Source organism: Hordeum vulgare, chromosome 2H (assembly GCF_904849725.1).
Source record: "Hordeum vulgare subsp. vulgare chromosome 2H, MorexV3_pseudomolecules_assembly, whole genome shotgun sequence".
NCBI classification, from domain to species: domain Eukaryota; kingdom Viridiplantae; phylum Streptophyta; class Magnoliopsida; order Poales; family Poaceae; genus Hordeum; species Hordeum vulgare.
In genome coordinates, this window is record NC_058519.1 from 31225450 (window position 1) to 31290535 (window position 65086).

General features: G+C 42.7%; 3 protein-coding genes across 5 annotated transcripts; 1 reads left to right on the forward strand and 2 right to left on the reverse strand.

The window, feature by feature from the left end:
- Positions 1-24328: 24328 nt before the first annotated feature.
- On the reverse strand, positions 24329-26794 carry LOC123424640. Of its 2 annotated transcripts, none has more exons than XM_045108277.1 (7): positions 26683-26794; positions 26439-26571; positions 25318-25374; positions 25027-25074; positions 24860-24919; positions 24647-24719; positions 24329-24539 (listed from the first exon to the last, which is right to left on the reverse strand). In XM_045108277.1, the coding sequence occupies exons 2-6, from the start codon at positions 26502-26504 to the stop codon at positions 24666-24668; spliced, it is 285 nt and encodes a 94-aa protein (XP_044964212.1). In that variant the 5' UTR covers positions 26505-26571; positions 26683-26794; the 3' UTR covers positions 24329-24539; positions 24647-24665. The 2 variants fall into 2 exon arrangements, with proteins under 2 accessions (XP_044964212.1, XP_044964213.1); XM_045108278.1 differs by having other exon boundaries at positions 26679-26782.
- Positions 26795-34479: 7685 nt separating this feature from the next.
- On the forward strand, positions 34480-44291 carry LOC123424641 (serine/threonine-protein kinase TIO). 2 transcript variants are annotated; one of them, XM_045108279.1, is made up of 22 exons: positions 34480-34590; positions 34709-34783; positions 35249-35341; positions 35451-35525; positions 35616-35708; positions 36082-36145; positions 36608-36692; positions 37299-37371; positions 37460-37528; positions 37617-37694; positions 37810-37912; positions 38001-38129; positions 38903-39041; positions 39470-39641; positions 39854-39952; positions 40036-40566; positions 41164-42309; positions 42393-42626; positions 42715-42858; positions 43035-43115; positions 43229-43417; positions 43817-44291. In XM_045108279.1, exons 1-22 carry the CDS (start codon positions 34501-34503, stop codon positions 44060-44062), a joined length of 4008 nt encoding a protein of 1335 aa, XP_044964214.1. In that variant the 5' UTR covers positions 34480-34500; the 3' UTR covers positions 44063-44291. The 2 variants fall into 2 exon arrangements, 1 of the variants encoding a protein (XP_044964214.1); XR_006621715.1 differs by lacking the exon at positions 43817-44291 and having other exon boundaries at positions 42715-42880; positions 42974-43115; positions 43229-43323.
- LOC123424643 lies at positions 44163-45136 on the reverse strand. Its single transcript, XM_045108280.1, has one exon. The coding sequence runs from the start codon at positions 45116-45118 to the stop codon at positions 44381-44383; it is 738 nt and encodes a 245-aa protein (XP_044964215.1). The 5' UTR covers positions 45119-45136; the 3' UTR covers positions 44163-44380.
- Positions 45137-65086: the final 19950 nt, after the last annotated feature.

A 65086-nucleotide genomic window follows, 5' to 3' on the forward strand; every position in this document is an offset into this window, starting at 1 on the left:
CGGGATTATATGAATCCTTGATACTGAGGTTCAACCGATAAGATCTTCGGATAATATGTAGGATCCAATATGGGCATCCAGGTCCCGCTATTGGATATTGACCGAGGAGTACCTCGAGGCATGCCTACATAGTTCTCGAACCCGCAGGGTCTGCACACTTAAGTTCGATGATGTTTTAGTATAGTTGAGTTATATGTGTGGTTACCGAATGTTGTTCGGAGTCTCGGATGAGATCACGTACGTCACGAGGGTTTCCGGAATGGTCCGGAGATGAAGATTGACATATAGGATGACTTCATTTGGTTACCGGAAGGTTTTCGGACATTACCGGGAATGTACCGGGAGTGACGAATGGGTTCCGGAAGTTCACCGGAAGGGGGGCAACCCACCCGGGGGAATCCCATTGGCCTTAGGGGTGGTGCACTAGCCCTTAGTGGGCTGGTGGGACAGCCCGAGAGGGCCTATGCACCAGGAAAGAAAAACCAAAGAAAAAGAAAAGAAAAAGGTGGGAAGAAAGAGAAGGACTCCACTTTCCAATCCTAGTTGGACTAGGATTGGAGTATGACTCCTCCTCTCCCTTGGCCGGCGCACCCTTGAGGGCTTGGCCCTCAAGGCAAGCCTCCTCCCCCTCCCTCCTATATATAGTGGTGATTTAGGGCTGATTTGAGACAACTTTTTCCACGTGCAACTCAGATCTAGACACCATAGTTTTACCTCTAGATCGTATTTCTGCGGAGCTCGGGCAGAGCCCTGCAGGAGTAGATCCTCACCACTATCGGAGCACCGTCACACTGCCGGAGAACTCATCTGCTTCTCCATCTTGCTTGTTGGATCAAGAAGGCCGAGATCATCGTCGAGCTGTACATGTGTTGAACGCGGAGGTGCCGTCCGTTCGGCACTAGATCAGAGCGGATCATGGACGGATTGCGGGATGGTTCGTGGGACAGTTCGCGGGGCGGATCGAGGGACGTGAGGACGTTCCACTACATCAACCGCATTTCTTAACTCTTCCTGCTGTGCGATCTAGAAGGGTACATAGATCCAAATCTCCTCTCGTGGATGGACATCACCATGATAGGTCTTCGTGTGCGTAGGAATTTTTGTTTCCCATGCAACGTTCCCCAACAGTTGGTGCGATAGACATCACTCTATCTCATGTAGCTGATGTGGTGGCTCATAAGTGTATGTACAATGGGGGCACCACCTTGTTGCTGCCCGAGCCCTCCGCGTAGTTAAAAATAATTGGGGCACTATGACACGAGGCCACTCTAGGATCGAAAGTATGTCTAGAGGGGGGTGATTAGACTACTTGACAAGACAAAAACTTAGGCTTTTCCCAATTTGAAGTGTGGGCCAGTTTTAGCAATTCTGAGTAGTCAAGTACACCCTACACATGCACATCTAAGAGTATAGCAGCGGAAAGTAAAACATGCAAGTGTAAAGTAGAGTGTAAGGTAGGGAGATCAAACGCAAAGGTTGACATGATAATTTTTGGCATGGCTCCGATAGGGGGCGCTATCGTACATTCATGTTAGTGGAGACTTTAGCCCACAGAGGGTAACTGCTGCGAGAGTCCATGGAGGGCTCCACCCACAAGGGGTCCCCGAAGAAGCGGGCTTGCCGATTCCACCATGGCTTCTGTCCACACGTGACTAGCCTCACTCACAGTAGATCTTCACGAAGTAGGCCAAAATGAATAAGAGTGAATTTCATTGGCGGAGTCACCCCTCATGAACTTTATAGTTCTTCCTCTTGGGGACCCACATCACCTTGATGGGGATCCTTGGAGTTGTTGTAGCACTAGATGAGGTAGTACTATAAGTGTCCTTGGGAACCCACTCACCCTTGGCTTGGGGTTCTTCTTAAAGTGAGTCAATCTCCTCTTGAAGCTTTCCCTTGCCCTTGTGGTCTTGTGGTAGAAGGCCATCTTGAGAGCTTGTTCCCTTGGGAGGAGTAGGATCATAGTTCTTCTCTTGAGGAACAAACTTGGGAATGGGGTATGGACCTTCTTCCCAATCATCTCCGTTGACGTTGAACTAGCCAACACCTTACTTCTTCCGATGTCCTCCTTGCTTGCGCACAATTTCCTCGAATTACTTACTTCCGGCAAGAATCTTGAAGACACCTCTCTCTATAATCCCTTTCAATAAATCATTTTCTTGCTCAAGTGTAACTTGGCTTAGAGAATCATTAGAGGAATCAAGAGAGTTACTAGCAACAACATCATTTCATCTAACTTTAGCATTGGTGTTACTAGATGAAGATACTTTCTTGCCTTTGTTATTAGTGTTCTTAGGTTTGAATTGTGGAACAAAAGTAGACAAGATTAATCATTTGGCTAGATAAGAGGAACTCTTCTTTCAAAGATCATCATTGATTGCTTTTAGGAACTCATGCTCGTGCTCTAAATTTAGCTTCTCGAAGCACAGCTTCTCATGAGTTCTTGCAAGCTCTCTATGATCTTCTAGAGTAGTTTCATGAGCAAACTTAAGAGTGTTTAATTCTTTAGTTAGTCGTTCAATCTCTTTCTCATCATCATCATTCGATTTCTCTTGAATAGCATTATTATTTTCAAGTTCATTTTCAATGTTAACACTAGTCTTATCAAAGAGAAAGTCAGTTTCCCCTAACAAGTCATCCTCATCACTATCAAAGTCAAAGTATTCAGGGTGTGATACCTTGGCGCCTTTAGCCATGAAACAGTTTCCAATCCCTTCATTTGGTGAATCAAATAAGTCGTAGGAGTTGGACGAAACAAGTGCAATGCCGCAAACACCTTCATCTTGACTGTAGTGAGAGTTGGAGTGGTAGCTTCTCTCGGATTGGTTGTCACACTCAGTGTCGGAAACCCATTCACCAACGTGAACTTGATGTCTTCTTTTTGAACTTCTCTTGTTGTACTTGTCCTTCTTCTCTGATTCTTTGCCTCTCTGGGAGTGTCTTCGTTCATAATGATCTTCTCTACTCCTTCTCTCTCTGTGAGGTGACTCATCTCTTGAGCTTTGTCTTCGAGGTGACTCTTCTCTTTGTTTGTGGGGAGTCGAGCACTCATTAGAAAAGTGTTTGGGCTTTCCATAGTTGTAGCAGTTTCGGTCATGACTAGACGAACGCTTCTCATCATATATTGAGCTTGAGTTTCTCTCTTTTCCTCTACTCTTGTAGAACTTGTTGAATTTTATGATCATGAGGCTGATTTCTTCATTGGTAACAAGGTTATCACTTGAAGTAGCGGGAGCATCGGCTGAAGATTTGTAAGCACCGCTTGACTTGTTGCGCAACTCATCTATGTCTTTGAGAGACATTTCATGAGAAACAATCCTTCCAATGACTTCAGTTGGCTTGACATCCTTGTAGTTTGGCATCATCTAGATTAATGTGCACACGGTGTCATATCTTCCATCCAAGGCTCTAAGTATCTTCTTGATGATGAATTTTTCGGTCATCTCTTCACTTCCTAAGCTCGCAATCTCATTTGTGATGAGAGCTAGACTAGAATACATCTCACCGACTCCTTCACCATCCTTCATCTTGAACTTGTCAATCTGACTTTGAAGCACATCCAACTTAGATTCTCTGACGAAATCGGTACCTTCATCCATATCAATCAAAGTATCAAAAATTCCCTTTGCATTCTCAAGGCGACTAATTTTTGTTGAATTCTTCAGGACACAAGGAGTTGAACAGGATATCACATGCTTGAGCATTGTATTGCAACATCTTGAGCTCATCCGTTGTGGCATCACGATCCGGTTCTTTTCCTTCTCCGAAGAAATCACCTTGCACACCAATACGACGACAATCCAAATGACAGGATTATGACCAAGAATATGCATTTTCATCTTAAGCTTCCAACTAGCGAAATTAGTGCCACTGAAATATGGACATCTATGATGATAATTTCCCTCACTAGACGTTATACTCTCCTAGGTTGTGAAACCAATGGAATGGAGACCAAAGCTCTGATACCACTTGTAGGATGGAAAGTATGTCTAGAGGGGGGTGATTACACTACTTGACAAGATAAAAACTTAGCCTTTTCCGAATTTTAAGTGTTGGCCAGTTTTAGCAATTATGACTAGTCAAGCACACCCTACATATGCACATATAAGAGTATACTAGAGGAAAGTAAAACATGTGATTATAAAGTAGAGGGTAATGTAGGGTGATCAAACGCAAATGTCGACACGGGGATTTTTGGCATGGTTTCGATAGGTGGCGCTATCGTACATCTATGTTAGTGGAGACTTCAACCCATGGAGGGTAACGGTTGCGAGAGTCCATGGAGGGCTCCACCCACAAGGGGTCCACGAAGAAGCGGCCTTGTCTACTCCACCACGGCTTCCGTCCACACAGGACTAGCCCCCTCACGGTAGATATTCACGAAGTAGGCGACCTCCTTGCCCTTACAAACATCTTGGTTCAACTCCACAACATGAAGTAGGAAGCTCCCAAGCAACACCTAACCAATCTAGGAGGCACCACCATCCAAAAGGTAATGTATGTGGTAGAACGATGAACTCCCTTCTCTTGTGCTTAAAAAGATAGTCTCCTCAACACTAAATCACTCTCTCTCAGATTTGGCAGGGGTAGGAGAGATTGATCTTGTGGAAAGCAACTTGGGGAGGCTAGAAATCAAGGTTCAAATGGTTGGAATGGAATCGCTTGATCTCAACACATGAGCAGGTGGCTCTCTCTCAGATATGAGTGCTTCCTCTACGAATGAAAGGTAGGTAGAGGGGTATATATAGGAATCCCCTAAAGTTCAACCGTTACAACATTATTTCCCAACTCGGTGACACCGAAATGAATCTCGGTGGTACCGAGTTGCACTAAATGTGGCAACTTTTGAATTCTCGGTGAGACCGATATATGAATCTTGGTGGTACCGATACGATGACCTAGACTGGTTTCCAAATCTCGAGGAGACCTATTTCAAACTCGGAAATTCCAAAACTTGAAATCTTCTCAACAGGAAGTTGGTCACACAATCTCGGTGGCACCGATAGGAATATTTGTTGTACCGAGATGGTGGGTTTGGCATAGGATATGTCTAAGTGTAAAATCGGTAGGGGCGGGTTGGATATGTTGGTGGCACCCAATTTTGCTTATGTGGCTTGGGACATATATATTTGTGGGAGAATGGCTGAGTATTTTTGGTGCCTATCTCTAAGCAGTTGAGCAACCAATTCATCACAGTACCTCATCCCCTTTTAATAGTACAAGCTTTCATATGGACTCAAAGTAATTTCTCACAAATATAAAACATAGAGTCTTCTTGTTTGAAGCTTGAGCCAATCTTATTCCTTCCATGCAACAAAGGGGCATCTCCTCACAATCCTATAGGCAAAGCATCTTTGAAATTTCCTAAAATATACTTGAATAAACTCATTAGTCCAATGACACATATGTTGTGATTAATTACCAAAACCACCATAGGGAGCAATTGTGCTTTGAGCCACCATCTCATCGGGGCCCACACTCTCTCTCTCCACGTGACCGAGAGCTAGTACTTCTCGGTTTGGTCTGTGTGGGAGCTTTCTCCTTTCTTCATTCTCTTAATTATCTTTTCTTCCTTTTTTTGTTTGAAGAACTTGTCTCATCTGCAAGATCCCATTGCGCTCTGCAAGCTATCATTTTAGCACACTACTGGCATCCGATCCTAGCTGGCCTGCGTAGCATCACCTCTGAGTCTAACCATTGGTCATGCCCTAACAACACATTCAAGTGTTTCAATGACGATACATCGTCAATCCTCCTAGGCTAGCAACCAAAACCACTATGCATCATATACGAAGAATATGTACTTGTGCTCATGGGTCGCCATCTCATACGCATAAAAACAACGAGACCCAAAAAAAATATTACAATCTCTGTTTCTGTGAATTACATTTAGAAAACATTGAAATAACCAATGCCTTCCACGTGGTTCGACGAATCTTGGAACATGCATCACTTTCTCTTATCATCCGCTAGCGCCTTGAAAAAACTTGATGATGGCACACAACTTTTTATATACACGTAAATATAAGTAAGTATTATGTGCTAAAATTTTATACTTAATAAACTAATTGTTTTGTATTAAGTTTTTAATCAATAGAGTTTTTTCATTCCTTATATGTCATAATTATCCACGTAACCATTTTCTTGCCTAATTGTTATAGTGTTTTTGTGACACGGATAGTAATGTATGCCAATGAAAAAATTGCTTTTGTTAAATTTAAATTATATGATGTATCAAAAATTCTATTTGAATTCAGTTTGTATATTCAATAAAATATAAATTTTATATACATATATTTGCACTTATGTGGGTGTATTCTTATATTTTAATATTATGAAATATCATGGTAGATATTTTCTAAAAGAAACACTATAACAAATATCTTAGTCTTTGGGCAATAGGATTTGAGTCTTTTATGAAAAAAAATGAAGTCAAAACTACACTACCCAGGTGTGGTATTTTTGTTGAGAATGACATGCAACATTTTCAACTTCACAAATATTATAGGTACAATGGTTCGGATAATAGATTCAAGATAATACAAAGTAACTCATATAGCTAAGCACTACCACGATATCTCTCAGAAATATTTTCTCCGCAGTATCAGTTTTTTGTAAAACGAAATACTACCAAGACTTCAGATGAACTACAATCAGATGGGAAGTGATACTGTGAGTCATGTACCTGCATGAACTTGACTACCATCATGCATTTACAAGCCCTCTTGAGTCGTCCTCCAAATAGATGGAAAGTCGTGATCATTGAATAATATACTTGAGTTGGGGCGGATCCCCTAGATGTATAGGCGTCAAAATATGAGATATTCATCATAACGTCAAAAAAGGATTCCAAAATCATAACAGATCTTACTAACAAAAGCAACAAAAGGCACTAACACTAACTCACTAGATCCATATGAACAAATCTGCGAGGACATACCCCTAAAATCGTAATGTCGAACACTAAGCTTGCATAACTACAAACTCTCTCATTCCATGTTGCCGCACGATAAGAGACCATCACAGCACGAGAAGAACCGCAATGCCTTCACTCTCAACGACCTAAACGTTGACGAGGAAGACCATAAGAAGCATGATAATTTAACTCTTGAATAAGGGGTTGTTTGGTTTTACACCTAGCAATTCCACATTTTACCACACAATATTGCCACTCTTGTCTAAGGTTAGTTATTCTAAATGAGAGCCACAAGTTGGCAAGCCTAAGGGAATCTTGCCATACTTTTTAAGTGTATGTGATATGGAACCCTGGTGTGGCTTGCCTAAGGTGTGGCTTGAACCAAGCACCCACCTAACTTGATCAAACTTGCCTAACCTTAAGTGGGACAACCTTTGATAAATTTAGTCTCAAACCAAACAGTCCCTAAGGCTATGAAGCTCCAAGTCCCCCTCACCTTGCAGCACGATAGCTAGAGAGGAGGGGAACCTGCAAAGTCTCTGATTTTGACCTCAAACTCTAGCTTCTTTCGTCCCCATGTGTGGTAGATAAATTGACTATTTTATCCTTACCCCTCCGTCCTAATTCGCATGGCTCACACATTTTTTAAATTTTCAGTTTGGCCATCAACTAAACTAGGGCAATGTGTCACAAAAATGACGCCATCAAATTCATATTCATAAAAGTTTTCATGACGAACCAACTTGTGGTTGGATGGTTAGAGAGTCAGTGGTATCCCGAGCGAACCAAGGTTTAAATTATAGTGCTTGTATTATTCCTAGATTTATTTCAGGATTTTGGTGATGCGCCATTCAATGGGAGAAGACAGTCCAGTCAACGACGGGGCGTCTATGATGATTTCATAAATCTCAAGATGATATAACGGCTCACATTCTTGAAGATGATCATAGAAATAGGGTGTGCGTGTCTATTCATAGGATGAATGTATCCGTGTTTATATAAGCGCTTGCGTCTGTGTTGTGTTTTAAAAAAGGTTTTCAATGTTACATTTTATGGCACATAACACAACCCTACACACAACAAGTGCTTTTCACTTCATTTTGATTTTAATATAAAGCTAGTTCTTCACTCGAGACGTGGAACGTATAATTCCTTGCAGATTACTCAACTTTTACAGGTAAGCTAAACCATAAGGCCCGAGACAGCAAGTGTGGATAAGATTCTTCCTCTCATCGATCATTGTGTCCTTGTATCATCTTCCTCTCCTCTCTACTATTTCAACCGGAAAAGCTCCCTCCGTAAATGCCTTGTTGGATCCGTAGACGCTGGACCTCAAGTTCCGAATGCGCTGTTAGATCGAGCAAGACTTTTCTCCGCTGTGGATGTGGATGTAGTTAGATCTTACCAACCCAAGGCCAGGCCTCATCCGGATATGTAACCTTTGCAGCTTTACAGGGATCATCATGCAGGGTACACAGCTGCCCTTGTCCGCAAAGAGAGCATTGGCTCAGTGGTTGGACATGCGGTTGTGCAGCCCAACGACCCGAGTTCAATTGCACAGGGAGTTTTCTTTCATTTATTAAGGATCAAGTTTGGCGTATGATAAAACCATTCATCAAAAAAATCTTGATACTTATTTAAAAAAAAATTAAGGACCATGTTTATCTTGGTACTCATACTAAAATGGCCGAGGCCGGGAAGTGAAAATCTCTCCCTTTTTTAGAAACTCCCCCTCCATTCCCTACCCCTCCCAACCCTAGCCGCCCCACTCCCTCCCCCTCCCTTCCTCGCCGCCACGTGAGGCAGCCACCGGGCAAGACCGGGGCGCCAAGGATCGTGGCGGCGGGGCCTTGGCTTGGCTGCCCTGCGTCTGCGTGGGGAACTCCGGATCTGGAGCGGCGGCTCCATGGATGAGGCACGACAAGCTAGCAGCCGTGGGGGCGGTGGATCTGGAGTCCGGGCCGTGCGGGCGGCGGGATCCGGTGGTCGTTGGCGGCCGGCGGCGGCTTCTGCGGTTGCCGGTGCGCGCGATCTGGCGCATCCCCTCCTCCCATGTTTGGCGTGCGGTCTAGCCTGGTCGGACCGCGCTTCCTTGGGTCGCCGGTTCTGTACATGAGGCACTGCTGGTGGCGGGGATCTAGTTCGGGCGAAATCCCTGGCTGACCATGGCCGGCCGCGTCGACGGCGACGCCTGAGGGCGTCGTTCCCCTCCTTGGAGGCGTCGGTATGGTGATCCCCTCACTTCCCCTTCCCCTAGGTCTCCTGGGCGAAAGCCCTAACTTTGTTGGGCGGCGGCAACGCTCACTGCGTCGTTCCCTTCTTGAAGGCGCTGCTTTGGGAACCCTGGGGTTGGGTGGCGCTTGTGGGTGGTGGGCGACGGCGGTGGTGCGGCCCTATCCTAGCATGGATCTCGGTCCGTTGCTTGGAGATGGACTCGCGTAGGTGGAGGTCGTCGTCTGGCGTCATGGTGGCGTCGATGGCGGAGGCACCTGCCAAGGCTGGCACCTCAATCTGCTTTGAAGATTTACCAGTGGAAGATGGTGGCGGTGACACATGTGTGTGCGTCAGACCGGTTTGTGCCCCTGACCCGGTATGTGGCTCGGTCGGGGCCTTCGGTTTTAGATGTTAGGCCTAGGTGAGAAGTCTGGGTATTTGGCTCAGCTTGCACCCCTTCATCATATGGATAGGAGTAACGGCAGATGTTGTCAAGATGGCGGATTCAGGCATATTGTTGCACTACTTTGTAAGGTCCTCGAAAATAATCAATAAAATGATCGCATGCATCTTCCGGATGCAGAGACCGGGGGTTATCCTCCTTTTCCAAAAAAAAAAAAGCTGCCCTTGTCCGATCCATTGACACCGATGGCTCCAAATCAGACATTGCCGACGAGGCCATATATATCTAGCGGAATGCCTCCAAGAAAAAAGTACAACACAGTGTACATTGCAAGGAGATTGTGCAATGATCTGCTGGGAATAGTCGACAGGAGATGTCTATTCTTGGCCACAAGATCCAGCACCAAAGGCCGTGTGGAAAAGGGGAGAGGTCGTTCAGTGCTGGTCCATGGTTTGGTAAGCGGCCGGGGTGACAATTTCATAGCAGATTCGTCCTTAGCAAGAGATGAGGATACGAAAAAATATCTCCTCTCATAGAAGCAAGTCCAAAGAGCTTTATTTGTCATTTAAATTCCTGTCTGTGTCTGAACATTTATACAATCGTCACTTTTGAGGTGTACTTAGGTAGGAATACTGCTATCTACCAGTATTATTTATTTTGTACGGATCCAAAATTTCAGTTTTTGCCTCCCATGTTCACAGAGTGCTTTGTACGGTTCAGCTTTTAAGGCCTACTGGCCCTTATAGTTATAGCACAGCCATTAAGTTTCGTGTAGTACGGTTCATTTCTCTTTTTCTGATTTCCTTCATTTTTTCTTTTACGTTTAATAATTCACAAATATTTTTAAATGTTCTAAATATGTATTTATTCCTTTGTTATTTTACAGTTTCCTGTTCTTTTTATTTTTTATTATTTTATTTTTCATGCAACGCATGAATATCTTTTTAGAAGATACATGACCAACTATTTTGAGAATCATGTTTTTGTTCAGAATGAACATCTACATTGAGACATATGAACATTCTTTTCTTATACAAGGACATCTAATATAAATACATGCCTTTTATTTCATCTTTGAAAAAATGTATACATGTAAAAAAAATCAAAACATCAACATCTACTTAATATGAAGATATATTTTCAAATTATAACTTTTGCAAGATACATGTACCTTTTAAAAAATACACAATGTGCAACATTTTTTCAAAGATCTTGGAGATTTTTTATGGATGTGCAACATTTTTATGTAACACATGAACATTGTTTCACTATGGTTTTTTGTACAAACACTGGTTATTGGGCCAAATCGAACTAGGCTGTTTACAAAACATTGTAGGCGAGCTGTGACTGCAGCTAGCATGCAGTATTTTGGAATGCCTACCTTTTTTCTCCTGGAGAGAAAGAAACACCCAAGCTTTATATTAATCAATGAACATAGAGTTTACACAGTCTGAGGGCTCCAAAAGCCACAAACGGCCCTGGATATCAAACTAAAAGGGTTTCTAGCATTAACATTAGAATATCTTTGTTCCAGACAGAAAAAGACATTTTTCGTCATCACTCTTTAAGTCTTCATCTATCAAATCTCTACGATCAACATAGCTATTACCCCTTACCATTCGTGTATGCTTCACATCATGGTTGCGCAATATGAGCATCGCCAGCGGACACCCTCCTTTCGCACGGGCATTACTTCGAGTCTTCGAGCCAACCCATTTACCGAAAAAGGCTTTCGCCCCGTTTTATATATAAAGAAACCATCAACAATATAACAATACAAACGCACGTCATCACAACACACGCACACACCCAAAGCAAGATACACACCTGTTGAACGCAACAACACTACCCCTAGCACTACAAGAGCAACCGGAGAACTCAAATGTCAACACGCCATCGCGAAGAGATGAAGCCGCATACGACGAACCGTGGGCTCCAAAGCGGCGTCTTGAGGAAGGTTACGACAACGGAGCGCCACCACAGCCTGATCCGAGGATTAGAGTTTCCCCTGTAGCACCACGACGGGCAATGAGAGCCGCGACGACGCCGTCAAAAAGGGAACGAGCTTCACCGTCGCCGGTCCGCCCGAAGATAGAACAGGTTTTCACCCCGGCCAATACTCACCGCCACCGAACGCCACACCCCGGCTACCACGCCGCCCTACGGCCATGGTCATCGGGCAACAGCGAGCAAGCGCTCTACCCATCAGCATCGCGCTAGCACCCCCAAGGACGTCGCCCCGGCATTCAGGTCCCTAACACTACCGCACCCGAAACACACCGCTACCACAAGCAAAGAGACGAGAGAAAGAAGCTGCCTTTCATACCCCTGGACGCCCCGCCCCCCCCCCCCCCCCCCCGGCACTCTGAGACCCAAAGGCCGGCCAAAACTGGCCTCCATCGACCCGTCCTGCCGTAACGGTCACGAGATGAGCTCGGTCTTGCAGCACCGGGCGCGAGACAAGCACGATCCTACTGCATCGGGCGCAAGACCAGATCGGTCCTGCAGCACTGGGAGCGAGACGAGCTCAGTCCTGCAGCACCGGGAGCGAGACGAGCTCAGTCCTGACGCGAGACGAGGGATGGACCGTAGTTGGGAGAGGCCCAGCTCTCCGGCGCACGTACCAAGCACTTGACGAAAGGCTGAAGCAAGGATCGATATAGTCCGCCCGCAGACGAGCCGACACCGGAGTAAGCCTACCATCGCCGCGGACAAACCCGTCGAGCCACCGTGCAGCCACCGCGCCCCCGAAGTCCATCCCTCCACATGTTGTCGTCCACGGCTGGAACAATAGCCACACCGGACTACTGCCCAACCTGCATCGCCCGGCGAGCTCCAAGCGTCACAGCCGTTGGGCACGCACCCGCACGTTCAGCCATCGTAGCCAAGCCAGAGCCACCACTGCGCCAGGAGCAGCAGCACCCGACCGGCGCTGCCCGCGATAGCCACAAAGATCTGACCGAAATCCCCCGCCACCGCCGCAGCCCCCGCACGCGTCTCCAGAACCACCCGTGCCGCTGCAGCCAGCCCCCAGCTCAAACACCAGCCACCGCGCAGGGATGCGAGGATGGCGGCTCCGCAGCCCGTGATGCACTACATGGCAAGGGTATGAGGAGGCCCTAGATCCACGTGCAGCCGAGTCCGGCAGCCAGCCGCGCCTCCACCACCACCACGCACCCATCACCGGAGTCGCCGTAGCCCTCCACTTCGACGTAGCAGGAGCTGCAGCACCGCCATGCCCCACGCAGTGTGACGCTTCCGCCCGACAAAGTTGTCCCGCACCGACGTCTACCCCGCGGAGGAGAGAGGAGTATGGGTGAATTAACGAGCTACTCGGCTCGTTAAGCCCATGCTCATTAAGCTTGTGCTCGTTAAGGCTCAACTCGTTAAGCTCGTTAGGATTAACGAGCAGAAAACCCTCCACGGCTCGGCTCGTTTGAAACTTGTTAAGCTCATGAGCACTCGCGAGCGCTCGTTAACAGATTTTGATGTGTTACGGTCTATATGATAAGTGTATAGATGTGGTTTTTAAGAAGAAAAGATGGTGCCAACAAAAAGAATTCACTAGTGTGTTACTTCCTATATAGATTAGATTGAATAGATGAGACGAGGTGCTACGTAAATTTTGTCATGTAAGATGAAAATATGTTGTATTGTTACTAATGAGCTTAACGAGCTACTCGTGAAACTCGTTATCTCGTTCGTTAAGCTCGTTAAGCTTAACGAGCTGAAATCGATGATTGGTTTTGTTCATTAAGAAGCGAGCCAGGAGCTGAATGAGCCAAACTATGGAGCGCTCATTAAGCTCGCGAGCTACGAGCTTTTGGTCCAGCCCTAGAGAGGAGGCCTCGCCGCCGCCCATGCCCGCAGGGCTTCCCCCGCAAGCGAGATCTGACGACGGCGAGGAGAGAGGAGGAAGGGGAGGGGGCCTAGGGCCGACGTCGGCGTGGGTTGCTCCTCGGTCGCACGCGGGGCGACGCGGGGGTGACTCTAGGAGGTCTCTCGCCAGCCCATTTACAAGGCTGGACGCGCACTATTTTTTGTTTTATTTTTTAAAAATAATTCGGGATTACAAAAGGGAAATAATTCCCTTCAACCGGCTGATTCAGTGCGAGCGGTTGCCATCTCTATGTCCCTTGGATGGCTTTTAATCAACGGTTCAACGCTAATCCTCCATTGTTAGCATTCTGGAATGGGTCCTTTATTTCAAAAGGAGATTCTGTAATTAGCTTCTTGTTGCAAAACAAACAGAGGCTAGATTGGAACAAAGGGGCAAAAGAAAAAATCTGCAACACGACCCATGTTGCAAAAAAAAAAAAATCCTACAATACAACTTATGTCGCAAAAAGAAAATCCCGCAATACAATCTATGTTATAACAAAGAAAGAAATAAAAGTTCAGTTGCAAATGTTTCCGCAACAAGACATTTACTGCAAAATAGAGAAAGAAGTTTGGATGATCGATTATATCAAATCCACGGCTGGCGAGGCGGCGGATCTGTTTAGCAGCCCCATTATAAAAAGGTTTCAAAATTCCAAAAAAGTGTGATTTTTTTTAAGAAATCATGGTTCACAGATCCCAAAATGTTCGTGATTTTTATTAAATGTGCATATCATTAAAAATTGTTCACAAGTTTCAAATAAAGGCTTCATCACAAATAAATATGTTCAAAAATTTCTAAAATATGACTGTGAATTTCAAAAATCTTCACTACTTAATAAAACAAATGTTCATGAAAATAAAAAATATTGTCGTGTTAAAAAACAATTCGTCACTTTTAATATATTTTCGTCATTTCAGAAAATGTTCAAGACTTTTAAAATTACGTTCACAAGAGAAAGTTTCTGAAATTTCAAAAAACGTTTATCGATTCAAAAGTACTTTCTGATTCATAAAAATGATGATGAGTTTCAAAAAATTGATCAAGATTTATAAAATTGTCCTTGTGAAAAAACGTCCACGTTTACATAAATTTTTCACAAATTCGATACATGTTCTTGATCTCCAAACATTTCACTATTTCCAAAATTGCTCGGAAAAGAAAAAGGGGAAATCTCTCCCTAATGATAAAGCGTCGACTGCTTCTGTCGTCCGTCGTTGCCACTTTTACAAAAAAGCCCCTAATGTTTCCTGAAATCAACACGCAGTCTAGATTTAAGTCAAAAAACGAATCATTTTTTACATTTTACATAAAACATCCTATATTTAATCGAAACTAACCCGCAGTCCCCCGCCGCCGAGCGCTGCCACCGCCTACCCTCCTCCCATCTGGATTCCCCCGATCCAAAATTCCATCCACCCATTCCTCTCATCGATTTCCAAATCCATCCTACCGGCGGCCTTCCTCTGCAGTTGTGTCCCTGTGCCTTTGCCTCACCAAGCGCCACACCCGACCGTCGCTCGTCGGCAACACCCACGGCTGCACTTTCCAGTGTCGCCGCCCCTACCAAACACGTCCCTAGCGGATGAGGTGCCAGGGGGATCCGTGTCGGGTGCCTGTGGATGCGCCTCTCCCTTGATTCCCTTTCCTCTCAATGGCGACACAGGTCAATGGCCTCTCAAGCTCTCTCTTCATTCCCCCTCCTCCACCTCGCACAGCATGTACGATGCCGCCTCACCTTCCACAGGTCCCTGCTTGACGTCGGCTAGACGAGACAGGCAAGTAGCCGCCGCCTCCCTCCCACCGCGAGGAAGACGGCGCCAGATTTACGCCAGACCAGGCGGCGACGCTGGGCTAGCTGTATGCCAAGCCTCCCTCAGCCAACTGCTGCCATCCTGCGTACTAACGCTCTGCCCTCTGTTTTGCTTGGCTCCGTTCCAACTTTGACTGATGACCGGTGCTCCACCTCAACCTGCTCTGCCCCGTTCTAAACATCACGTAGCGGCGAGCTCAGGTCGGGTCGCAGTCCAACGATGCAAGGAGGGTGTGACTACCAAGAAAAGGAGCCTCTCTGGTCTAAGGGAGGAGACGATGAGGGCCTCCACCCGCATGGTCTGATGGCATTGCCATATTTAAAGTGTTTTCAGTTTCAGGCACACTCCCAGCAGGCCTTCCCTCTCAAAGTAGATCTCTGAACTTGCTATTGATGGATAGTATGATGATCTGAGATGCACCTGTTTGGTAGATACACCACATGAACAGATGGACAAAGAGGAGGAAAGAAGAACTAGCTAATGAAATCACGATGCAACTGCGAGCACCCATGTAAGGAATAATGCGAAAAAAATGTCACATGCGGCCCTGTGACAAATATGTTTGATATAACCACAATTATAAGAAGTTTCAAATTGTATGGAAGGTTGTTTTAACTGCTTTCAATGTATTTACTGAGGAATTTTAAACTTACCGTCGGCTTGATCAAGTAGCCTGAATTTGAGGCCTCATCTATTAGATCTGCAGAATCAGCTGGCATTTGGCTGCAACCTTCATCTCAAAAATTAAATAATAATACAACACTTTGGTTATTCAGACCATTAAGACACAATTACTTTTAAATCGTTCAACTCCAACTGCACTTGTCAAAACTTCAAAACAGTACCATGCTACTAAGTTGGAACTTACGATATGCCACTCTCACCAACTTCCCAACCAAGACAAGATGGGAATGGTGGTGCCTATTTGATTAATTCTGCTACCACTACATTATCAATTATCTTTAATCGTCTCCATGCTGGCTCATTTAGCAAATTATTGATTTGTATGGTTTTGGAAATTGATGAGATATTGGATTTATTGATGGGGGAATTGTCTACTTAAATTTTCTATGTTTGTAGATTACCAGCGACAACAAGGCACGATGATGGCAAGTGGTGGACGAGAGATTCAGCCTTTTTAGCTATGCAATCGACCACTGAGTATTAGAAAATGTTCATAAATTCATAAGTACTCACGAATTTGAAAATGTTCACGATTTCAAACATGTGCACGAGTTTTACAAATGTCTATGATTTCATGAAATTGAATGTGATAGTGTATCTCGGTGATGTAGCAAAATGAGTTCATGATTGTTGAAGATTATGACTATTTTGTCTTCCGTTGCAACGCACGGGTCATTTTGCTAGTATTAAAAAAGAAAATAACAAAGAAAATGAAGAGCAAGAAAAATAGAGGAACGCAACGTGGAACTGTGGAAGTGGAGGATGCGTACGCGGTCGCTAACCAACGACCTGGGCCCCAAATAGGATCCACGTATATCTCGCACTTAGCTAGCTATAGTGCCGCGTCGCCCTCATTGTTGCGACCCACGAAAATCGTGCTAGCGGTTGGGTGCTAAGTTGTTGAGCGTTGATGTAGTCTTTTTCTCGTCGGTCTGCAACATTGAATAACAACAGCTAGTAGAGTAGCTATCTCATTTACTCCTGAGTACTAGACAAAAAGTTTTTCGTATATATATATGTATATGAAAAATACATACCGGGTTCACTTCAGTAGTGCATGTAAGCATGGTATTTATTTTAAACCAAGTGACATGTTCTGTTATGTTGCGATAAACATTATTTCCTATTCTTCCTAACCAAAGTTGATATATTTAATACTTATCGCATGTTTATAAAATGATCATCGTGCTTAAAAAAGTTGACCACATATTTTTAAATTCTTCAAGTCATTAAAAACTATTTAGCATACTCTAAATAAATTTTCACGCTCCTAATAAAGTTCATGCGGTTTACAAAAGAATTAACACAGTTACCAAATATTCGTGTTCTTATAACATGGATTATACTGTCTACAGAAACGTACAAATTATTTTACCAAAGTATTCACGTACGTTAAATAAAATGTGCATGCTACTAGAAAAGTTCAAGCTGTTTAGAAAAAACTGTTGCACTGTTTTGCAAACATGTTCACATAATTTAAATACAATTTTCATTCTATTTACAGAATGTTCAAGCTCATACAAAAAAAACTAAAATATTTTATAAAAAATCAAATATATTAAATAAAACTTTAATTCTACTAAAAAGTTCACGCTGTTCACAAAAACAATCACACTTCTTCCGAAATTTTGCAGACATTTTTACAAGAGTTTTCATGTACTTCTAATATTTTTCGTTCAAGCATAAAGTATTGTAGGTTACACTGCCAAATAAAAAAATAAAATAAATTGAAAAAGTAATATGAAAATTGGATGGACCAAGAAAAATTGAAGCCAGAAAACACAATAAAACCGGATTCAAATAAAGGACCTCTTAATTGACGCAAAGAGTGTTAAATAAGAGGCTCCCGCAAGTGGAGCTCTGCAGGCATTAGGAATTGTAGCGGCATTTCATATTTGATGCCACTGGCGTTGGTTAACGTGCATTTTTGTTAACTCGCATCTGTGGCGTTCGTAAATAGGCCAGCCCATCTAGGCGGTGTTTGACGTTTTAAAAAAATGTATGACCTTATTTAAATATTGATCGACAGTTTTTAACTTTCAGAAAATAGTTTCTAAGGTTGATGAAATTTTTTGATTATCGATAATTTTATTGAATTTTGATGAATATCTCTTTGAAAATCGATTTTTTAAGATTAATGAATTCTTTTCAGTTCAATGTTTTTTTAAATACATGAACTTCTTTGAATTTTCTGTTTTTTATGAAATTTATTGAAGTTTTTCAAAATTTAATGAAACTTTCCTAAATTGTATGACTTTTTTCCGTTTACAATGAATTTGTTAAAAAAATGATAACCTTTGTACAAAATTGATTAAACTTTTACAAACACATGAAAAAAAATTCAAATGTATGAACATTTTTTATTTGAATCTGTAAACCTTTTTTGATTTTATGTTTTGGTTATCTTAACAAAAAAAATCAAAACAAAAACTGGGCAGCAGTTTAATGGACCGGCCCATCGCCCATGCTAGCAGTACAGTGGGCGCCGGATCGTTAACAAACGCCCGCAGCACTGCATAGGAGCTCCCCACTGTAGCTCTTGTTTTACTGGAACTCCTTTACAATTGTAGTAGTTTACAGTATTTCCGAGGAACTGTAGAGCTGCACCGATTTATTTTTCGTAAATGAAATATTTACAACACACGCATATGTTAAGAATGCGGACGTTTTTGTAACACATTTGTTTGAATTTTTGAACATTTTTCTAAAATTTGTAGAAATTTCGAGAACGTGAAAATTATTCAAAAACACAATTTATAATTTAGCGAACAAACTTTTAAACCAGGAATAAATTCCCAAATTCCAAACAATATTTGAGAAATGAACATTTGTTAGAGAACACAAACACTCATTTTTAGTTTTTGAACAAATTTAGAAGATATGCGCAATTTTTGGAAAATGCCTGAACAAATATTTTTAAATCATGCACAATTTTCGAAAACATGAAGAATTGTTTAAGTTCTAAAAAAAATCAAAAGGGCTGTCAGTAAATGTTAAACATGGAAACATTTTCTAAATTCTACACAGATTACGAAAACATGAAGAGTTCTTGTAAACTTCTAGATTTGTTTCTGAAAATGCGAACATTCTTTGTATACCCCAAAAGTTGAAATTTATGAATCTTTTTAAAATGAAAACTGTTTCTGTAGAAAATGAACCGAAAAAAATCGAAGATAACAGGTAAAAAACCCGAATGGTATCATCTAGAAGGTCCACAAAATCAGTAAAGAAAATAGAAGGAATCTTCTCAAAAGAATGGCAAAACCAATGTACACTAGCACAAACTAGGCTGACCACCCGAGCGCTAGCATTGCATCTCCTGTGCGATAGTCTGCCAATATGTCGCTGAAAGCATCAAATACAGACTTACATCACAGAATGCAGCGCCTTAAAGCATCTTCAGCCGTTGTGCCCCTCAGCCGGTGAAAAATTTTGCAGTGGGGGCGGAAAAAAATCCTGTCGTCCCTCACCCCAGCGGGACACATGAGGCGAGAGAGAAGAGATTTTTTTTACATGCATATGGTGGCTCTAGCAGAAAAAGGAAGGAAAGAGAGAGAGAGGAGAAAGGCTCATCGGTGAGGTTTGTGCATGCAAAAATAACGTCGGACGCTCCCAAATGCCTCAGGGGGCTGGGTTTGACCTCGGATCACCAAGACGATTTTTCACCAGCGGCGTTAAAAAGATGTGCTTGGGAGGGCGTCTTGGGGCACGACTGGAGATGCTCTTAAAAATAAGCAATCTGCTTCGCCCAGATACTGGGCCATGACACATGTTAGAAGCACGTGAGGTAATTAATAGCTCTATCTCCAATAGGCGAAGCACCCTCCTATTCAATGCGTAGGACATATTATGTCGTTTGTAGTGAGCAACTAACTAAGGTCTTGTTTGAAACCATAATAGATTATAATAATCTGGATTATGAAGATAGATTATATAATTTGGTTTATAAAAATAACCTACGTGGGTATGTTTGGAGGTCATATTATATAAACTGTAATCCAGGTTTTACATTGCATAATGACCTGTGTGTCCTTTGATTTTTTAAAAGAGGAGGGTGACGGTGCCAGGAATGTAATTATCTTCAACTTTACAAAGGTAATAGGTAATTAGCAATCCATAATCTGATTTTAGCTGGGAAGAGTAGATTATGAATTTTTAATAATCTGTCCATCTAGTTTTTATAACCTACACCATAATCTGTCCTGTTTGAAGACAGAATAGTTTATAGAAACTGAATTATATAATCTGAGTGGTTTCAAACATGGCCTAAATATGGTATCCCTTACGGGAGGCCTAGAGCAACTAGCCAGCGAGTGTTTTTTTTGGAGCCTCCTAGCAAGCACTTATGTGCGCCATTATTTGGCACGTTCTCAGTCGCCGTCACGTGTCGAGCGTTTCCTTTAGATTTTTTTTCGCACGTGTTTTTGGCTTTTAGAATGGAATTTTTCTCTTTTTTTTGTGTTCCGGTTTTTCATCGGTCTGTTCTAGCTTTGAAAAAAATAAAAATAAACATGTTTTCCGTCTTTTATGAAAGGTACGGTTTTGCCTTCGCGAGAGGCACAACCGTGCCTCTCGGAAATGAAAAAAAACGTGTTTTTTTACGAAAGGTACGATTTTGTTTCCGTAAGAGACACGAGTTTGCTTCCGCGAGAGTATAGCTGGCCAAACAGGCGGACTAAACAGGTTGGCCCGCGAGCCCGCCGGCACGACACACCATGGGTCGGGCACGACATGACTTAAACGGGCCCGTGCCAGACACGCAGCCCGCCTCGGGCCGTGTGTGGGCCTGAAGGTTGGGCACGCAGACCGACACGACACGACCCGGTTATATTATATATATATATATATATATATATATATGTGTGTGTGTGTGTGTGTGTGTGTGTATAACATGTAAAATAGCCTAATAATCCAAAATGAGCCCAAAAACTAGTAAAAGAGGCCTAAAATCGTACTTAGCGTGCCCACGGACCGACCCGTTTAGCTCCCGTGTCATGCATGGACCGGGAGGCTGCACACATGGGCCGGGACGGCATGGCCCCGCTAATATTCATGCCTAAGCGGGTCGTGCCGTGCCGACCCGTTTACAACCAGGCCGTGTCGTGTCGGGCTGGCCCGTTTGGCCAGGTATCCGCGAGAGGCACAATGTTGCCTTCGTGAGAGACATGGGCATACCTCTTTGAAAGGGGGAAAACGTGTTTTTTGGTTTTTTCGCGAGAGGTCTGGTTTTGCTTCTGCGGGAGACACGATTTTGCCTTTGTGGGAGGCACGCCTATCGGAAAAGGAAAACGTGTTTTTTCTTGAGAGGCGTGATTTTTCTTCCGTGAGAGGCACGTTTTTGCCTTCGTGAGAGGTACGGCCGTGTCTCTAGGAAAGGAAAAAAAACGAAAAAACGCGTTTTCTGATATTATTTTTTTCTATAGCGAGAGGCACGATTTTTTTGGTCCGGTTTTTTTTCTTAAGAAAAGTTTGTCAAAATATATCAACATGGGATCTAGTTTTGAAGATCTCGACACAAGAAATTCAACGATGAGAAGGACATGAGATTTGGATGCACGATTTAGGAGATGAAAAGTTTTGAAATTACGAATCTACAAAAAAGGGAAAACATCCAGATTGTGATATGCAATTATAATACTCTCTAATAAGTAAAATGTATTCATAAATTTACAAATGTTCATGATTTCAAAAAATTCCCCCAAAAGAACGGTATGGGAAGGTTCTAGAACCTTCACAGAAGGCCTAATCATACATACTCCAAATAAGCATCCGTCTAAGAAGCAAATTCTCAATCCCAAGCTCTCTTTTTTCACTTTTGACCGTCTCTACAGAAATACTCTTTTCACCGGCAGTTAGAGCATTTTTTGTCCGGAGTTCTTAAAATACCAAAATGCAAATGGATTTATGCTTATTGTGATGTTTTCAGGGACAGCGAGTTAATTGCCCCTTTATCTCAAAACGTAAGATATTTTTTGACACTACATTTTTATACGGAGAAGTACTTGAAACCAAACATCTCAAGCTGAAGCCACTTTGACCATGCTTACCCATGTGATTCTACTCGTTTCCCTATGATCAAGAGAATTAGCATAGGATCAAAAGATGAGAGATAGGATGTTTGTTATTGGGTTGACCTAAGATCATTTCTAAGCGATCCCTTATAAACGGTTAGAGGATTAGAAATCAGGTTTTACTTCTTTAAACAATATCTAGCCGATCCTCAATTGACATGATAAGTTATCCTTTGCCACCCCGCCTTCCTATACTTACTCCATCGCTTGGTGACAGAGTAAAAATTCCCCTCCCCTTCATCGTCTTCCTCGTTCCACTCCCACGCCGCCCCTCCCACCCCTCAATGGAAACCGCCCGCCGCCACGGCCGCTCCTTAGGCTCCGTCGTGGTCCTTGACCATTTGGATTTGTGCCTCCTCATTCCATCATCGACGCGGAACCGGTGAAGCCGTTGTCGGATTTGGCGCTTCCGGCCACCTGCGACTGCACTTTGCTAGGGATTGGCTGGAAACCGGACCGCATAGCCTCGATAGCGCCTTCGCGCCGCATGCAGATATTGGGTCCGCCTCTAGCCACACGAATCGCTTCCGTCAGCGTTTCCCCGGCAAAGACACTCCTGACCGTCGTCCGGGATCGGCGTTGGCACAACGGCTCGTCGGCTCGTCGTTGCCGATCACAAAGTGCGACGACTACCCGCGGCAGGTTGTGCATCGGATTTCTACCACGCCGGAACATCCCAGATGGGTGTTCTTCAAGTGCAAAAAACATGGAATAGATGCTACTTTTGATTTGGTTGTGCTCACCCGATTCGGCGCAATTTTGATAGCTAATTGTTTGAGAAACATTTGTGTGTAGGATGGATGCATTTTTTGGTATTAGGAAAAATATTACATCAAACTATTGATAGCACGAAAATTGATATATGCTCGTGCACTCGTTGCTAGAATAGAACCTAAAGATAAGAGTAGATGTGAAGCAACGTTTGCTTTAGAATCAGAGAAGAAAGAAGTGTGCAAGCTCGCGAAGCCGTAGATAAATAATGAAGATATAAAAAATTGTTAATCCAACTAGTAAGAACAGTTATGAAAATTGGATATGTTGTAAAGTGTCTAATTGTGGTTCTTTTTTTTTGCCTTGCTCTTTTCGCGAAGAATTAGATAATTATGTACTCATGTGTATGAAAATGTCGTTGAATGAAATAAATAAGCTAAGAAATATGTTTCGGCGGCAGAAAATGAAATGCAGATTGAATTCTTTACTCTATTATATATAGGGAGTCAGTTAGGCCCGGTCAAATATTAGCGGAATAAAAATACTTTAGTAAGGTTTTACTTGCCGGATACTCCGCTAATTTTAGGCGCTCCGGTTCATTTTTGTTTCAACTAGCAAAAGAGTCCGTGCGTTGCAACCGAAGCAAACCGTACAAACATGTCGTAACCTAATAATCATGATTTAAGACCTTTATTTAAACTTACTGCATAAATAGAATTTTAAAATTGTTAAATAAGTAAAATAACATCATATTTAGATTGTAAGCATCACTATAGATTCAAATTACATTATAAATAGAAATTTAAAAATTAAAAAGATAAGAAACATTATATTTTGATTCAACACATTTTTTGAATGAAAGTTCGTATGTAATAATTTAAAATTAGAGTTACAGTTTAAAAGATATAATTTTTTAAAGTATTTGTTAATTATAATTGAACCGCGGATTAATTAACAACATGGACCGGCCTCGTTATGAAAAAATGGATTGTACGCTATTGATTAAAATTACAGCATAAATATAACTTTAAAATTGTTAAATAGATAAAATAACATTATATTTAGATTGTGCGCATCACTATTGATTAAAATTATATTATAAACACAATTTTAAAAAATTAAATAGATAAACTAACATTATATTCAGATTCTACATATTTTTCTAATAAAATTTCATATATAATAATGTAAAATTGAAGTTATCGTCTAAAAGATATGATTTTTAAAGTATTTTGCACTTATAATTAAACTACAGATTAATTATTGTTTTTTTTTACTCAAGTATGTACTGCGGGTTTATTTTGTGAAAACTGAAAGAGCTTCTTACAAAAACTCCAAAAAAACGTTTCGTTCTCTGAGCTAATCATGTACTGCGGGTTGATTTCGGGAACTCACAGGGGATTATTTGTAAACAATACAAAAACGATTGGTTATTCACTTAAATCGGGACTGCGGGTTGATTTCGAAAAACTTCAGGGGGTTTTGTGCAAAACAACCACGATGGTAGCTTTATTATTAGGGAGAGATATCGGGAGGTTGTACGTGTGCTGGGAACTTTTCGAATTCGTTTTTGTTTCATCTCGACGATATCGGGAGCGTCGAAGCTCCTCGATTTGAAAAAAGGGAGAAAAATACTGAACTGAAAACCAAACATCTCAAACTGAAGCCATAATAATGTAGGAGCATATGCTACTAGCCCTACTGTGACAAATTTTAGGCTGCGACAACCAAAAGGGTCTAACTGCAGATCTCGAACCCTGATTCAATCGACTCCTAACACATAAGCAACCAGCTAGACCACCAGCTTCCTCATCCCAAGCGTCCGCTTCGGCTTCTCCGGTGATCCCTGCATCATGATCAGCCAGATAAGAGCAGGGATTCAGGAACATAGCTGGAGCTGAAGATAGATACTTGCAGCAACATGTGAAGAACAAGTACTAGAAAATATCTTACCTTGTCGCATCGCGATCGATCAGCCGGACGCGCAGGCCGGCTTGCGAGGGGGGAGCTGGTGATGGGGCGTCCTCTGCACGCAATAAACAGAGCAGAGCAGGTATACTGATTATTACGTGCGCCACATTTCAAGTCTGAAAGCCTGAATGATAGATGCTTGCAGTGCAATGTAATGCAGTGTGCGGTTGAGATGGAACAAGGATCACAACTTACCTTTAGCTTTGGCTTCAAGGACTCGATTGCTGCAGTCTGCGCGTTGTTGCTTGCAGCTTGCTGAAGCAAAAGATGAAACACGGGATTCAGAGAAGGGATCTTGTGGATATAGCACTTCTAACTTGTCAGGGCAGAAAGTGAAATTCAGTTTTGGATTAGAAAAGTACCTTGCCGAGGACCCAGTCCGCGGAATCGAAGTAGGCGCGCTCATGGTCCTGAAGCAGTAGTAGAATGTTAATGCAAGCAAATATAATCAGATCACTATTCTGAATATTCCTTCAGGCTGATGGGACGCTCATTGCCATAACTCGTGTATTAGTTTCAGAAAACAATAGTAGTACTAGTGCGACAGCCTCTTCTACAATTATATTTATGAAACGACTGTGATGAAACAAGCCCATGGCAATTGAGTGTGTTAGAAGCCAAGCTTACTAATGATCGTTCACGCAGTTGTGTACCTTTGAAATCAGAGGCTTCTTTGGTGCGATTCCTCCGAACTTCTTCTCAGTGACAGTCTGCAACTCAAAAAAATATCAGGGGTTTCAGAGAACTGCACTCAAAACATAGAAGTGTGTTTGGTGCAAGAATACATTGTTCATGGTGCTAAATCTAGCAAAACCGCACTCAAAACCGAAATTTTTCACTTAACAATCATCGGCATAGATCACCCACAATATCAAGGACTCATGGTGCTAAATACTGCATAGTTACGACTACTAATTCTTAGAGCACTACAAGCATCTGTACGACGTCACATTGACAGTGACCAATGACAAAGCCTTCCCTGACAGGGACACGATTTCAGAAACTATCTAGCTAAATCTAATCGAATGATCGAGGGCTGTCTTCTAACAGTACAGAAAAAAATATCGAACCCTCGATTTTTCTTAACGGCCTCAAAAAAACCCAGCATAAAAGATTCTGCAGAAGAAAACAAAGATAAACAAATGGCTCGTGTAAAGTTGACGCAGTGATTATATGGCTGGTATGTGTAGTCAACAAAAGCATTATCCTCCTCCCTATTGGCCTATTGGGCCTATCGATTGACGACACGCATGATTTGATTTGATTTGATTTGACCGGTTTTGTTGCGTAGCTGTTGGGGATAAGTGGTGAGAAAAGATCTGCACTGCGTGGCTGCGGTGCGATTCAAATCAGAAGACTCCAGTTTCCCGTGCAGCAGAGTGCAAGAAGTCTCTCTTTTGTGCTAGAAAATTAGACAGCGTACGACTTAGTGAGACGTCCCAGCAGAAGAGGGTGTTCTGCTGGTAACCGGTCCTAGAATAAAATGTTGAGATAACGTTCCTCGGCGTGCATGAAGAAACATCAACGCACCTAAAATAAAATCTTCAGACAACGCTCAGCTACTAAATATCTACCGATAACCGGTCCTTGACACGCAACACTGCATTGCTCTCTAACACAGGGAGAGGGAGGAAGACAACATCAACGACAGCAACAGGGCACCCGTGAGCGGTGAAAGGAAAATTTCACCAAGAAACCGGTTGGTCTCCCTTGAAATTTTCTCAGAGACAGGTGAATGATTCTGGATTCAGAGAGACGGCGCCGATCAAAGTACCTGCTGCCCCATGGCCGAGGCGGGCGAGTTGCCGATGCCGTTGCCGTTGCCGTTGCAGCCAGTCATCCGGTCGATCTCTCCTCCGCGAAGAGGAGGAAGAAGGAGACGATGATGAAGCAGGTTTCAGCAGGTCCTGGGACAGCAGATGAACAGCAGGATCGAGGCCAGGGGGTATATAAGCATGCGTGCGTGCGAATCCGTGTGAATTGCGCAAAGATTTGGGGTAGGTGAGGGGGGCACCTACTGTGTGGAAGCGAGAGACGGAAGGGAAGGCGAGCGAGCGATCGATCGAAGGCGACGGGGATGTGGATCGGTGGCGAACGGGGACGAGAGAAAACGTGTGAATACCAGTGGTCTATATATAGCGAGGGAGCTGAGAATATGCCTCCCCCGTGGATGTGTGGGAGGAGGAAGAAATGGCAGGAAAAAGGTGGCTGGCGATTGATTATTGCCCGGTCGCGCGTGGAAAACTCGTGGTGTAGATAGATACTGTAGATAGATATAGAGAGAGATGGTTAATTCACTTACGACTTTCCTAGTAATTCTGTACTGTAATTAGGAGTGGAGTTATTTGCTTCCAAGTTTGCGGTGGTGCCGTCCATGGCAACGTGTTATTGTGTTGCGTCCCCTTCTCCCTGTCGCGCTGCGCCATGGACCATGGTTGCTTGCTTGCTTGCTTGCTTGGAAGGTAAAGAGATCGCTGCACGGGAGACATGACATGGCCCCTGATTTGTAGTGCTGCTTGTCCTGCAACCACAAGGGAAATTGAAGAAGCCGTCCTTGATGGTATAGTATCATGATTCATAAGTACATGCATATGTATATGTAATACGTGCAGGCTGGCTGCATTTTTTATATGTCGATAAAAATCAGGTACGTGCAAGTGCAGGAACAGTAGGTGCGATCCTGGTGTGGTTCAGGTAGGTAGGGAGGCCATGACAAGAACCTGACAACCAGCAAACGAGCAAAATTAATTAAACCCAACACCTGAGACAGAACACACACATAAATAAAATAAATAAACAACAGATGCTGTTGGTTTATTAAAGTTTGATTTGAAAACACTGTGGCAGATAGACACGGGATCGGCCGAGACAGCGCTGAAAAATCGCCAGCATACGTGGTAGCCCCCCTGACAAAGAAATGAAGATCCTGGCCCCGCACGTCATAGAGACAGTCTGCCGTATTCCTTGCTTGGATTCCAACAGGAGTCGCCGGGCGGGAAGCGTTTGTTCCCATGCGGCCCTGTCCGATCCCTGCCTTGGATTCTCTAGCCATCATCGTCAGAGACTCTCTTCCTCACGCACGGCCGACTGGCCGGGCATCAACTGTCTCCTCTTTTAGATTTTCCCTGCCTTTGTCTGCTTTGCTTGCAAATGTTCTTCCATATCCAAGGCGGGTTGCCGATTGCGTGGGCTGGTCGCTACACTACTCACTCGTGTGTTCCCTTTTGCCTCCGTTTTCACCCGCATCCATCCATCCATACGCCCGTGTGCCGCCAGCCTAGAGATCTCATCTCTTTCGCGCTTTGCATGCTTGGCTGGGAGAAGATGTTGCTTGCAAGTTGCGAGTTGATTGCGGCGACGTTGCGCGCGTGGATGGATGGACATGCTTGTGCCACCATTCTCTGCTGCTTCCTTTCCTTTTTCTTTTGTCACGGACTACTTCCTGCCGCCCCGCGCCTACACGCCAAAAAGAAGAGGAAATGTTTTGCTTCTGTCGGCACAGCAATGGTATCGGAGAGGAGCCTCCGAATTGGTGCATGTTCGGTCGGCTTCAGTCTTGGCCTCAGGCTTGCCGGCGATTAGAGCATCTACGGCCGGTTCTTACAAATCGGACCTGACCGGACACGCTGTTTACGGATACTGATCGGACATTTCTGAACTTCACGCCTTTACATCCACGTATCTCATATCCGACATCCTATATCTATACAAATTCATGTAACCTAGTATGTAGATCAATAAACGGTAAAAATAGATAGGATGACATATAAACTGATACTAAATGGGCATAATTCACATAAATATCACCAAAAACCACAAAACGGGCATAATTCACGCATTTCAATGATCCAACACATTCTAACTACATATCAATACTAGATTATCTTAAAGTAGAGGGTGAGCTTTATCACTTCCTCGCCGACCCTTTGCCCTTTCACTCGTCGGCGTTGCTGTAGGCGTCCGCGGCAGGGCCGACCCTATGTTTCAGAAGGCCCTAGGCAAACTCGACGACATGGGCCTTTTAAATACTAAGACTATATATATGTGTATATATGTGCAGGATACATAAATGAATATATATAAATTAGAATCTTTATCATGTACGTTGAAAATAGGGATTGGACTAATACATATACTTATGAAAGACTTGACGAACTTGCGGTCGCGGTCGGTATGGCTCGATGTGAGGGAAGCGTGCAACGATGGCACGCCGGGTTGCCGGCATGGGTGCACGGCACATCGTCGACAAGAACGAAAACCCCAAGAGGGAGAGGCCGAGCCACAATTGCGCGATCACCATATTCAGATTTCTGAATCAGATTGATTCGCGTGTATGGCTGGTCGTGAAACGCTTCACCTAGCGACTACTCGCTACCAATCAGGCTGGCAGTTGGGCCTATCCCATCTTGTTTGTTTATCCCTTAATTAATTTTTTTGCTAAGCTAGTACTAAGTAAGCATACTAGGTCATGGGCCCCTGCCAGCCATGGGCCCTAGGCGGTCGCCCCTCTGTCCATACGCCAGGGCCGGCCCTGGTCCATGGCAGGAGGTGGGTTCACATCGAAGCCGTCGGAGTTAGACCCGTCGGAGGAGGAGGAATCGGCGATGGCATGTAGCCTTACAAGGGTCGTGCGACGATGCGGTCTTGCTTGCGCTTGAGCTTGGCCACCATCGCCGCCGCCTCCTGCTCGGATTGCTCGATCCCGATCCGCAGCTGCTTGGCGTTGATCCTCCGGAGCATCCGGCGTCCGTCTTCGCCATGGTAAGTTACCGACGGTGCACCCACTGGAGGAGACACTCCTCCTGATCGGGCACCGGCATCACGCGGTGACGGCGGGCATATTGCACAGCTGCATCGGACCCGCCCTCCTTTCCCTTGCCCTCTGCCTCTCGCGGCGAGCGGCGGACGGCGTGTGTCTCCGACTTCGGAGTCCGCATCCACGGTGTCGGTGGAGGGGGCACTAGAACCCACCGCTGCCCGCGCGGAGCAACTGCCGAAAGTGGAGGAGGCCGTCGGGCGGGCAGAGCAGACTAGGCAGGCCTTGCCCAGATCCACGTTGGGGCGGCCCGTGTCGGCCGTGTGGTGACGGGCTACACGAGGTGTCACACCGGACCCGGAGCTGTCGACCGTATCGACCCACAAGCACTCGAGCGTGATACGGAGCGCCAGCTCCTCCTTGCAACCCCGGTACCATTGGAGTGGTTGCCGGTGCTGAACATGCTCGTCGATGCTATGGATTCGACGAATTGGGGAAAGGGCAGAGTCGGGGAGTGGAGTGAAATGAGCTAGGGTTTGCTCCAGAGGGGGATTTTGTGGGCTCGGGTGGGCCAAAAGTGGGCCGGGTGGACGTGTCCGGACACGCTCGGACCATTTCATATCCATCCTATATTTTGACTAGATACGATAGGTGAAGGTCAGCCTCGATATTTGTTCGCGGTTTAAGAGCTCCGGTTGGATCGATTTTTTTATGACAGATGGCGTTTGAGACAAATATGAGTGGTTCAATTATAGAGGCTCTTAGAGCATCTACAGCCGGACACCGCAAATCCTCCTCAAACGCCCCAACAAATTGTCCGGTCACTGCACGGTTACAAAAAATTGACCCAGACGAGCCTCTCAAACCAACCTCAAACACTTGAAACAATCGGCACCCTTCATTTCCAGCCCAAATATGGGGCGGGTATGGGGAGCCCGGGCACACCCCCCATGTGGGCCTGACGGCTTTGCCCCATGCGGACTCGTCGGGAAACTCGACAGTCCGACGGCCCCCTCGCCCGTCGACGCGGTGTGAACATCGCGTGGCGCCGCTCTGGGGTCAGGGCCAACTATTTAAGCCGACCGACGCCCCCCGCCTTAACACGTCCGCCTCCTTTCTCTTTCCGCCGCCACCCGAGCACTTCTCTCTCCGAGCCCGTCAGCCAAGCCACCACGTCGCCGACATTACATGATCCAGCACCGCCTCTTCCTCCTTCAACGGGTCCGAATCCGAATGAAAGCGGGGCTATCTCTGGAACAGGAGGTGGATTTCGAGGAGGGGGATGGGGAGGAGCCCGAGGAGGAGCCACACGCGCCGGAGGAGGAGGCGTCGCCGCAGGAGCCGGAGGAGGGGAGCAACTGGCTATCCTCAACTCCTTCCGCTCCGAGTCGGTTTCGGTGGCCAGGCATTGGATACAGAAAGCGCAGACGGCACAGGAGGCGACGTAGGCGGCGGCGCACGCGGCTCAGGCTCCGACAACGAAGAAAACTACAGTAGTAATACGTAGGATATATTTTGCATGCTTTCGTATGGATATGAGAGGTGAAATATGGAAGAGATGAATGTGGAAAAAAAATTAAAACGTGATCGATGAGCATGTGCCTCTACGAAACGTTTGAGGGGCCGGATTACAAGATTCGATTGTAAATGCTCTTAGGAGAGGTGGTGGGTGCGTGCATGCATGAACGGCCGGGCGGCCGGCACACGTAAGTACGCTCGCCTGCTTGTTTTTGTCGTACGCCTAGGCGGCCCGTGCATGCGTATATTTTGAAGAGACGAAGAAGGGTCGACGTACGTACGTCAGGCGCGCGAAAGCAAACCAAATTGTAGCGCGACGGTGCGTGCATGCCGTCGACGGCGGTACTAATTAGTCGATTTGTTTAGTGCCTGGCCTGCCTGCGCTGTTTCTTTCCTGGACGATCGGCTTTGTCTCTTCTCTCGGGCTTTCATGTGGCGTGCACGCACCTTGACGTCCATGCACCCAAATCCTTCCTTCATACTACGAAAAAAAAGAGTTAAATACATTATGAGTGACTTAACTTCTCCGACACGATCAATTTGATGCCAAAATTTAAAAAATACACAAAAGTGATGTCGTAACTTGTTCGGGCGTTCAAATAACGTATGTCGTTGTATCTAGTGCCCGCATGGCATGTTGCTGGGCCATGTTAGTGGCTACGGATGTTGGTCGCGCGATGTGAGTTGTGCTGTTGTGCACGCTGTTCTTTATAGAAAGCCCCTTGGATTTTAAATAATTGTTGCAAAAAATACACACAAAACCGGTGTGGAGCGAATTCAAACTTGGGACCTCCTTCGTTGCCTGAGTGTTTAAGTACGAGCTAGCAATTTATATAGACAATTTCATGTATGCTCTGCACTGTTTTCTACTAGCCTTCTTTTTTATTTATTTTTCAAGTTTCTATCTTTTTTCTTTAGTGAAGTTTCTGTTTAGTTTTCATGATACATCAACCGCAAAAAAAGAAAACTTTCATGACATAATTTTTCCCATATGAAAAGAAAGATTATCAATATGCATTTATTGTTTATTTTATATCTTTATTCTAGTCTTATTATTGTGCATTTTTGAAGAGAAAAATATGAACTTTTTATAAAATTTATGTGGATTTAGAAAATTAAACGTATACTAAAATTACTAGTTACCACCATGGCACTCATACAGGCACCCGCTTGTCCATGTTATAGTTTTTACCATGATGCCGAGATAGCACTAGTAAAAAAAAGGCTCATTTGTCCCGGTTCCAGAGGCCCATTAGCCCCGGTTCCTGAACTGGGACTAAAGGTCCAAATCTTTCATCCCGGTTGGCTTATGAACCGGGCCCAAAGGAGCTTCACGTGGCCGCTGCGGAGAGCCCAGGCATGAGAAACTTTACGCACTTCAAATAGTTCCTTAGAGAAGCCCCGCTCAGAGGTCGAGTGGCGAATGAACTCGCATACGTAGTATCCACATAAAACAATCCCTTTTTTCTGGTACATACACTTTACGAGAATAGAGTTCAATCAAACTGATAAACAAGCATGATAATGATATATTGATGAAAATTTGAATCAATTAGAGATACGCGGAACTAGCTAGTACTACTTACTTTGGGGTGCGTAAATCGCAACTCTTTGTTTAGACCGGGAACCTTATTGGCGAACTTCTTCCAAACCCTGCCAGGCAAAGAAAATGATTACTTGATATCAACCCATGAACGAAAGTTGCATGCCGATATGGTCCCGGTATTGACTGGACTTATTTCTTGAGCATTTCAGTCATGTCTGCATAATCCTTTTCGGCTTTACATCTCGAGTCTAAGACAATTACTAATGCCCTGCCAACATCAATGGATAGCAGAATAAATGGTATCTACGCACACATATATAACTCATCAATTACATTACTGTGGAGCATAGTTGTGCTTCTGTCTTTTTTAAGTTTTCCTGTTTAATTACTTTTATTAAAGTTCATCTAAACCTATTAACAAGTGACCTAGTTTCAATGATCTCGACGTTAGAAATGAAATGTTGAAAACAATTCGTGAATTGGATGCACGGTTCGAGTGATAAAAACATTTTGAAGAAACGAATCTACGAAAAAACATGATACTCATATATTGCGACAAGTGAAGCAGATGCAGTGCACCACTTGTCATCATCGAAGAAAGCATGAGTGACCTTTGCAAGGGGTATTTCCTTAACTAGTGGTTTCGGAATTGCGCTTTATCCAAAACAATAAATGATATCAGGGAGGACATTAATTACACATTAATATCAAGTAAGATATCGATTACACATTAATTACGTGGTTAATTCATACATTGATATTTGGTATGATATTAATTGAATGATACACATGTTGAATGCTAGCCATTGGAGCCATATAGATCATTGGATTGGTATGGTTTGATGGCTGAGCTTAATTGAATCTTCCTCTTTGGGTGTTTTTAGGGCTATAAATATCGGAAATTGCGTTTGGAGCTCGGCCTCCATAGAGGCCTTTAAATTTAAAATTCAAATTTCATGAAAATTCATATTTTTACATTTCAAAAAATTCTAAAAAAATACAGAGATAAGTAAGGGTGTAACACACATGTGTGTAAATTTTCAGAAAAAAATACATTAAAATGAGGGATGTAAAAAAAGACAAATCTAAGGCTTTTTAACACATGATACTATTCATCGTTCCAGGACATGATTTTGTCTTTTTTATGCAGATCGTATTTTAAGGTAGTTCATCCTAAATTTTTACACACATACACATACCATCCTTTTTTACTTGCATATTTTTTTCAGATTTTTTTAAATCCGAAAATTTTGAATTATGATTTTTTCAAAAAAATTGACCTCTATGGAGGCCGAGCTTCAAACGTCCGCTGTCGATAGATATAGATACCTTGGGTTGTTTGGTGGAGACTTTCTTGGGCCACATTTCACTTGCCATGGCACAATCTTCCGCCAAACAGGCCTGCCAATGACACACACACGGAAACCTCTAGGCATTACGGCCCAAATAGTCGAGATAGCCGTTTTGACCTGGCCGAGATTTTCCGCAGCGAGCGGGAAAAATATTTAAGCTCCCAGAGCAACTTTCATCCCCTCACGGAAAAAGCCATTCGAAATTCCAAATCGAACCCCCAGCCCCGAAGCCAGTGCACGGGCGCGGAGCGGAGGCCACTGCGCAGATCAGGCGACCTCCGGTTCCCCACCTCCCATCCACCCAGATCGCCCGCGGCGGCGGCGCCTGCGCCCGATTCGTCCCCCCCTCCGGCGGCCGGGTCCTGCGCCCACGCACGCTCGCTCGCTCGCACGGCGAGGCAGGGCGGGCCCCAAGGGCGAGCCGCGCGCGGATTGACCTCGCCTCGTCGACCCCGACTGGATTCGGCAGGCGGGGAGCTTCGCCCCGCCCCGGTTCGCGCCGCTCCAACAGCGGCGAATCCACCGCCAGCGCACGGTGAGTAATCGATTCCGCTGCTCCCCTTGGTCCGCGCGGCTCGAATTCGAGCCGCGTTTTGCGCTTCGTTTTTTCTCTGACCGAGGCGTGGGTTTGCGGCTAGGGTTTTGCGCGCGGGACTAGCGGGAGATGGGGGTGGAGGACTACCACGTGGTCGAGCTCGTCGGGGAGGGGTCCTTCGGGAAGGTGTACAAGGGCAGGCGAAAGTACAGCCGACAGGTTCGTATCAAACCCCTCTACCGCGTTCCGGTGGTACCAATGGAGGAGCGATCGATTTGTCCGCGTTTTCCCCCCAATATGAAGTTTTAATTCCTTGTCCTGTCTGAATTTGATGCAGACTGTCGCCATGAAGTTTATTCTTAAGCATGGGAAGAGCGACAAGGACATCCACAACCTAAGGCAGGAGATTGAGGCAAGTGCTCTGCTGCTGCTAGTTTTTTTTGTCTAATTCAGATCAACATCCGTAGAGATTCAGATTTCCTGCCTGTCGCAATTTACCTGTACCTGCGAATCACATCCTTGATTCGTTGCTTGGGGATGTCACATGACAATTGCTAGTTCTTGTGAGGATGTAAGGGTGGTTGGGCTTCCAGTTCGTCATGGGGGGTCGCCTCAGTTTGAGAGTCATGATGCTACGGATGGTCTACTGAATCTAAACCAAGACATGCAACACCATCGAAAATCCCAAATGTTACTGTGATTTGTTTGTTTAATCTGCTGTGGGGGAGTCATGAGATGTATCATGCATGGAACAAGCGATCACCATATAGCTAGAAGCTTACAATAGTTCCCTATATAGTTATATTTGTTAGCTCGCTATGGTGTTTCTTATCCCACTTTACCATCTCAATGATTGTTTCCCTCAAAATTTCTGTAGATTCTGAGGAAACTCAAACACGAGAATATAATTGAAATGATCGATGCTTTTGAAACCCCTCAGGAGTTTTGTGTCGTCACAGAATTTGCTCAGGTACACAAGTACTATTTTTTTGAATCACATTGTACTTTACACCAATGATTGGTTTCAATGGACTTGGATTGGCTAAATTTTAGTATTGATGGGCTAATGGCCGTTTCAGGGAGAGCTATTTGAGGTGCTCGAGGATGATAAATGCCTTCCAGAAGAACAAGTTCAAGCTATTGCTAAGCAGCTGGTACACACTTACCTTTGTCTGGTTCGTTATGCACAATACCGGTCTAGAACCCATTTGCCTTCATGATTTGAGCTTGTACTCTCATTTCAGGTAAAAGCACTGCATTACTTGCACTCTAATCGTATTATCCATCGGGATATGAAACCCCAGAACATCCTTATAGGAAAAGGATCTATTGTGAAGGTATATTCCATTTCATATTTGGGTACACTCAATAGTTATAGACCATCATGAGAAGTATTTTGATATAGGCATAAATACATGCTTCAGTTACAAGAACCTCTTATGATGTAAAACACCTGTGTCACAGTTATGCTTCTTTCAGTATGATGTTGGCTAGTTGTGTCTTTCTTATTCCGCTAAAAAGAAGTATTTATCTCAGTAACTACAATCCTCACGACAAACACCTAACTGATGACATGGGACACATTTAATTATTGTCATTTATGACACTTTCTACATTCTTTACGGTTCTAGTTATGGTACTTATGATCCATTGCAGATTTACATTATTATAGATTGAATCCTGATTGAGATTTTCCTGCTGTATTCACAGCTTTGTGATTTTGGGTTTGCTCGTGCTATGTCAGCCAATACTGTTGTGCTACGCTCTATAAAAGGTACCTTTCATCTATGCATGCTAGCCGGTTTTCTACAAAATCATTTCCTTCATGTATGCCTCTGTTGGTATGTATCGTGCAAGTAACTTTGGATCTCGTAAAATCCATTTGTCTGGACTTGTATTAGTTCCTGGTCATGACCACTGACATGTTACATTTCTATCATAAATGTGTCTTTGTGTTGTATTGAATTTTATCGAGAATGAATTTATCTGGGGTTTGCATTAGATTTCAGATTTGACTTAATACTCCCTAGCCCCTACATTCTAGAACAGTCACTACTGTACACCATTATTTAATATGATGATGATCGCTTCTAGTTGAGCATCTCCTCGTCGATTCTTACTTAGCTTACTGTGGCATAAGATGATACTTATATGGATTTTTTCCAAGTATTTCATGATGACTTATGAGACCCCTTTGCCAGTCATCCATTTCACTAAGCATGCTTCTCTCACCCAGGAACACCATTATATATGGCTCCAGAACTTGTGAGGGAACAACCTTATAATCACACGGCAGATCTATGGTCCCTTGGGGTCATCTTGTATGTAAATTCTTCTTTTCTTTCTATTCTATATTGTTATCTCTGTATTCTACTGTCGTGTTTCTTTGTGTGACCTGTATTCCATGATATCATTCTAATAATGCGTGAGCTAGAGCAAGTTTGGAGTTACAGTTATACTGCAGACATGGTTAGGATAAGTAAAACAAACAAAATACAACTGTCAGTCCAGACATGCTCTAGTGCAAGCATGATGTTTGTTTAGTTTCATTATAATATCAATCCCATGCCAGTTTGATGCATGAGCTAATTTCATCAGGTGATGTAACTTTTTTACAAATTCCGAACGCCGCTGGCTATGTAATTCCACCATCATTTCTTATATACTTTACTTTATCCAGAGGGTGATACCTAATTTAATCATGAATAGCTCATCTTGTTGCTTTGTTGGTATGCTTAATTATGACATTCTGTAGCAAGTGTATTAGTTTTACCCTTTTTGTAAAGAATATTTTTCTTAGAACCCAGCTTGCTTGCTTTGAGGTACTTATCATTGTAGCACACAGTTATACTTGGCTTCCACTTTGCGTTTGATAGTCTATCACTCTATTTACTTTCATCAAGCTAACTTTTGTCACTGATGGTCAGATATGAACTATTTGTTGGTCAACCTCCCTTCTATACAAATTCAGTCTATGCACTTATACGACACATTGTCAAGGTTGGTCTGTTACTGCTTGTTTGAAATATCTGCTATTTGAATTTTGTCACTGATTTTTTTAACACATGCTCTCTCTGTGTCATGGCAGGATCCTGTGAAATATCCAGATAACATGAGTGCAAACTTTAAGAGCTTCTTAAAGGGTTTACTAAACAAGGTCCTAACTGATATTTTTTCTACTAGGGCACAGTAATTGAATTTACTTATTCCTCCTTTCCTTTGCTAATGCTATATGGTGTCAGCAGTTGCCTCAAAGTAGACTAAGCTGGCCAGCATTGTTGGAGCATCCATTTGTTAAAGATGATTCAATGGATTTAGTAGCTGTAAGCGCCTTGAATTATTTCTTCTAAAAAATGGATTCTAGAAATGACAAGCTATTTATTTGCATACTAGGACTTGTATCCTGAAGCTAATCATTTTTCTCTATCATTTTCCTAGGACACTCAATCCACACCTTTTGAAGTGAAAAGATCTGAGGCCATACGGAAGGCTGATGAAATTCAAGCATCAAGGAACCAACCTTCTGCTGCTGAATCACCAAGTAAATGATTTTAACGCTAAAATATGTTCTCACTCTTAAGCATTTGGAGTTCTGGATGTTAACTTAAGGTTGCACAAATGTTTGGCAGGTAGAAATGGTGCTAACAATACAAAACATGATCACGATAAACAAAAAAGCAGTAAAAAAGATGGTCCTACATCAACTACCGATGATCATCATGGTTCATCTCCTGGTGCTATTTCTGATGCTCCATCAGGCATGTTTTTTTCCAAACACTAGTTCGAAATACTACTAATAGTTATATTTATTATGGCAGTAATTTTGACTTCTCTAGATTTTTGTGAACTGAATCTACCATATGCCAGTAATTGCCATCTGTTGGGATTAGAAGTTGTTCTTCACAGTTCATGAGATATTAATTGTATAATATAATTATCCTGAATGTAGTCGACCTTTGAGTCAATGATGATAAGTTTGGGGTGGATAACTAGTATTGTATTGCTAATTGGTTGGCTACCGGGCCAATGCATAGAGGGCCATATCCCTTTGAGATAAGGACAATACTGGACTGATTCAAGTCACTTCATTAGTTCTTAGTCATAATATTGAACTTTCTAGGAAGAGAGATTATACTCCCTCCGTAAAGAAATATAAGAGCGTTTAGATCACTAAAGCAGTGACCTAAACACTCTTATATTTCTTTACATAGGGAGTATTAGTTAACTATGAATGATCCGTTCATGCAGAGTGGTAAAGTACATGATGGTACATGCACATTCCACAAACCACACACATAATTCTTTCTAGCTAATTGAACAAACCATCATCCTTTATTACAATCTCTCTTTATCTTGTGTACATGCACATCCAGTAGAAGCCACATCAATCGATGTCTTAATATCTTGAATAATCGGACCCCACCTGGAACGGTCACCAGTAGAAGCAATAGCCTCTTAAGGCTTCACTTTATGCTTTCATTAATTGTTTACAAACGTACTAACCAGCACCGACTTGTTTATCGCATTGCAGAGCGTACAGCTTTAGATAAGCTGGAAAAAACTTCACAAACAGTGAATGGTGCTAGCAGCATTATTGGAGATAGTGCAATGCTGTCGACTATCCTCAGTCCCATAAAAAATTGGTTGAGGAATCCTCCTAGTTCCCCGAGGTAGATTTGTAGCTTATGCTTTTACATTTAACATGAGCTATTCAGGTTATTGTTTCTATCATAGAAAAAATAAAGAATGATAATGGCAAACTTGTGCAATATGGTTGTTATCCACTAAATCCAGGCGATATCTGAAGAACAGTGTTTATACTTGTATGTGTGATTGTATGCAACCTATCTCTTCTTAATGTATTTGTTACACAAATTTGACATCATTTTAGTGATAGTTTCCACTCTATAAGGATAGATTATCTGTCCAGTATTGTCCTTCGAATAGATTATCTGAATGAGGAGATTGCACTGTATATCTGACATTTATTCATTCAGAGTAAAAATCACTAGCTGCACTGTGTCTTTTTTTAGATCAGCTGTACTGTGTCTGATTTATTGTCATTCTAACTACAATTTATGTTTGGTCAACTTTGCAGGGAACTGAATATTGATGGTGCAAATCAGTCGCTCAGAATTGTTAAAAATCTAATTGAAGCTGGGTCTTATCACTCTTGTGCAGCAATTAATGACATCATCTGTCTATTTCTCGAGTTTACAAGTCTCATTATCAGAATGAAGCTTTCAGGTGCTTACAGCCTTGCAGTGAAGGTATTCACACCAGACATCTTGCAGATTCAGTCACTTGAAATATTATTGACTTTGCCATGCGAAATAGAAGTGCTACCGAAGGAAAACTCCTCGCTCCTTTGATATATATGAAGAGTGTACTATGATAATTTCAATTTTGGAAATGTACAAGTAACTGTTGAGATGTATTTTATGATATAATTGACATTGTTAAACAACTCTTCTGTTGGCAGTGTCTAGCTATAGCACGGAAGCTACTAGATACAAGTGAAGGTTCTGTGCTAAATTCTTATGGCAGACACTGGTCCTCTCTGTGTGATCTTTATTCACAGGTCACGCTTTGCTACTCACTGCAGCCTCTGTTCTCTGATTCTTTTTTCTTTTGTCTTGACTAGCTAAGGGTTTTGATCTGCAGATTCTGGTTTCCACAGTTGATCCATCTGGAAGAATATCTCGTGAGTCAACTGCATGTCTTGCTCTGATGTTATCTCGGGTTATCTCTGTGTTGAAAGCGAGTATCTCCTCTGAGAGCCCAAATCCAGTTGAAGAAAGTCTCATCAACATTATTGATCATGCAAGGAAGTCACAGCTACTAGAACTCTTGTGTGAGTGTCTGATAGCTTCAGGTTCAGACATAATATCAGGTTCTACGAACATGGTACCAGCAGCATGTGAGGCATGCAAGGCCATCTGGTATCTCGCTCATGCTGTTGACATTGTGTCCCTTGGTGCACACAAATTTTCATTTCCATTAGCTAGCTCATGGCGACAAGGTCAATCAAAGTTGGATGGTAAAATGCAAGAGCAAGATTCATTACCAGATTCAAACTCCAGCAGTCTGATAAACATATTTGTCAAATCATTTCTGGCTTCACGGCCAATGCAGATTGCAGTTTACCACTGCTTGCATAATGGTCTAGAGTCAGCTATTCATGCTTCTCTTCAGGTAATTCTCTCATGCTTGGGCAAATAAGTTTCTCTCCATAGGATTCTTTTGAGTACGATCAGTTATCCTTTTTGTAGCCCTAGTGGAATGCCAATAATAAAAGGCGAATATTTCAGTTCTAACTCAAGAACAATTTGTTCTTCACCTCTTTGCATTGTTTCCAGTTAACTACAACTTTGTACTTCATTGCTATCTCTGATTTCATCAACTTGCGGGCAAACTCGAAAGCAGCCTCACCTGCCGTTTTTATCTCATATGATTCAACTATGCTACATTCTGAGACTCTTCAGATTCTGTAGTTCTGCTTATCTTGTACAGAATTGAGTAACAACGAAACCAATATGAGCCTTTACACTAAAGAAAGTACATTTACTATATTCACATTGATGGACGTTATACTCTGCTGCTATATTTTTAGTTAATGCAATATATCCAAATTATATAAATTAAAAAGCTTAAGGTTGTCAGTTAGTCATCTCTTTTACACTAAGAACTATTCATAGTTGACCTTATTATATTTTTCTACATTGAAAGTGCAACTTATCTCCAACTTACGACAATTGAGTTTATTATATTTTTGTAAATGTGGCTTTTCAGCTCATTGCAAGGGCCTGCCTGCTGAATCCGTCTTTCTGTACTATTATGTGTGGTCCAATGAATTCATCATCGGAAGCCAATGAAATAGAATATGGTGGAGATGCGACAATTGTATCTGATATGTTTTCACTGCTGTCGCTGTGTGGCTCATATTTGAACAAGGAGTCGAAGCAGAACAGTAATCAGAAATGCAAACTGTCCAATCCTCATGCCCTTGTAGTGCACTGCTGTCTTGCATTGGCAACAATAGCAGCGTGTCTGAAGTCGGAGGGGAAATTTTCAGCATCAATTATTTTAACAAGCTCCCACAAGAAACAGCGGTCCCGGCTTTCGGTTCTTGCGCACCTCTCTTCAGCTGATGATACAGTGAAGAGTTGCCTGCAGCCACACTGTGCATCTGCAACACTTGCACTATCAACGCTTATTTCACTTGAAAATGGAGGGCAAACCAGATCTTCCCTATGTGAAACTGCCCTTGCTTTGTTTCCTCGTATGGCAACACTTCACACATTGCTGAAGCTTTGGTTATCTGATGGAAGTGAGGAACTTTGTCGATATAATGCTGGTTTACTAAATCTGTTTGGCCTTCGTGATGGGAGTATTGGGCTGTTGGAAACTAGATTGAAATGGGGTGGACCATTGGCTGTCGAACAAGCATGCTCAGTTGGTATCCCACAGCTCCTAATTCGTTTGCTTACTGATGGTTTCTCAAGGGAGCCTTCTGATGGGAAAGAAATTCAAACACACCGCAGTGGATTATCACCGTTAGGAGTTGCTTGGACTCTTTCAGCTTTATCTCAATGCCTTCCTGGTGGTGTTTTCCGTGAAATTTTGTATAAAAAGGAACATCTAAAGCTGTTGACTGACATGCTGTCTGATATGCACCTCAAGGCTTTGTCTGCTTGGACTGGTCTTGGTGGTGGGAAAAAGGGAGTACGGGAACTGATAAATTCAGTTGTTGATATTTTGGCATTTCCATTTGTCGCAGTGCAGAGTTCTCCAAACATGCCATCAACATCGGCATCCATTAATAGTGGTTTTCTCCTCAACATTGGATCACCTGGGGGAAGAATTGGTACTGAGAACAAGGAAATGCTCAAAACAATAGAGCATAATATGCCTCAATACTTTCAAGTTCTCCTAGAGGTCTGACTAACTGACTTTGAACTTGTTCTTATTCAGAAGTACTCATTTCCATAACCTTTCTCCTTTCTCCTTTTCCTTTAAAGGTTGGTATTCCTGGTTGTATACTTCGCTGCCTTGATTATCTCAATATGGAAGACATATCAAGGCCCTTGGCCATCGTGGCCAAAATGGTGGGCTACCGTCCACTTGCATTGCAGCTTCTAAGAGAAGGTCTTCTCAATCCATCTAGAGTAGCAAAGCTACTCAAAGGTCCTCTTGCTAAGGAGACTTTGCTCGACTTCCTCATGATAGTTTCTGATCTTGCACGCATGTCAAAGGTTTGTCTTTTGTTGGCCTGTTTGCACATCGAGATACCAAAATTTTGCTGGATATGCATTGTGACACACAGTTACGCTACTGCCTCAGGACTTCTATGAGCCCATCAACAAGGCAGGCATGGTTGAATATTTGAAGAACTTTATATCAAATGAGGACCCCGATATAAGAGCAAAAGCTTGCAGTGCCATTGGCAACATGTGCCGACACAGTCCCTACTTCTATGGTCCATTTGTAAGACAAGACTTAGTTATCTACTCCCTCTGTCTCAAAATAAGTGTCTTAAGCTTAGTATAATTTTATACTAAAGCTAGTACAAAGTTGAGACACTTATTTTGGGACGGAGGGAGTATTTATTTGCAGTTTAAAATTTTATGGAGGGGATATTTAACCTTGTTATCCGGGAACAGGCAGCAAATAAGGTGATTGAGCTTGTAGTTGAGAGGTGTTCTGACCCAGATAAACGGACGCGGAAGTTTGCATGTTTTGCTGTAAGTTCGTAAACTGGCTTCTGATTGTTGTATTTTTATCTTCATACTGAGATGATAATCCTCAATCCTGTTAATGCTTTTGGATATTGATCTTGGAGCTGTTGCTATTTCAGGTAGGCAATGCTGCTTATCACAATGACATGCTGTATGAAGAACTCAGACGGTCTATACCTCAACTCACTAAGCTACTTCTTGCTCCTGAGGAAGATAAAACGAAAGGCAATGCTGCGGGGGCTCTGAGTAATCTAGTGAGGAACTCTGACATCCTCTGTGGAGACATTGTCTCCCAAGGCGCAATTCAGGTTTGCCACCTCTTGTGCTTATGACTCATGTTCTGTCATCTCTCTACTTTTAGCGTAGAGTGAGGAAACCGACACACATCATTCATAGATTCTTGTTCTTGATATAGTGAAGGTACTAATGGGCTATAACCAGATAGTTATCTCAAATGTTAGCAAAAGTGGCATCTCTGTTATTGCTTCACGCTGTTGAGTTCTTGTGTACTCTGATATCATTCATAAGAAGTTGAATCAGTCAAATTCATATTAAAAAAAAATGAAACACATGTATTCGTGCCATGTATCAACAAAACCAAGTTAATCATTTTGTCTTCTATTCAGTGGTAATTGTCGATTCTTAATTTTATTCAACGGTTAGATACTCATCAGACGCTCGTCTCTCTCTACTTTGTTCATGCGCAGGCTCTACTCAAGACGGTCAGCAGCTACTCCGCGGTTGCTCTGAGCCCCAGCAGAAAGGATGCTCTAACTGAATCCCCGCTAAGAATCGTGCTCTTTGCGCTGCGCAAGATGTGCGACCACACGGTCTGCAGGCTCTTCCTGCGCTCATCCGAGCTGCTCCCGATGATCGTGCACCTCAGGCAGTCGCCTGACCAAACGATCTCCGAGTACGCCTCTGCCATCGCTAGTAAAGCGAACCAAGCTTGACGAATTTCGCCTGGAAGGCGCACCACCGCGAGGGGGGTCCGTCCTATTCTGTAATGCAGCAGTCGTTCAGTTCTGCTGAACAATTCCGCAATCCATTCTGTTTTTGGAACTGTAACTTAGAAGAACAGTATCACGGGCCGGGATACCGAATTGTTCATGTATGTAAAGATCTCCGCTCTCTTGCCATGTATATACACACATATATTCAGCAGCATATCGGTTCAGAAAAGTGTCTAATCACATGCCATTTTTTATTTTTATAAACAAGAGCTTCCCACACATATCACATCCGTTTGCAGTTGCACGAGTCGATTGGCGTCAGAAGAGCCAGTGAGGCACCTTCCTCGGCAGCACGCGCTCTTCGATCGTCTTCAAGCTGGGCTTCCACGGCCCGCTGCGCGTCAGTTCCTGGCTCCGTAGCTCCGGCTGCTGGTCACCGACCACGCCGAGCAACGGCGCCGCCTCGTCCCGCCGCTCCAGCGCACTGACCGGCATCGACCGGCACCGCGCAAGCAGCCGCGACACCGCGAGCGCTCGCCGGGCCTCGTCGGCGGAGACCCTGCCCCGGGTGGCCGGGAGCACGACGTACACCCCGGCACCGTCCAGCAGGTGGTCGGCCGGCAGCGCGGCGACCTTGGCCCCGCCGGCCGCCACGAGGCGCGCGTCCACCACGAAGTGGCGCGGGTGCTCCACCATGAGCTCGGCCACGGACGTGTTCTCGCCCAAAGCCCGGACGCTCCCGTCCGGCAGCACGACCTTCCCGCCGCCGGCGCTCGCCGGAACCAGGTTGCCCATGGCGGGCGGCAGCAGCTCTTGCGATGTGCGGCTGATGTCCTCGGCCGAGGAAGAGCGGAAGGCGACGGCAGGGTATAAAAACGCTGGCGGTTGCGAGGTTCGGTTGGCGTGGATCCGGCGAGAGATTTTTAAATTGTGGAGGGTTCGGTGTGAACCTGATCGATGGAGCGAGCGGGCCACAGCTGCTCCGCTACCAACAACGTCAATGGCTGGGCGGTCACGGCGCGGCGCCGGGACAACGCCGGCGGCGCGGCGACCCATCACGCGCCGTGCGCCTCACGATGTGCTGCGATGTCTGTTCTTCCGTTATACTCGCCGTTTGGTCAGGTCAGGCGAGTGTGCTGACGCGATATTTCTTTAAAAAAAAATTCGCGTGGAGTAGGAACAGAGATCTTCGGTCACTTGCATTCTTTACGATCCTCACGACTCACTTTCTCTCGATCGTGTTCGTCCAGGCTTGCAGTTGTGGCCACCGAACAGATCCGGAAGCTTCTCGAAGCCCGGGCAAAGCACAAATTATGAAATATCTAAAATACTATTTCCTCCGTTTCATAATATGTTTGGGACAGAGGAAGTATTTCCTAGACAAAATCACTATAAAAAAATAGTATCTAATATAAGACGGCATGCCGTCGACAAGCCCGCTGCACTTCAGTCTTCTTCGTCTCATGCCCTCATCCAACTATCGGGAAATTAGCACCGCGGTTTCTCGCGATGGATGTTGATGCATTAAGCAATGGTTTACTACATTGCCTTTAAGCAATGGATTCGAATTGCCTGCAGAGACCCCACTAAGATACCTTTTGAATGCTGATAGAGGTGAAAATATGCTTTTCCTCCTAGGTTTCACCGTGGAGGGTTTTGAACAGGCGGGTACTTTTTATCCTTTTGATGATGACAATGATGCAGATGTTCTTGATGATGATACGAACGAATTACTTGATGATAACTTGGATGAAATCCAAGACGAAAACCTCCAAAATGTTAGATGGGCTGGACAAGGCTAACCTGATTGTGCAGGGTGGTGGCTCTGCCAAGAAAGTTCAAGCTGAATCTGATTTTCATATATCTGCTTTGTCCGATACTACTCATGAGAAGTTTATCTTCGAATCCTCGGAAAAAAAAGCCCTTATGGTCTGAATCTTGACGGTATGAAAGTTGTTAATATTGTTGAAATATGGGGTGGGCTTTAGGCCGAGCCAACAATTTTAAAAAAGATCTAAAGACCCAGGTAGGTGTCATGACACGGGATTCCCATTTGGTGCATACTACGCCCCCCAAGGCGTTGGTTTTCTGGATGGTCCGGTCCATTGTTTGACTTTCATCCAATCCGTTTTTTGCAAAGGTTCTAGAACCTTCCCTTTACTAGTTTCTTTTTTCAGTTTTTGTTCCTTTCTTTGTTTATTCATTTTTATTTTATGTTTCTTTTATGTTTCTTTTTCTCTATTTTCTTTTCTGATTTTCATTTTTAATTTACGATTCCTTTAAATTTGTGAAGATTTTTTAATTCATGAATATTTCTTAGAAATTATGAACATTAAAAAAAAATCCTTAACCATTTTATTTTAAATCGTGAATTTTTTTAATAATTCATGGACCAATTTTCGAAACAGGGAACGTTTTCAAATTCGTGAACATTTTCTTAAATCACAATCATTTTTTGAATTCACAAACATTTTTTTGGAATCGTGAATATTTTAGAAAAAATTATGAACATTTTTTAAAATATGTGCCTGTGAGGATCTGAACCTAGGATTGTACATCAACTATCCGTACGAAGTGCTCGCTTATTTTTAAATTGGTGAAACACGCATCGAAACTTCCTTCTAAAAAATCCAACTCGTATTTCTTCTCTTTTATTCCGGCGGCTAACCGTGACGTGACATAACACGTGGCAATTAAAAGTATTTAGTTGCGATGTGACAAATGGCATTAAAAATCAAGATGGTGATTGTTTTTGTTTAGAATCAAAAATGATTCGGGTGTTCTTCATTGATGTTTACACAGAGTATATATATTTCCTGAACAGACGCAATGTTCTGAAAAGAGACGTTGGTTTGAGGACAAGCAAGAGAGGCGTCGGTTGCGGGGAAGAGCTGCCCCACGCTTTGGAAAAAAGTAGATTCGCTAATTACATTAGTGTAATTAATCTTAACACTTCTCCTAATCTACGCTTGACCATGTAGAGTCACTTCACAATTGTCCGAGTAGCGCTATCGTCTTGAAAGGATTCTCCTTCAAAAGTTCTTCATGAATACTTGATGAGAACCTAAAACATAAACCACAAAGAGATAGCACAATGTGATGTCATTGATCAAGGATACCTCAAGAAGAGACCCCCCTGATGCCTGCAAGTTTTTAAGTCGTCGTATACCAATTCCATGAACATATTTGTGAAATGTTGAGTTTGGTAGAGACTTACTAAATAAATCAGCAAGGTTGTTGCATGATTTGACTTGTACGATGCTTATTTCCCTTCTTTTTTGAAGATTATGGAGAAAAAACACTTAGGAGAAATATGCTTAGTGATATTGTTCTTGATATATCCTGTTTGCATCTGTGCAACACAGGGCGCATTATCTTCATGGATAATGGTGGGTGATTCTATCAAACCAATTTCACATGACTATTGTATGTGGTTTATCATTCTGCGAAGCCATACACATTCACATGATGCTTTAAATAATGAAATTATTCCAGAATGATTTGTAGATGTTGCCACCAGAGTCTGTTTTGAAGACTTCCATGATATAGCACTACCACCATGTAGGAACACAAAGTCGGTCTGAGATATGGCATTATGGGGATCATACAAATAACCGGCATCTGCATATCCAATCATACGAGAGTCCAGATTTTGCTGGAACTGGAAGAATAGGCCAAGATCCTTTGTGCCTTGGAGATATCAAAAGATATTCATCATTCCAGACCAATGACGTTTGGTCGGAGCTGCGCTATGTCTAACAAGTAGATTCACTGCAAATGCAGTAGCAGGTCTTGTGCAATTTGCAAGATACATAAGCGCTCCAACGCGGAGGTATGGAACTTCAGGTCCCAACACCTCTTCTCCATAATCCCTCAGTCTGAAAGGATCTTTCTCTACGTCTAGAGATCAAACCACCATAGGAGTATTAGATGGATAGGATTTGTCCATATTGAATTTCTCCAATATTTTCTGGATATAGATAGCTTGGTGTATCATGATTCCCGAGGGAAGGTGATCAAGTTGAATACCTAAGAAAATTTTGGTTTTACCCAAATCCTTCATCTCAAATTCCATCTTTAGGTGATTGTGTGCTTCGTCAATGTCTGGTGTGCTGTCGATGATGTTGAGATCATCAACATACACAGAAATGATGCAAAATCCTGTAGAGGACTTCTCGATGAAGACACATGGGAAATCATCACTATTGGAGTAACCTTTATGAAGAAGGACTCACTTAGTTGGTTGTACCACATCCGCCCCGACTGTCTTGAGCCATATAATGACTTATTCAGCTTTACACAATACATGTTGCGTTTTGCACTTTTATTCGGGACAGAGATTCCATCAGGAACCTTCATATATATGTTCGAATCTAGTGACCCGTAAAGATATGCGGTCACGACGTCCATCAACTGCATGGATAGACGGTTTTGCACTACAAGTGATATAAGATATCGGAAAGTGGTTCCACTCATTACTGGAGAGTATGTTTCATTGAAATCAATGCCGAGTTTCTGCGCGAAACCTTGTGCTAAGAGCCTTGCTTTATATCTCACCACCTCATTGTTCTCATTCCGTTTCTGGAGAAAAAACCATTTGAATCCCACAGGGAAAACATTGGGAGGTGTATGTATTGCTTCAGTGAATACCTTTTTTTTGTTAAGCGAGGCAATTTCTGCTTGGATTGCATCCTTCCATTTAGGCCAGTCGGAGCGCCTATGGCACTCGACGATAGAACTTGGATCGTGATCAGTGAGAAGGGTATCTGCAACCTTTTCAGCAAAAAATATGTCAACATTCGAAGTCTTACGGTCAAATGATTCTCCAGTGGAAATTTTCTGCACCCCTAGAGACTCTTCGTGATTTTCCAATACGATTGAGTCCGGATGTTCCGATGTTCCAGCCATTTCCATGTACCAATTCCAGAGGGGAAGAACTGTGATATGCAGTTGGTCTCAATTGTATCAAGTCAGCAGCGTGTAAAACAGCGTGGCCCCAACAAGAGATTGGCAAGTTGCAATTCGTCAACAAAGGTCTTGCAATGAGTTTAATCCTCTTAATCAATGCTTCAGCCAAACCATTTTATGTATGGACATATGGAACAGAGTGTTGAACTTCAATCCCCAAAGCCATGCAATAATCATTGAAAACACGTGAGGACAATTCTGCAGCATTGTCCATTCGAATTAACTTGATTCGACTTTTAGGATAATGGGCTTGCAACTAAATGACTTGCCTCACTATCTTGGCAAATGCATGGTTCCGTGTGGATAGAATACACACATGTGACCATTGTGTAGATGCGTCAGTCAGAACCATGAAATACCTGAAAGGTCCAAATAATGGCTGAATGGGACCACAAATGTCTCATTGAATATGTTCAAGGAACTGAAGTGGTTCAGCTTGTATTTTGAGATGCGAGGGTCTCAAAATTAGCTTTCACGTGGCACAGGATGTGCACACAATCAGAAGATTGAAGAAATTTCGACTCGGGCAAAATATGACCAATGGAATTGCTAGTAACTTTTCTCATCATCCCGATTCCGGGATGGCCGAGGCGATCATATCCAGGTTTGAAATGCATCAACATTCTGAAAAATTACTTTGTATGCAGCATGTTCCACGGGTTTGATGTACGCATAGTACAAACCAGAAGATAGAAAAGGATTGTTTTCATGTTCCTTTTTGCCATATCCGTTATTTTTAGTAAAGAGTAGATACTCCTCTTTGTTGTCTTCATGGATTTCAATATGAAAACCATTCTTATGGATATCTCGATAACTGATCAGGGCACGTGATGTGTCGGGATACAATAAAGCATCCTTGATCGTCACCTGTGTACCACTTGGGAGGGTGAATATGGCACGTACAATACCAACAATCACTGTATCGCGTCCATCGATAGTTAAAATATCTCCATTCATCTTTTTCAGAGTTTAGAAATATTTCATCTCCCACAGTATGGAGTTTGTGGTACCACTGTCCACAAGGCATAATTCCTCTTCCATCGGATTGTTCCTGTAGAAAACTATATAAACAAAAGAATTTTCAATAAGAAAACCTGATGTTAATACATATAATACAATCTTATTATATCAAATATGCTGATACAATATAATATGATAAAAAGACAACACCAAACTTATGTTCTTATTACAATCATCACAAATGGACACAATTAAGTAAATCACTAAGGAGATCGAGGGACTAGTCAAAGTTGCCAAACATGTTGTTTGAGGTGTACTCAATCAACATGGCCTCCATTTTAGCAGGGTCCTCAATGGGATAAGGAATCATGGCGTTACTCGGTCCAGGAGGAACTTCGTGCGAATCGCCAGCTCCATTTGTGCTATGCGGATGAAGGTTGAAGTTAGCTTCAAGCCTTTTCCCTTGAGGTGCTTTGCGTCCCTGAGATTGATGGTACAACATAACCAGATGCTTGTGCATTAAGCACTTTTTAGTAGAATGCGTGTAGCATCTACACTTGTTGCAAAGCTTAGATTTATTAAACTTGGGCTTTGAAGTGCCTTTTCTCTTGCCTGAGCTTCTGAATTTTATGTTCCCATTATGCTTTCTCTTGTGCTCGAAATTGGATTGCTTACCCCTAAAGGTACCATTAAACTCGTGTCTATTCGCGACATTCAGATGAACTTCAGGTAAAGCTTGTGCCCCAACTGGGCGCTGAGAGCCATTCTTAGCGAGTAGCTCATCATGCTTTTCAGCGTGAAGTAACATGTAAATAAGCTCGGAATAGACAGTATAGTTACGAGCACGATATTGTTGTTGGAGGGTCCTATCTGAAGGGAACATGGTAGATAGAGTTTTTTCTATCTTCTCCCCCTCGGTAGGTTCGTTCTCACAAAAGCGCGGTTTGGAACATATCTTATGAACAACATGATTGTACACACCAATGGACTTGAGGTCCTGAAGGCGGAGATGAGTCCAATCATGAAGTGCTTCTCACGGGACTACTGCCTTTTGCTATTCATACCTCATTTTGAGGGCCAGAAACAGAGTACTAGGAGATTCCCCCACTTGAGATCTGGATGAATATGATGCCTTATGATGAATAAGGCAGCATATGTCTCTTGTTCTATCGGTGGCGTGGCTCCGGCCGGGAGAGGAGTCTCGCGGGGCTGGATTGCACACGCTATCCCACGGGACGCAAGACCGATCTTGATGTCCATAGCTTATGTAGGGTAGTTGTGGCCATTGGGGGCAAGCTCCTCAAACTCCTTGGCAATCATCTTTGCCTACATGGATAACCAAAGATAATTAATTTATGGGCGGTAAATTAGAAACCATCATGGTTGTGTAATAAGAATGCAAAATTTTGATAGTCAAGTGAAAAGTTGAAAAATTCTCAACCTCAATTATGTGAACATAACACATTGAAGATCACTCACATCTCACAGTAATGGGCTACATTGTCATTACCTTGTGTATGCTACAATTCAGATATAAGGAATACACTTTGAACGTAATCGCTTGTCGAGATTGATAAAATGTAGATCTCGCAGTAAGAGAGGATAGTCTGCAAACGTACAGTAGATCACAACTCATTACCTTGTGATTCCAAATAAGATGATGGAGAAATATTAATTTTTTTGCAAGTTTGACACGCGAGAGAAGCGGATCTCAATCGCAAAAAACATGTTTGAGAGGATTTGATACGTGGTAAACACATAGAACATGTTTTTCTTCGCGGATGAAATCCGGTACTTTATTTATATTATCAAGCCATTACATAATATAAACATACTAATAATTACACAAGTCCCAATCTAGAATAAATCTAGAGCTAGACTAAATTTAAATCATCAAACTAATCACTAAACAGAGTCTACTACTGCACACATACAATAATTAATACTACAGTTTTTTAAGAATAGGAAAAACAACTCCTGTCAGTAGCCATTCGGCCCACAGCCAGGGGCAGCCCGAAGGCCAACCGCGCGTGGGCCTGGGGCCTGCATGACCATAAGAGGACGGGAGGGGATAAGGCACGGGGCGACCCGCACCAGATCCCCACTCCTCCCACGCCACCAGATCGAGCTTCGATCCCCACCACCCCAACGGTTCCACAACGAGTGAACGATTGGAGGTGAAGCCGCCGGACCTCGTGTGCCTCATGCGCTCACCGGCGCAACATCGACTACCCCTCCTCATTCCAAGAAGAGTCGACAACAACGACACCCAGTGGCGCGGCGCTAGCGAGGCCGAGGCTCACCGGAGCCCATGAACCAGGGTGGAGGCTGGGGCGGCGGTCAATGGCAGCGACAACATGCTCGAAGAGGCTCCCAAAACGCCGTTCTGCACAGCTACCCGAATCCGTGGCCATCTCCTGCCGAGGTGAGGCCTCCATCCCGAGGAGATCCATGGGGTGGCGCAGGCGCTGGCATGTCCATGCGCTCCATGGGGGTTGGGGAGGAGGTGGGAGCGGAGATCCAGGGGGTGGCGCTGGCGCTGCCATGTCCATGCGCTCCATGGGGGAGGGATGGCCGCGTCCATCGACGCGGCAGCCACATCCAGGGGCCTCAGGAGCGGTATGAGGGCCGCTTCCACGGGCGTGTGGAGCGGCGGGATGGCCGCGTCCAGCGGCGTGGTGGCCGTGACGAGTTCCACGTCCAGCGGCAGGACGACCGAAATGACGGATGACTAACATTCGGTGCTAGAATAGACAATGGCCTTCAACCCCATGTCGGCGAAGGGCAATGAGGCGGTAACGGCGACCGTCCTCGCGGATCAGGCGGAGAAAAAAAAAGACGAGGCCGGGCATCTCACCGGCGATATCTCTTTCTTCCTCTTTGTCTTTTTCTTCTTGTGCTCTCGGTGAGACTAGCGCGCGTAATAACGTGTTTAGAATGAAAAATGATTCGGATGTTCTTCATTGATGTTTACACAGAGTATATATATTCCCTGAAAGACAGACGCGACGTTCTAAGAAGAGACGTCGGTTCTAGGACGAGCAGGAGAGGCCTTGGTTGCGGGGAAGAGTTGTCTAACGGTTTGGGAAAAAGTAGATTTCTTAATTACATTAATGTAATTAATTTTAACAATTTGGAGAAAGCCTTTGACTTAATGCCAGGCATTAAAGAAAAGCCAGATGATGATTTTTCTTAGGGAAATGTTATCTTTCGGCCGGTTGATCGCGCTCCGGCATCCACCTCCTCCTCTGATTAACAGGTGGCCATGTGGTCATGAGTAAAATTTGAGAAAAAGAAGAAGCAAAGACGTGACCTCATGAGCTTGCTAAGTGTCACCGATTGTCACCGGTACTTGAGAGAATCTACCGGTGTGATTTTTATTTTATTTTTTGCAAAAACTACTCTGTTACAATAGCCGGCTAACACATGTTAGCCGCTTTTTTTTTGCAAGATGTTTCTGCAACAAGTGTCATGTTTCCATAAAAATCTACAATCTTAACTCTGTTGCAAGGCTTCTGCAACACGATCATTGTTGCAAAATTGTGTTTGCAACGCTGCCTCTATTTCCATGGATAACGACACACAGAAAATATTCTACAAGTATTTCTGCAACATAATATTTGTTGCAAAAAATATTCTATAACATACTCTATTGAATAAAAAGTTCTACAAATGTTTCTGCAACATGATATTTGTTGCAGAAAATATTCGATAACAAACAATATTGCAAAAGCAGTACTGCTGTTTCCGCAACACGATCTTTGTTGCGAAAAATATTCTATAAAAAACTCTGTTGGAAAAACAAATTCTACAAATGTTTCCGCAACACGATATTTGGTGCAGAAAATATTCTATAACAAACTCTATTGCATAACAAATTCTACATGTGTTTTCGGACATGATCTTTGTTGCAAAAAATATTCTATAACAAATTTTGTTACAAAAAAGTTAATTTACAGACGTTTTCATAATAGGATATCTTTTGCAAAAAAAATTACAATTTAATCTATGTTGCAAAAGTTAAGATGCCCGTCAGCCATTTAATAATGCTGGATGCGTTTAGCGGTCCGCCCGATCTTTTAAAAAGATCGGCCGGCGGACGTGTAGCAACACCCTTTTTCTTAAGGGGGGAGCAATTCTTCTGGCATACTAAAAGATATACTGTACGTTGCTGTGGGAATTTCGAGCAATGAATTTACAAAAAAAATACCAACTATATAATATGTATGCAATGTAACTTAATAACAAATTAACCTTTGATGTCCATACCAAGGTTAGGCTGAAAGGTTTTAATTTTGTAATATCAACTTGATCATTTCGATGGGTACAAAAGTTGTTTCTACGCCGCATTTATATGTGATACTTTGCTGAGTTAAAATTAGCCCATTAAGGTTGCCCTGGACAAGCAAACTGATATCACAACGAATAAAAAATGGGAAACTCCTATGCGTCGCTCGTTGCGGCGAATTGCCGAGCGGACGCACACGCATGTGTCCAGGTCGGCCGGCCCATTACTGTAACAGTTAAAAATCCAAAAAAGGAGTGCTCAAGGGAATGATTGAATCAGGAGACCTCTTATCCAGCCCTGCAGGCGCTCGTTATCAAGCTGGTGCCTATAGCATCGCTGGCATGGACCGGCCCACGAGTGCTCGAGAAAACGAAACTGAGTTCGGTGGCTCGCTTCGCTGGGTCACGCTAGCAGCAAAGAAAAGAAAGCCTTTTTTTTTAATTTTGATCCAGTATGAAAAAACCTCCCAATTTTTCTCCTTCATTTATGATCCGAAATCAAAAAAAGTTTTGCAGATTTAAGGAAAAAAGTTCAGCCATTTTGACAAAAAGTTCACCTCTTTAAAAAAGGTTCATCGATTTTCTAAAACGGTTCATTGAATTTGAAAAAAAGTTCATCGATTCTGAAAAAAGTTCATCAATTTCGAAAAACAGTTCATCTATTCTAAAAAAAGGTTCATCAATTTGTAATAAAGTTCATCGATTCTGAAAAAAGTTCGCCAACTTTGAAAGATAAGATAGTTCATCAATTTTGAAAAAAAGTTCATCCAATATGAAAAAACTAAATCACATTTAAAAAAAGTACACCGACTCTGAAATGAAAACCAAAACAACACTAGAATTGGAGACGAAAAAACCCATCCATAACCACGCATGCACGTATAGCCAAAACCTCAGAGAAAAAAAAAATATTTCTCATCTTATGCCGAAACAGTAACATCTTCGGATTGACAACATCATATGATTTGTGATTGTGTAGGTACCGAGGCCGGGAGGGGGTGGGGGGGGGGGGTAATTTGCAACACATATGAATTTCATGTGTTAAAATAAAGGAAATGGACCTATTGGGGTCTTGAGTCATGGCTATCATATTAGGGGAGTGATATTTTTTTCTCCCGTCGCAACTCTCAAGCTCTTTTACTAGGTTCATAAAATAGGTCATGCGTGTCGGAATATATGTTGATGTTATTTAAAAGTGTTTACAAGTTTCTGCAAAGAACAAAACATTGAAACTAAAACAATGTGAAAAAACCAATATATATAATATAAAAAGACATCAAAGTAAAAAAAAAAGAAAAAAGGAAAATATAAGGTATAATTGGGTCACCCCGGCTGGTTAGGATTCGAGTTGCGCGAAGAAGAACCGGCAAATCACCGCAAGTGCCTGCTAGAGAGGTCGGCCCATGTGTATGGTTTTTATTTATTTATTCTATTATTTTGCCCTGCCCTTCCCCGGGGAGCTCTTATCTGCCGCTCTTTGCGGTAGATTGTCAGCCGAACGCACAGGCTAATACTTTAACGATGCAAGGTAGAGCGAGCGACGGTAGTACATTAGCGATTCAAAAAAACAGATTGCTCAGTCGATGGATCGAACCTACGACGTCTTACTAAAGACGGCGACCTGTCGATAAGTTTAACTAACGAGCGATGTTCACCAATGATAAGCGGAAAATCTTAATGATCAACTAAACCACATATTCAATTGCTTTTAACATCTCGAAGGCAAAACATTTTTTAACAAAAACATGAATGTTAAATCAAATAAACAATTTTTATATTCATGAACTAAATTTAAAAAAATACAAAACTTTGAGAACATGAAGATTTTTCATGAATCAAATATATTTTTCTCACCAGGATTTTTAATCCTGAACAGTGACGTTTTGGGTAATTCCAGAAAAAAATTGAGAGCGCAAATATTCTTTTCAAAACAGTGACATTTTGAGAAATACCAAAATAAAATTTGGAAACATGAACAATTTTGGTACGTGAAGAATTTTTGAAAACCCAGAACGTAATTTGAAAATAGAACAAAAAAATCCAGAACTAAATTCTGAAATCAAGAATTCGAAAACAGAACAACTTTTGGAAAAGTGGATAGATTTTGAAATCAACAAATAAATTGAGAACACGAACATTTTAAAAATTCCAAAATAAAATTTGGAAACAGGAAGATTTTTCGAACGTGAACATTTTTTGGTTCCTGTTTAAGAGTTTAAGGTATTGTTTACAAAAACATTTAACTAATCTCCCAAAAAAATGTTAAAAAAATGTTTGTGTTTGCAAATTTGTTTGGGAGTATCTTAAATTGTTTTCATGATTTTAAATTGCGAACAAATTGTAAAAAAAGGGATTTCGTTTTTGAAATTCCCGAACACATTTTGAACATGAGACTATATTTTATGAAAATCATGAACAAATTTTGAGAACGAGACTATATTTTTAAATATGAACATTTTATGAAAACCTTGAACAAATTTTGAGAAGGTGAACAATTTTGAAACACAAATATTTTAATGAAATCATGATCTTTTTGTTGAAGACAACAACATTTTCTTAAATCCATTAAATAAACAATACATAGAATTTTTTGAAAATCATGCTGTTTTCTATTACGAGAACAATTTTTGAAAGACGAACATTTATTAAAATATGAACACATTTTCAAAGCAAGAACTGTTTTTGCCATTCCTGATTATTTTTTTGAAGCATGAACGTTTAAATAAAATTGTGAATAAAATTTTGAACAATTTTTTTAAAATTCAGAAGGAAAACTTTAAAATGTCAAACAAAAGGAATAGTAAAAGTAAAAAAGTGAAAACGAAAACAATATTTCTTATCAAAAGTACCAACATTTTTTGAAAATTCCAATATTTTGAGTTATGAATAGTTTTTGGAAACACGAAAATAATTCGAAATTTAGAACATTTTTTCAAAAGCAAAAAACCTTTTACAAACATGAACTTAGTTTAAAAAGATAAAATAACCGTAAAAAAAAGAAGAGACAGAAAACAAGAAAAAAAAACAGAAAATGGGTAAAAAAAAAGGTTCAGAGAACCACCCAGAAGGTTCGCAAAACCGGTGGATGAGCGAAACTGGGCCAAGCCAAATCGAGTTGGGGTCTGTGCGGCGCCTTGACTCTTTGCCGCAAAATGCGGTGAATGGGATTTGCCCCTCACCCCACCCCACCGCAAAATGCCGCAAAATACATATTTACTGATTTATTTAAAATATTTTATGATTACTTTTATTTTATCTGGTTTTCTCATATGTTCCCTTTTCAAAATACAGTATCACTTTAAAAGTGTTGGAATTTTGTACTAGCGCACGCGTATGGTTCATGGAACGAAACACATGATATTTGCAGTAATGAGAAGAGTGCATTGAACTCTAAAAACTCGAAATTTGAACTCCATTATCTTTTCTCATGTAATTTAAAATATATGGCCTTAGGCTTGAAAGGCCATCAATTCAGGCAATTCTCCCTTAGCATGTGGCCTTAGGCTTGGGGTTACAAGAAATAACTGGAATTTGGGTGAAAATCTTAAAACCCCAAAAGGCCATCAATTCACACAATTCTCCCTTAGCATGTGCTCTTTCATTGTTCCATCATTATTTGTCACATGCGGTGGCCAAGAAAACTAACCTTCCTCCAGCTATTTTCTTCACGATGCGTTGATTGATTAATTTTCCTGATCTACTTTTGTTACGTCAAAACATGGCAAGTCAATCATAGACGCACATGAGAGTCATGTGCAGCTCCTGAGCTGCCTTTTATTCTTGGACCGCACTACCGAGCGACGCCGCACCCAGGCCTTTCCGTGCGGCGGCCAGGTTGCCAGCCTGGCATCCAAACACACCGCACGGGCAGGTGCCGCAGCCCACCCTTTCCCTCCTTTTCTGTCTGAAGCCCCCATCAGCACCATAAATATCTACCTCCCCACCACCAATCCCAACCCCATCTCATATCCCCTACCCCCATCCCCCACCGTGATCTCTTCCCCCCTGTCTTCTTCCTCCCTCCACAAAAGCCCACTGGCATGAACATACCAGTAAGAAACAATACCAACAGAAAAGCATCAAGAAAACAGACAATTTTCTGGAGTTGTCCAAGTGATCCAAGGCAGTAAAAAATTACAGGTATGCAACTGCTCCATCTAAATTCTGGAGTTTCCCACAAATATGAATCTGCTTACAGAAAAGGACTAAAAAAACAGCACCCTCAGATCTGTTGTTTTCCCTCAGATCTCTTGTTTTCTCCAACTCAAAAAGGCAACCCCTCTCTCTTTTTCTTTGCACCTTCAGATATCCACCTCTCTTTCTCCCTCTGGATCTTCAGCTTTTGATCTCAAATCCCCTGTTACAGAACAAAAAAGTCAGGAAAACACACTGATAAAAATGTCTCCATCTGACACAAAACATGCAGGGAGAGCAAGATCTTCACAAAAAAGAAAACAAACAAGGGGGCATCACTCATATATAGATGTATTCTCACTTTGTGGCTGCTCATGACACAAGTTTGTCCCCTCCCTCCCTGTAGTTTTCAAATTAGTTGTGTTTTTGTACTGTTTTTGCTGCTACCATAATTCCTACCATAATAGTAGCCTGGCTAATATACACACATGGCCTAGCTCTAGCTACATGGATGACTTGACCTCTTGTCCTGTATAAAACTGCTTACTTGCCTGATGCAAATGCATGCTGTCATTACTTAGTTGCCCAATTGTAATTAGTTGCTGGGTTACACGCTAGTTGCCATATTAACTGTGCCTACTCATCATATTAACTGTGCTTACTCACCAGGTTTCTAAGTACTTAGTTATCATTTTAGGCAGCGTAGTTTCAGATTTAGTATTGCTTAATTGTCAGGTTTGCTAAAGGTAGTTGTCAGGTTACCTGATTGCCAAAAATTCACACATAGCCTAGCCCCAAAAAAAATTCACACCATGGCCTAGCTCTAGCTACATGTATAAGTTGACCTCTTGTCCCTTTATAAATTGTCTACTTGCCAAATTACAAGTAGCTACTCATCATATTACAGGGAAAAAACTTTTTGTTACCAGATTACAACTCCTTACTTGCCTGGGTTACGCGCTAGTTGTCATATTAACCGTGCCTGCTCACCAAGATTAACCGTGCTTACTTTCCATGTTCTAAGTACTTGGTTATCGTTTTAAAAAAAGCTTAGTTTTCAGAATAAGTATTACTTAGTTGTCAGGTTACTAAAAGTAGTTGTCAGGTTACTGATTACTAGTTTTCGAGAAAAAATATATGCACAAACTGTGATTTCCTAAAAAAAATGTAACTAAAATTGGTTTTGTATGTTATGCAGATCGTGAGACTGTCGGTACATCACGCACTGTGTTGCCGGCAAACACCGACCAAACGCTGGATGCATCGTCTAATCACACCCCAAACGATGACAATGCAAATGAGGATGAAGGAATGCCGGAGGTGATGTCCACGCCACAGCAACCCACATCCATGATGAGATTTGACACTCTTGAGGATGCTGAGAAACACTACAAAATGTATGCGAGGCAGAAAGGTTTTGGAGTAAGGTATTGTTTCCGAAAAAGGTCAGAGGCTAGTGGTGAACTGATAAGAGCATCACTTGTCTGCCATAGAGCTGGGTTGAAGATCAAGAGGAAAGTAGACACCCAAAACCCGCAACCTATTGCCCCTGAGAGCAGGAGGAATACAACTGAAAGAACAAACTGCCCAGCCCGTATGTTTGTGAAGTGGAGAGATAATGCCTGGGTTGTAATAGAAATAAATGACGACCATAATCACCCTCTCATAAAGAAATGGTCACTGACAGGATACCTACGATCACATAGACATATCCCTGAAGAAGAACAACAGTTTGTGAAGTTGCTTCATTCGTGCAATCTAGAACCTTCTAGACAGATGCAGTTTTTGACAGAGTTGCATGGCCAACGTGAAGCCATTGGTTACACTGACAAAGACTTGGCAAATTTGCTGGCAAAGTTCCAAGCTGAGCACAAATACACTGATATGTAGGACACGATTGAGTACTTTAAAGCAGTCAACAGCTTGATAAAGACTTTTTTTACAAGTACAAGCTTGATGATGAAGATAAGGTCCAATGCATTTACTGGATTGATGGTTCAGCGAGAAGGGCTTACACGTTTTTCAGTGATTGTGTCTCTTTTGACACAACATACTTGACCAATATATACAAGATGCCTTGTGCCCCGTTTATTGGTATAAACAACTGTGGACAGTCAATTCAATTTGGGTGTGGTTTTGTTAGGAACGAGCTATCGACAAGCTTCGTTTGGCTATTTGAGACATTCCTAGAGGCAATGGGTGGTTTGGCTCCAACCAATATCATAACTGATCAAGATTTTGCCATGAGGTCTGCTATTCAGGATGTTTTTCCCAATACAACGCACCGAAACTGTCGTTGGCACATAATGCAAAATGCAACTGAGAAGCTTGGTGCGCTCCTAGCGAAAAAGCCAGAGTTGCAAGCTGAGTTCAATGATTGTGTCAACGACAGCTACGCTCCTGAGGAGTTTGAAGCAAGGTGGATTGCAATGGTTCAACAACATGGGGTTGCAGAACACCCAGACTTTGTTTATTTGTATGAGAAACGAAGGTGTTGGGTGCCTGCCTACTTTATGCACAAGTTCTACCCCTTTCTCCAAACCACACAAAGGAGTGAAGGCTTCAATGATGTGCTCAAAAAGTATGTCAACCCACAAAACTCAATAATGGACTTCATTCGCCAATATGCTGCCATACAAGAGAAGATAATGTGTGCTGAGAGCAAGCAGGATGCAGACACAACAATCACAACAGCTAGGAAGTGGAGTTACAACCCAATTGAGCTCCAAATGTCAAGTATCTATACATGCAATATTTTTCTTAGGTTCCAGGGCGAGATGCAATCGTTGTTGTCTTACAGCTGTAAGCAAATGGGTGCCCAAGAATACATGGTTGACTGCATTGCTAAGTTTTTCCCGGGATATGGCAACAAGTCCTTTAAGGTTCATGCAAATGTTGAAGAAGGGTTTTATATGTGTGAATGCTGCAAGTATGAGCGTGATGGGATCGTCTGTTGCCATATACTAAGGGTAAAAACACATCCTGCTTGCTGCGTTTTGTTTTCCATAATTGTCATGTTCCCCCACTTGTTTTCCTACTTGTCAGATTTTGTAGGCTGTTTTGTGGGATTTGCTAGATTCTCCAAAAATGACTTATGTATTTACTACCTTGTACATTTTTGCAGATCATGGTACAGCTTGGTGTTACCACGTTGCCAGCGGCATACATACTCAAGAGATGGACATGGCTTGCGGATGAAATGCTCGTTGATATGTCATCACAAGTCCCTGGCAAGGTGCATGAGATGCCTGAGGAGTCGGTGATTCTGATGAAAACAACCCTCATGAAGAATGAGTTTGCCTCGCTTGCTAAAGTTGGGTGCCGAACAGCTGATGGTCGGAAGATAATAGGTACACACTTGAAGGAGATGAAGAGGGAACTTGGTGCGCTTGCGAAAGAACAGAAAAAAGAGGATCAACGGCTGATTTTGCTGCAGTTTCTTCAGCAACTGCTGCGAGTGCACCATCTATGTCAAAGTATGCTGCTCAACCTGCTCATTCTGCCCCAATTCATGGCTTCAACAACCAAGGTCGTTTTTCCTATGGAGTGCCTTTCGAACCAAGCATTATGGGGCACGGTGCTACAGCTGCGAGTACACACACTATGTCAAACACTGCTACTCCATCAGTCTATACTTCCCCAGCTGCTGCTTCCTCCAACAACCAAGGCCGTTCTTCTAATGCAGCTGCGTTCGACCCTCAAATTCAGGGCCAAAGTGCTTTGTTGGCTGCTATGAGTGCACCAGTTATGCCAAATCCTGCTGCTCCGGGTGTATACTCTGCCCAACTTGGTGCCTCCACAAGACAAGGGCATTCAACCTATGTAGCTCCTGCCGAGCCAAACATTCTAGGCTACGGTGCTACAGCAACACCTGCAACTACGCAACCTGTGTCGAGATCTGCTGCTCTAGGTGCATATTCTGCCCGAAGTGCTTTGCCGGCTGCAGCAAGTGCGCCAGCTACGCAACCTATGTCGAGATCTGCTACTCCAGGAGTCTATACTGCCCAAGCTGCTCCTCGCTCCAACAACAAAGGCCATTCTTCTCGTGCAGCTGCGTTCAAAACCCAAAATCAATGCCAAAATGCATCCATGAGTGTTATGAGTGAGAGTGCATCCGCTTGGCCAATGGCTCCTGCTACAACTGTTATTTCTACCCCAGTTGGTGGCTCGAACAACCAGCACCATTCTTCGCATGTAGTTGCTCCTGAGCCTATCATTTGTGACCCAGAGAAGTCAAACACAAAAGGCCGCAAGAGGAAGAAGTCGTTCCAGCACCCATTGAACATTGGGAAGAGAGAGAAGAGGACTTGTCGGCTGTGTGGATCAGTCACGCATGATGCGAGGACATGCTTAACGAGGGAAAAACCCGCCCCCCTCCAAACTGAAGAAGACGTGTTTTTCTTGATGCATTGTGTAATTTTCATTCTATTTATATATAAAAATATTCTGGATGTTGTTTATATATGTAATTCTGAATGCACTATGTTCTGCGAGGGGATCGAACCTATTCTGGATGGTTGTAGCATGGCGTACACGAGCCATGTAGTCTGATAAATATTTTTCAGCTGGCAAGCAAGTACTACTTGGTAGCTGAGTGTAAGCACTCGTGCATCACATGACAATGCTTTACGAGACAAAACACGATAATTAGGTTACAATTAAAATGACAAACACATTAAATTTCCGTGACAAGTGTTTGTAAGCACCGACAAAAGATTTATGCGATAACATCAAAAAAAATGCAATTAAATTAGTTTTTTCAGGCAAGTAAGTGCATAATAATATGGCAAAAGTGAATGGAACAATGTGGCAAGTGTTGTCTACTCTGGTGCATGACAGTTTTAACAAAAACAAATGATTACTAGTCAACTCATGCAAGGAATTTAGATGAGTTACTTACCTCCAAAATAAAAAAGGTACTAGTTCATACATTGTGTTTTACTTACCTCCCGGACAGTTGCTGTCAAGCTGTTGTTTCCACTTTTTGTTTTTGTTGAAAGGAGCGTTGAGCCATTTGTTGGCTGTTATCTTCTTTATTTTTTGGATGTCCTCTTTCCGAATTCGAGGCACATTTACACCATCCCACTTATCAAGATATTCCAGCATGTAGAAGCCACAATGCACACTCCTATTTGTGCTTGCAGTTAAAAAAACCAGTGTGAGATAACTTTTTCCAAACTTATGAGTGAAAATGATATTTGCAGTTTGTAGTTGCAGAAAACGAAGGGCTCAAGATTTACGCTCATGATATACCAAGTTCTAAATTGATTAGTTTGTCATATTGTTAAAATAATAGTTAACTGATTACTATTCTTAGTTGTCAGATTTTACATTAAACATTTTACACTTAACAAACTACTTAGTTCCAAAAAAGTTTGTCATACTGCGATTGTTCAGTTACCAGATTTAACCAAAAACCTTACTTTTCAAATTATAAAAAATAAAAAAGATAAAAAAACATTTTACTCACCTTACAGCCTGTTTTGGGGCGTCAATGATCTCGATTTCGTAGTTTTCAATCTGAACCCTCGACTTATCGTAGTATAACTTCCATGCTTCCTTGATTCTTCTCATTACAGCGTTTGCGTGGTAGATGAGACCAATGCTTCCTTTGCTGCGAAGTGAATCTAACGCCTCAAACCTTTGAGCAGTATTGTTGATGCATAAAACATACCAGTGATGTCCTGACACTTTTTTCCCTCCCATTTCTTCAATAACAGGGAACATGATCTGTGGGAGCGCATGACGAAGAACAAAAAAAACATTAAACATATAGCATTTGTATTTTATGCAGCTAACTAAAAAGTAAAATTTTGCAAAAACATGCATTTTAGTCCCACATCATGTAGAATTTGTTTCAGGTTGATGAAAAAAATGAGTTACTTACTAAATTCTGGCAGCTAAGAGCAAAGTCCTTCTTCCTTTCAAAAATGTTAGTCACTATCTTCTTACTATGCGCACCTTGCAACAAGAATTTGGCCACTAAGTGTGAGAGTATCAACTTGCCCTCAACTTTGTTTGTTTCCTGCAGATACTCTATCCCAACTTCAGCACAATTAGTAGACAACTCCCCTGTGATGTAGGTTGAATCAGCGAGATCCCATGTGTACACCCAGTTTTTTTCATACTTGATGATGATCACGCTGCATATTTGTGGTGAAGCAATCATCAAAAAAGCAGCATAAAAAAATACTATAAAAAGAGTGAGAAAAGCAAGAAAGACAGAAATGGAGAAGCAAAAAAAAAAAGCAAACAATTACTTTTTGATCGATGAATTTCCATTCTTTTTGTATTTGCTACTCAACATTAGCTTCTTATAGATATCTTCTTCTTCGCTGGTGACATTGATATCATCATCGTATGGCGATAGCTTAAAGCGAGACGGCTTCTCCACTCTTCCCTTATGGGGGTTGGTCTTTGGTGTCACACTTTGAACACCAGTCTCGCCTACCATGTTATTGCTTCTCGCTGCTCCAGCTGTTGTTGTTGCTGCACGCTTTTTCTTAAAGAAATCTTCGAGGTGCCTCTCATAGTCGTCAAGCTCTTCAGCTAGATCAGCATCGATTTCGTCCTGATCTCCAGTGGCTAGAAATGCAGTCAGCTTGTCTGACAATGGATACTCGACCATCTGCAGGCCTGTTTCAACTACTACAAGGAACAAAAAAAGGCAGGACA

Coding starts and splice junctions, on each gene's coding strand:
- LOC123424641 (XM_045108279.1), top strand. CDS start 34,501: ATGGGGGTGGAGGACTACCACGTGGTCGAGCTCGTCGGGGAGGGGTCC. Junction 37,913..38,000: donor TTCTGCTGCTGAATCACCAA/GTAAATGATTTT, acceptor AATGTTTGGCAG/GTAGAAATGGTGCTAACAAT. Junction 43,116..43,228: donor GGAAGTTTGCATGTTTTGCT/GTAAGTTCGTAA, acceptor TTGCTATTTCAG/GTAGGCAATGCTGCTTATCA.
- LOC123424643 (XM_045108280.1), bottom strand. CDS start 45,118: ATGGGTCGCCGCGCCGCCGGCGTTGTCCCGGCGCCGCGCCGTGACCGC.
- LOC123424640 (XM_045108277.1), bottom strand. CDS start 26,504: ATGACTGGCTGCAACGGCAACGGCAACGGCATCGGCAACTCGCCCGCC. Junction 25,375..26,438: donor CCTCGGCCATGGGGCAGCAG/GTACTTTGATCG, acceptor TTTGAGTTGCAG/ACTGTCACTGAGAAGAAGTT. Junction 24,720..24,859: donor CCTTGAAGCCAAAGCTAAAG/GTAAGTTGTGAT, acceptor TATTGCGTGCAG/AGGACGCCCCATCACCAGCT.